General features: G+C 40.9%; 1 protein-coding gene, 1 long non-coding RNA gene and 1 gene segment (V, D, J or C); all 3 read left to right on the forward strand.

Annotated features, from left to right (window-relative positions):
- Window positions 1–30,846: 30,846 nt before the first annotated feature.
- On the forward strand, window positions 30,847–33,670 carry LOC143138948 (limbic system-associated membrane protein-like). The gene is made up of 5 exons (XM_076299445.1): window positions 30,847–31,377; window positions 31,860–32,261; window positions 32,375–32,517; window positions 32,639–33,213; window positions 33,312–33,670. Exons 1-3 carry the CDS (start codon window positions 30,897–30,899, stop codon window positions 32,389–32,391), a joined length of 900 nt encoding a protein of 299 aa, XP_076155560.1. The 5' UTR covers window positions 30,847–30,896; the 3' UTR covers window positions 32,392–32,517; window positions 32,639–33,213; window positions 33,312–33,670.
- A 352-nt stretch (window positions 33,671–34,022) lies between these two features.
- Window positions 34,023–37,869, forward strand: LOC143138952 (uncharacterized). Its single transcript, XR_012990308.1, has 3 exons — window positions 34,023–34,931; window positions 35,058–36,285; window positions 36,445–37,869. It is a non-coding gene; the product is annotated as an uncharacterized LOC143138952 (long non-coding RNA).
- A 4,236-nt stretch (window positions 37,870–42,105) lies between these two features.
- Window positions 42,106–60,044, forward strand: LOC143138950 (T cell receptor beta variable 2-like). The segment is given in 3 exon segments: window positions 42,106–43,351; window positions 57,511–57,678; window positions 59,460–60,044. Coding segments are annotated over 3 exon segments (543 nt in total).
- Window positions 60,045–62,428: the final 2,384 nt, after the last annotated feature.

Raw genomic sequence — 62,428 nt, forward strand, 5'->3', positions numbered from 1 at the left:
GGCAAGTTAAATATGATGGTCGAAAGTGGGCCAGAGGTGGCGATCCGATATCTGGAAATCTGATCTCACTATGGGTTTGTGTTCACAATTTGGTCCCCCTCACTTTCAAAATATCTCCTGCGCCCCTGGAAATGACTATTTTAGAGACAAGGCCACTTGGCTGACTTCAGGCACACTTACATAGAGAGAATAATAAGGATCCTTACAGCCAAACAGCTTTGTTTCTCCATTCTCCTTATAGCTCTTACCACTGTTCGCTCTGTGCCTTCAAAAACAGAGTAGCCTACTATAAAGCTCGGCATCTGCACATTGATTAGACACAGACATAGCAAAACTTTGCCTCAGGAAGGAAGCAGTTAACTCGATTAGCTATGGAATTAACATATCAACAACCTTTCACAAGAAGACTGCAAACTGTACTTTAAGTCTGATGGCACAGTTTACAGATAAGGGTGTTTTTTTCTATATGACCACAAGGGGCAGAATTGAACTGGGGAAAAGGGACTGAAGTTTGTCTTGTTGCCTCTGAGGAACAGTTGTCTTTGACAACTATCAACAGAGCGGAGGCAGGATGTGTTGCACTGAGGTCTCTTGTCTGCTTACTTTGCTGCTCTGGATTCCAGGTAGCCTAAAACTCAGAGGAAAAATAAAACATCTACAGAGCTTTTGGTTTTAAAATAGTCTCAAAGACCACAATGGTTACCTCAGTAGTCTTTTATAATACTGCATTTACTTCTCTTTTCTACAAAATCCAGATGGTGTGAAAGTGTTCTTTTCTTTGCTTATTAGGCATTTCTAGCAGTATCCTAATTTCACAGACGCCTGATGCCATAGGACAACCAAATGGGCATGTTAAAGTCAGCTGTAATCATAATGACAGCAACATGTATTACCTTCTATGGTACCAACAACCATCAGAAGAAAGGGGGCTTCGCCTTGTTGGCCATCTTTACTCAAATACATACAACCCAGAGGAAGAGTGGAAGAATCGTGTTCATCAGTGGGGGGATGCAAAGATTGAGGGGTTCATGAATATCTCTCAGCTTACCCACAAGGATAGTGGCATGTATTTCTGTGCTCTAAGAGAAGCACAGCGCCCCACTTCTACTTGGGTCTCACACAAAAACCACACAGTGGTATTTCACACGGGGGGCCCGTTTAAGGTCTACAACACGTTTACTTGCGTAGAATGGTGCCTCAACATCAAAATGATTTGTGTTTCACTAATTCACCGATTGGGTTAAATTCAGAGACCAAAATGCATGAGTCAGTGATCATTTGTGCCCGTCAAAACTTGATATTCCTTGTCAAGATGTTTCATGCACAGTATGATGTCACTTCCTCAATTACAATCCATCAGTAGCGTGCAAATTAATTTAGTGCGACACAAAGTCAGACTGAGATGCAGCATGATCACAGCACTCCTCATCCTCTCTCCCTCCTTCCTCATAGGTACCAGTCACTCCAGGATGGATATCACATGTCTCCATAACCTTGACTAGTCCTTGTATACAGTATTTCACATTATCGTGTCCAATTATGGTCTTTCAATGTATTTTTTTTATCTTCTTTAGGTATCTTAGATGGAGTCCTGATCACTCAGTGGCCAAAGGACATTTCCACTGTCACTGGTTCCCGCGTTGACATGAACTGCTACCAGAATGAGACTGACTATGATTATCTGTACTGGTATCAACACAAAGAGGGAGCAGGCCCAGTGTTAATGGTCATTTATGTGGTTGGCTCACCAACCTTTGAACCTGGTTTTAATTCAAGCTTTCTAGCAGGGGCTTCAGGGAAGCAGTGGTCACTCACCATCAGGAGTGTGGAGGCAGGTCAGGGAGCTGTGTATCTTTGTGCTGCAAGTCAGCACAGTGACTGAGTCCTGGGGAGCTCAATAGCAAAAACAATGTGGCAAGCCATCACACACCTGACTAAGCCTCAATGTGGCAAGCCATCACACCTGATTCAGCCACAAGAATTTAAGGGGTTCATTGAAGCATGTTTGCCATCTATGTATGTTATTCTAATGCTGTTCACTGCTGTTTCAAATTCAGAACACACAATATTCCACAAAAAAATATTCACTTTGCTTGAATAAGCAATGTAGCTGTTTATAAGTTAATTTAAATAAATATAAAATATAAAAAAAATAAAATACTTGGTAACTAAAAGGCTGTTGGTAATATACAGGGCAAATCTGATGTCACCTCTCTAAAAACGTCATGCCTCGTTGGCAGTAATATCCAACAGAGGGAGATGTAACCAAAGAGTCTGTGACCTCCCTGGATGATGACGCTCACTGGAGACGTCTGAGTGCATCAGACTTTAGTGCCCAGAGCAGGAAGAGTCAGAGGACCATCAGGAGCTGCTCACCTGAACAATGTCTCACATCACTGCTCAGCTGGTCATTCTCATCTTAATGTCATGTTAAGTACTGATCCCCTCCTGCAAATAATTAACTCCATTTACAATATCTTTTACAGTTTTGAACTTATGTTGTATATATTTGTATTTTACCACTGGTAGAAACTACTAACATCATTTACAATTGTTTTTACTGTTTCTAACATTTTTCAAATATTCTTTTTTACAGGGACCACTAATTGTGTGAAATTTCAGCAATCACCAAATATCTTAGCTAAAATTAAGGGCAATGAAGAAATCTTATGCAGCCACGATGACAACAACCTTGAACTCATGTACTGGTACCGCCAAACCAGTGACAGCACAGCCATGGCTCTCATTGGATTTGGCTACAGTAATGTTAAACCCAGCTATGAGCCAGAGTATTCGAGTGGACGGTTTGAGTTGAAGAGGAATGGGGTTACTGAAGGATCGCTGGCACTCTCAAATCTGAACTCATCCGACTCTGCTGTGTACTTTTGTGCTGCTAGTATCACAGTGCTGCAGATGGGTACAGCTCCCTCACCCAAAACCCTCATCAAAGCAGTTCACATGGAGGGAAGATGTGGCTGCCTGCCTCTATTCATTCATCTGAATATAAAACCCCACCATGAGAGATATCTGTTGGTGCAGTTAAAGTAAACATACAAATACACTCTTCACAGAACATCACTTCACAGACTCTACTAGATATCCAAACAGTTACAACCAATACTGTAAAATATCACTGGAGTGACATTTTGCCCCATGTTTAGACTGCTTGGTCAGTATAATCTATAAATGTTAGAGTAAATATCACTCTTGAATAATAATTGCAATTATTCATAAGATATTTACAACACAACACAACTTGATTTCTATTTAATATATGGGAACTACAGGTTTTTTGGTAATGTGACAGGGCAAATCTGTTGTCACCTCTCTAAAAACATCATGTCTCATTGGCAGTAATGTCCAACAGAGGGAGATGTAACCAAAGAGTCTGTGACTTCCCTGGATGATGACGCTCACTGGAGACGTCTGAGTGCATCAGACTTTACTGCCCAGAGCAGGAAGAGTCCGAGGATCATCAGGAGCTGCTCACCTGAACAATGTCTCACATCACTGCTCAGCTGGTCATTCTCATCTTAATGTCATGTTAAGTACTGATCCACTCCTGCAAATAATTCCATTTACAATATCTTTTACAGTTTTCAAATTATGTTGTGTATATTTATATTCTACTACAGGTAGAAACTACTAACATCATTTACAATTGTTTTTACTGTTTCTAACGTTTTTCAAATGTTTTTTTTTTACAGGGACCACTAACTGTGTGGAATTTCAGCAATCACTAAACATCTTAGCTAAACAAGACGGCAAAGGAAAAATCACCTGCAGCCATGATGACAGCAGCCTTCCATACATGTACTGGTACCGCCAAACCAGTGACAGCACAGCCATGGCTCTCATTGGGTACGGCTTGAGCACTGGTGACCCCAACAATGAGCCAGAGTTTCCGAAAAGTCAGTTTGAGTTGAAGAGGAATGGGGTTACTGAAGGATCGCTGGCTCTCTCAAGTCTGAACTCATCCGACTCTGCTGTGTACTTTTGTGCTGCTAGTAACACAGTGCTGCAGATGGGTACAGCTCCCTCACCCAAAACCCTCATCAAAGCAGTTCACATGGAGGGAAGATGTGGCTGCCTGCCTCTATTCATTCATCTGAATATAAAACCCCACCATGAGAGATATCTGTTGGTGTAGTTACAGTAAACATACAAATACACTCTTGACAAAACAACCCTTCACAGACTCTACTAGATATCCAAACAGTTACGACCAATACTGTAAAATATCACTGGAGTGACATTTTGCCCCATGTTTAGCCTGCTTGGTCAATATAATCTATAAATGTTAGAGTAAATATCACACTTGAATAATCATTGCAATTATTCATAAGATATTGAATTGAATTGAACTCAAATGGTTCACTTCTTACCTAACAGATAGGACACAGGTTTGCGATGTAGAGGGGACCCTCTCTGATCCACAGAGTATAGCATGTGGGGTGCCGCAAGGCTCGATCCTGGGGCCCCTGTTATTTTTATTGTACATAAATGACATGGCAGCTGTGGTACAGTGCAAATTGTTATTATATGCCGATGATTCTGCTTTACTTGTCCCAGGGGGTAACGTTAAAGACATTGGAAATACTCTTAGTGATGAGCTTGAGTCTGTCAACCAGTGGCTGGTAGACAATAAGCTCTCTATGCATCTGGGCAAGACTGAATCAATCTTGTTTGGTACGAAAAGGAAGTTGGCAAAATCAAATACTTTAAAAGTGATGTGTAATGGGTCTGAAATTGTGTCTAAAGCAAATGACACATATTTGGGTCTAACATTGGATCAATCACTTATTGGTGAATCTATTGCAGCAAAAGTTTTAGACAAATGTGCCTGTAAATTTAAGTTCTTATATCGCAAGACAAAGCTTTTAGATTTTTCTGTAAAGAAATTATTGGTACAAACTCTGATTCAATGTCATGTGGATTTTGCTTGCTCTGCGTGGTTTTCTGGGTTGACTGTGAAACTTATAAACAAATTCAGAGTGCTGCAAAACAATGTTATTTCGGTACCTGTTAAAAGCAATGTCTAGCTAAGCTAATGTCACCATGGTCCACACACACAGCATAGGCATAACACCAGGGCTAGCATCCGCTCCTACTTAGTACCTAGAACTAATAATGCAGGTAAAAATTATTTATTTTATACTGGTATCATGGCTTGGAATAGTTTACCTACTGCTACACAACTCCTAGCATCAAGGGGGATTTTTAAAAGACAGGTAAAGCAGATTTTATGGAATAAGGTGGATATGTATTGATCATTTGGATATTTTTTTCTGCAGTTGTGTTTTCTTATTTATCTGTTGTATGTTATGTCCCCCACCCCCAGTCTGAGTATTGTCTGTTCCTTGTCTATTTGTTTCATGTGTTCAACACCAAGGACCATGCTGGAAATAAGTTTTGTACTTTTGCATGTCATCCTTTGGATTGCTGTATTTTATTGACTTGATCCTAAAATAAATCAAATCAAATCAAATAAAATCAAATTTACAATACAACCCAACTTAATTTCTATTTAATATATAGGAACTAAAGGTTTTTTGGTAATGTGACAAGGCAAATCTGTTGTCACCTCTCTAGAAACATCATGTCTCGTTGGCAGTAATGTTCAGCAGAGGGAGATGTAACCAAAGAGTCTGTGACCTCCCTGGATGATGACGCTCACTGGAGACGTCTGAGAGCATCAGACTTTAGTGCCCAGAGCAGGAAGAGTCAGAGGTCCATCAGGAGCTGCTCACCTGAACAATGTCTCACATCACTGCTCAGCTGGTCATTCTCATCTTAATGTCATGTTAAGTACTGATCCACTCCTACAAATAATTAACTCCATTTACAATATCTTTCACAGTTTTCAGATTATGTTGTGTATACTTATATTTTACTAGTAGAAACTACTAACATCATTTACAATTGTTTTTACTGTTTCTAACATTTTTCAATTTTCTTTTTACAGCGACCACTAATTGTGTGAAATTTCAGCAGTCACCAAACATCTTAGCTAAACAAGACGGCAAAGAAGAAATCTCCTGCAGCCATGATGACAGCAGCCTTACATACATGTTATGGTATCGCCAAACCAGTGACAGCACAGCCATGGCTCTCATTGGGTATGGCCACAGTAATGGCGAGCCCACCAATGAGCCAGAGTTTTTAGGTGGACGGTTTGAGTTGAAGAGGAATGGGGTTACTGATGGATGGCTGGTTCTCTCAAATCTGAACTCATCCGACTCTGCTGTGTACTTTTGTGCTGCTAGTATCACAGTGCTGCAGATGGGTACAGCTCCCTCACCCAAAACCCTCATCAAAGCAGTTCACATGGAGGGAAGATGTGGCTGCCTGCCTCTATTCATTCATCTGAATATAAAATGGCACCATGAGAGATATCTGTTGGTGTAGTTACAGTAAACATACAAATACACTCTTCACAGAACATCACTTCACACACTCTACTAACATCCAAAGCAGTTATGTATGACTCTAAGTTAACATTACTGTAGAAGATCATTAGAATGACATGTTGCCCTATGTTCAGACTGTTATGCCAACATAATGATTGTTAGGGTTGTAATTATTCATAAGATGTTTACAACACAACCAAATTCTGGTGTCACCTCTCTTAAAAACATAGAGTCTGTGACCTCACTGGATGATGCGCTCACTGGAGACCATGTGTGCGCTAAACCTTCCAAGCCATGCTGGAGTTGTAAGCCAATAGGAAGAGACATATCAAATATTTGCTGTTTTTCCTCGTCAAGATGTTTCATGCACAGTATGATGTCACTTCCTCACTTACAATCTGTCAGTAGCGTGCAAATTAATTTAGTGCGACACAAAGTCAGACTGAGAGGCAGCATGATCACAGCACTCCTCCTCCTCTCTCCCTCGTTCCTCATAGGTACCAGTCACTCCAGGATGGATACCACACGTCTCCATAACCTTTCCCAGTCCTTGTATACAGTATTTCACATTATCGTGTCCAATTATGGTCTTATTTTTTATCTTCTTTAGGTATCTTACATGGAGTCCTGATCACTCAGTGGCCAAAGGACATTTCCACTGTCACTGGTTCCCGCGTTGACATGCACTGCTACCAGAATGAGACTGACTATGATTATCTGTACTGGTATCAACACAAAGAGGGAGCAGGCCCAGTGATGATGACCAGTTATGTGGCTGCTAGCAAACCAACCTTTGAAGCTGGTTTTAATTCAGGCTTTCTAGCAGGGGCTTCAGGGAAGAAGCAGTGGTCACTCACCATGGAGAGTGTGGAGGCAGGTCAGGGAGCTGTGTATCTTTGTGCTGCAAGTCAGCACAGTGACTGAGTCCTGGGGAGCTCAATAGCAAAAACAATGTGGCAAGCCATCACACACCTGACTCAGCCTCAATGTGGCAAGCCATCACACACCTGACTCAGTCAAGAGAAATTAAGGGGTTCTGTGAAGCATGTTTGCCATCTGTGTATGTTATTCTAATGCTGTTCGCTGCTGTTTCAAATTCAGAACACACAATATTCCACAAAAATATTCACTTTGTTTATTTTCATGTAAATAAATATAAAATATATAAAAAATAAAATACTTGGTAACTAAAAGGCTGTTGGTAATATGAGAGGGCAAATATGATATCACACGTCTGAAAAACATCATGTCTCGTTGACAGTAATATCCAACAGAGGGAGATGTAACCAAAGAGTCTGTGACCTCCCTGGATGATGACGCTCACTGGAGACGTCTGAGTGCATCAGACTTTAGTGCCCAGAACAGTAAGAGTCAGTGGCCCATCAGGAGCTGCTCACCTAAACAATGTCTCGCATCACTGCTCAGCTGGTCATTCTCATCTTAATGTCATGTTACGTACTGATCCACTCCTGCAAATAATTAACTCCATTTACAATATCTTTTACAGTTTTGAACTTATGTTGTATATATTTGTAATTTACCACTAGAAACTACTAACATCATTTACAACTGTTTTTACTGTTTCTAACGTTTTTCAAATGTTTTTTTACAGGGACCACTAATTGTGTGAAATTTCAGCAGTCACCAAACATCTTAGCTAAACAAGACGGCAAAGAAGAAATCTCCTGCAGCCATGATGACAGCAGCCTTACATACATGTTATGGTATCGCCAAACCAGTGACAGCACAGCCATGGCTCTCATTGGGTATGGCCACAGTTATGGCAAGCCCACCACTGAGCCAGAGTTTTTAGGTGGACGGTTTGAGTTGAAGAGGAATGGGGTTACTGATGGATCGCTGGCTTTCTCAAATCTGAACTCATCCGACTCTGCTGTGTACTTTTGTGCTGCTAGTATCACAGTGCTGCAGATGGGTACAGCTCCCTCACCCAAAACCCTCATCAAAGCAGTTCACATGGAGGGAAGATGTTGCTGCCTGCCTCTATTCATTCATCTGAATATAAAACCCCACCATGAGAGATATATGTTTGTGTAGTTACAATAAACATACAAATACACTCTTCACAGAACATCACTTCACACACTCTACTAGATATCCAAAGCAGTTATGTATGACTCTAAGTTAACATTACTGTAGAAGATCATTAGAATGACATGTTGCCCTATGTTCAGACTGTTATGCCAACATAATGAATGTTAGGGTTGTAATTATTCATAAGATGTTTACAACACAACCAAATTCTGGTGTCACCTCTCTTAAAAACATAGAGTCTGTGACCTCACTGGATGATGCCACTCACTGGAGACCATGTGTGCGCTAAACCTTCCAAGCCATGCTGGAGTTGTAAGCCAATAGGAAGAGACATATCAAATATTTGCTGTTTTTCCTCGTCAAGATGTTTCATGCACAGTATGATGTCACTTCCTCACTTACAATCTGTCAGTAGCGTGCAAATTAATTTAGTGCGACACAAAGTCAGACTGAGAGGCAGCATGATCACAGCACTCCTCCTCCTCTCTCCCTCGTTCCTCATAGGTACCAGTCACTCCAGGATGGATACCACACGTCTCCATAACCTTTCCCAGTCCTTGTATACAGTATTTCACATTATCGTGTCCAATTATGGTCTTATTTTTTATCTTCTTTAGGTATCTTACATGGAGTCCTGATCACTCAGTGGCCAAAGGAAATTTCCACTGTCACTGGTTCCCGCGTTGACATGCACTGCTACCAGAATGAGACTGACTATGATTATCTGTACTGGTATCAACACAAAGAGGGAGCAGGCCCAGTGATGATGACCAGTTATGTGGCTGCTAGCAAACCAACCTTTGAAGCTGGTTTTAATTCAGGCTTTCTAGCAGGGGCTTCAGGGAAGAAGCAGTGGTCACTCACCATTGAGAGTGTGGAGGCAGGTCAGGGAGCTGTGTATCTTTGTGCTGCGAGTCAGCACAGTGACTGAGTCCTGGGGAGCTCAATAGCAAAAACAATGTGGCAAGCCATCACACACCTGACTCAGCCTCAATGTGGCAAGCCATCACACACTTGACTCAGCCTCAATGTGGCAAGCCATCACACACTTGACTCAGCCTCAATGTGGCAAGCCATCACACACCTGACTCAGTCAAGAGAAATTAAGGGGTTCTGTGAAGCATGTTTGCCATCTGTGTATGTTATTCTAATGCTGTTCACTGCTGTTTCGAATTCAGAACACACAATATTCCACAAAAATATTCACTTTGTTTATTTTCATTTAAATAAATATAAAATATATAAAAAATAAAATACTTGGTAACTAAAAGGCTGTTGGTAATATGAGAGGGCAAATCTGATATCACACGTCTGAAAAACATCATGTCTCGTTGACAGTAATATCCAACAGAGGGAGATGTAACCAAAGAGTCTGTGACTTCCCTGGATGATGACGCTCACTGGAGACGTCTGAGTGCATCAGACTTTAGTGCCCAGAGCAGGAAGAGTCAGAGGACCATCAGGAGCTGCTCACCTGAACAATGTCTCGCATCACTGCTCAGCTGGTCATTCTCATCTTAATGTCATGTTAAGTACTGATCCCCTCCTGCAAATAAATAATTCCATTTACAATATCTTTTACAGTTTTCAAATTATGTTGTGTATATTTGTAATTTACCACTAGAAACTACTAACATCATTTACAACTGTTTTTACTGTTTCTAACGTTTTTCAAATGTTTTTTTACAGGGACCTCTAATTGTGTGAAATTTCAGCAGTCACCAAACATCTTAGCTAAACAAGACGGCAAAGAAGAAATCTCCTGCAGCCATGATGACAACAGCCTTACAGTCATGTTATGGTATCGCCAAACCAGTGACAGCACAGCCATGGCTCTCATTGGGTATGGCTACAGTTATGGCGAGCCCACCACTGAGCCAGAGTTTTTAGGTGGACGGTTTGAGTTGAAGAGGAATGGGGTTACTGATGGATGGCTGGCACTCTCAAATCTGAACTCATCCGACTCTGCTGTGTACTTTTGTGCTGCTAGTATCACAGTGCTGCAGATGGGTACAGCTCCCTCACCCAAAACCCTCATCAAAGCAGTTCACATGGAGGGAAGATGTGGCTGCCTGCCTCTATTCATTCATCTGAATATAAAATGGCACCATGAGAGATATCTGTTGGTGTAGTTACAGTAAACATACAAATACACTCTTCACAGAACATCACTTCACATATCCAAAGCAGTTATGTATGACTCTAAGTTAACATTACTGTAGAAGATCATTAGAATGACATGTTGCCCTATGTTCAGACTGTTATGCCAACATAATGAATGTTAGGGTTGTAATTATTCATAAGATGTTTACAACACAACCAAATTCTGGTGTCACCTCTCTTAAAAACATAGAGTCTGTGACCTCACTGGATGATGCCGCTCACTGGAGACCATGTGTGCGCTAAACCTTCCAAGCCATGCTGGAGTTGTAAGCCAATAGGAAGAGACATATCAAATATTTGCTGTTTTTCCTCATCAAGATGTTTCATGCACAGTATGATGTCACTTCCTCACTTACAATCTGTCAGTAGCGTGCAAATTAATTTAGTGCGACACAAAGTCAGACTGAGAGGCAGCATGATCACAGCACTCCTCCTCCTCTCTCCCTCGTTCCTCATAGGTACCAGTCACTCCAGGATGGATACCACACGTCTCCATAACCTTTCCCAGTCCTTGTATACAGTATTTCACATTATCGTGTCCAATTATGGTCTTATTTTTTATCTTCTTTAGGTATCTTAGATGGAGTCCTAATCACTCAGTGGCCAAAGGACATTTCCACTGTCACTGGTTCCCGCATTGACATGCACTGCTTCCAGAATGAGACTGACTATGATTATCTGTACTGGTATCAACACAAAGAGGGAGCAGGCCCAGTGTTAATGGTCACTGTGTTTGGATCACCAACCTTTGAACCTGGTTTTAATTCAGGCTTTGAAACTGGGGGTCCAGGGAAGAAGCAGTTCTCGCTCACCATCAAGAGTGTGGAGGCAGGTCAGGGAGCTGTGTATCTTTGTGCTGCAAGTCAGCACAGTGACTGAGTCCTGGGGAGCTTAATAGCAAAAACAATGTGGCAAGCCATCACACACCTGACTCAGCCTCAATGTGGCAAGCCATCACACACCTGACTCAGTCACAAGAAATTAAAGGGTTCTGTGAAGCATGTTTGCCATCTATGTATGTTATTCTAATGCTGTTCACTGCTGTTTCAAATTCAAAACACACAATATTCCACAAAAATATTCACTTTGTTTATTTTCATTTAAATAAATATAAAATATAAAAAAATAAAATACTTGGTAACTAAAAGGCTGTTGGTAATATGAGAGGGCAAATCTGATATCACCTCTCTAAAAACATCATGTTTCGTTGGCAGTAATGTCCAACAGAGGGAGATGTAACCAAAGAGTCTGTGACCTCCCTGGATGATGATGCTCACTGGAGACGTCTGAGTGCATCAGACTTTTTAGTGCCCAGAGCAGGAAGAGTCAGAGGACCATCAGGAGCTGCTCACCTGAACAATGTCTCACATCACTGCTCAGCTGGTCATTCTCATCTTAATGTCATGTTAAGTACTGATCCCCTCCTGCAAATAATTAACTCCATTTACAATATATTTTACAGTTTTGCACTTATGTTGTATATATTTGTATTTTATCACTGGTAGAAACTACTAACATCATTTACAATTGTTTTTACTGTTTCTAACGTTTTTTAAAAAAATTTTTTACAGGGACCACTAATTGTGTGAAATTTCAGCAATCACCAAACATCTTAGCTAAACAAGATGGCAAACAAGAAATCTCCTGCAGCCATGATGACAACAGCCTTGCAGTCCTGTTATGGTATCGCCAAACCAGTGACAGCACAGCCATGGCTCTCATTGGGTATGGTTACAGCACTGGGGATCCCAACAATGAGCCAAAATTTCCAAAAAGTCAGTTTGAGTTGAAGAGGAATGGGGTTACTAATGGATGGCTGGCACTCTCAAATCTGAACTCATCCGACTCTGCTGTGTACTTTTGTGCTGCTAGTATCACAGTGCTGCAGATGGGTACAGCTCCCTCACCCAAAACCCTCATCAAAGCAGTTCACATGGAGGGAAGATACAGTTACAGTAAACATACAAATACACTCTTCACAAAACAACACTTCACACACTAGACAGTGGGGCAGCCGTGGCCTACTGGTTAGCACTTCGGACTTGTAACTGCAGAGTTGCCAGTTCGAACCCTGACCAGTAGACACGGCTGAAGTGCCCTTGAGCAAGGCACCTAACCCCTCACTGCTCCCTGTGCGCCGCTGTTGATGCAGGCAGCTCACTGTGCTGGGATTAGTGTGTGCTTCACCTCACTGTGTGCTGTGTGTGTTTCACTAATTCACGGAGTGGGATAAATGCAGAGAACAAATTTCCCTCATGGGATCAAAAGAGTATATATACTTATACTTAGACATCCAAAGCACTTACGACCACCCTGAGTGGACATTTTTATGACCGCCGCGCAGCGAAGCGTGGCCAAATTTCCGTCAAGGATTCCCGGGACACTGAAAGACTGGGGTACACGAAACTTGGTGGGCATGTAACCCCACATGGGTAGCATTTGAACCATCGTTTTTCGTTTTGATCTGTAGCCCCCCCGCTGGACTGGCCCCCCCGAAAAGAGGGTAGGGCAGACACAGTTTTCTGTGAATATCTCGAGAACCGTAGGGTTTAGGAGGACCACCTTTTTTTGCATTTCATGTATAGCGCCACCTAGTTAAAAATTAAAAAGCAAAAAATTAGGTGTTTTTATCACAATATCTCTGGCTGACAAGGTCAAAACTGCACGAAATTGAAAGTGTAGGATCATTATGACACCCTCCGAATGCATGCCAAGTTTCATGAACTTTCGTTCATGGGGGGCCATACAATACAATAATTTATGTGTACATTTAGTGACCGTACACCAACAGAGTTTTCTGTGAATATCTTGAGAACCGTAGGGCCTAGGATGACCAATTTTTTGCGTATGTTTGCCTCCAGGGGTCATGTTAACCCATTCCATATGCACACATGTGCATAAACAGATACACACGCACACACATACATTCACACTAATCATACGTATGACACATACTCACACAGTAGACATATGTATGCATGCATGCACATGCACAGACACAGGCACATACGCAGGCACACACACAAGCATATGCACGCACACACACACACACACACACACACACACACACACACACACACACACACACACACACATAAACATAAACATGTACACGCACACATGCACACAATTCAAGAATTTCACAGAATTAAGAACAGGCAAAATGGGGGTGGGGTTGTATAAAATGTATTTTACATGTGAAATCTATGAACTAATCATGTTTTGATACTTGTTGTCTAGCAGACACCAGTGAGAATTGAGTGTGCATAATGCAATTCAGTGAGACAGTTAGAATCATATACAGTATGCCTTTCAGCATGACTTATTTTTGTGGAAAAAATGTGCTGGACTGGGCGGCGGTCATATTTTGTACCACTCTGCGGTACATCTAGTTTTCAAACGCCATTAGAATTACAAATAATGTCTATGGGTGGTTTTGGATGAAATGTTCAGTCCTTCCCTATTGCTTTTGCAACATACAGTAAGACAGCAGAAGATACATACTGTAACTTATTTCATGAATGTCCTCATATCATATTGCAAATGCATTTAACTGTTATGTATTTGAAGTAACATCAGAACAAGAAATATGAACACAAATGCAAGTCAACAAACTCTTATGTAAAAAATGTTCTCCATCAGACCTTCATCATCAGATCTTTCAACCATGTGTGAACTAAACCTTCTAATCCATGCTGGAGTTGTAAGCCAATAGGGGGAGACATTGCAAAGATCATAACAAATGCAGTCACGATCACTATGCTTTGACATCCCATTGTACAGACGGTGATGTGCTCTGCGTCAGAGTTATTTGTATAATTGTGTCAAAGCAGGATCATGTGTTGGGTGATGTATCAACTTCTACTGTTAAGCCAAGTGTTAGGTAAGTTGTTGCTGACTTAAAATGGTAATTTAACCATGCACACTTATACTTATTTGAGTTTTAATACTTACTAATTTAAGTAGGCTACTTTTATGTTCATGTTGTTTTATGTATAATGTAATTTATGCTGTAATCAGACCAATTGTTTCTTAAAGCTTTGTGTGTTAAATCTTTGTGTTCTCTCCCATTAGGGTACAGCATTGGCGTAACGTTTGATCAGCCTCCATCATTTACTGCACAACTTAATAAAACAGTGAATATCAATTGTAGCCATGATGACAAAAATCTTAATGTAATGTTATGGTATATTCAAAACACAGTCAATAATAACGCTATGGTATTAATTGGATATATTTATGGGACTGCTGACCCCACCTATGAGGACATGTTCAAGTCTAAGAAAAAGTTTCTGATGGAAAGAATAACCGATGTCAGTGCATCACTGACGATCTTAAATCCAAATCTGCAAGACTCTGCTGTGTACTTCTGTGCAGCCAAAGAACCCACAACGCTTAATCTGCAGGTTCCTCCATTACTCAAACCCTGGCACTCGTAAGAAGCTACTACATGCTCTGTACTCTAAAGGTTTGCTGTCATTTCATCTGTGTTGTTTAGATATCTGTGTAAGTTTCTTTGTCACTACAAATGTAAATGCATCTTTTTCAGTGTGAACCTTTGATCATGGTAGATTTATGGAACAAGGCTCTGTACTATAAGTACTATAATATAATGCAATGTGTTGTTGGACAGCATATCAGTCCATTTTTCATGATGTTAGAGTGCAAAGCTCTGCTGAGAAAGACATTTCCTAGAATAAAATACTGGTTCTGGTTTCATCCCTATCTATGAAGCTCAGGCTGTTTGACAACTGTCATTTACAGTATAAAACGCAGGAAGCGAATAACAAATCTGAGTGACTGCTGGTATACTGATAAACATGGTCAAATCATGGTGCTTCAAAATACGCTTTTTAATAAATGTTTGGCTCCCCCTTTGAATTGTAATAATTAAGAATCATAAGGTCTGTGATGGCTTACACCACAGACAGACAGACAGACAGACAGACTTCTTGCACACCTGAGCAACAGTTCTGCTGTACGGTGTACATTTTAGGACTTTGACATGACTCTGATAACTTTACTTTAGCCTACACACGAGTGAACTAGCTTTCAGAAAACAACTATTTCACAAATAAGTTTGCTTGTTGTACCAGTTAACAGAAATAGCTGTTTTCCTGAAACCTGACTTTGATAACTTTTCATCTGAGAACTTTTCATCTGACTCCGCTTCTTCTGACAGCGGTTTTCCTGAAACCTGACTCTGATAACTTTTCATCAGTGTTGTATAAAGTACTAGAAAGCAATACTTGAGTAAAAGTACAAGTATCGCACTAGAAAAAGACTTTGGTAGAAGTGAAAGTTACCTTTTAGAATATAACTTAAGTAAAAATCTTAAAGTATTTGATATATACTGTACTTAAGTATCAAAAGTAATTTTCTGATATTTAATGTACTTAAGTATTTGAAGTAAAAGTAAAAAGTAAAAAGCATGCGGTTTTATTTTGAACTTTTATTGTGAACTTGATTTTGGCTTTCTTATAGTAAAGCATAAGGCATATTCAGGGTTCCCATATCTTCTTAATCTCACTCATCAAATCAAAATCACATTCTTTTCTAGGACTTTTCAGGCACAATTCTCTTATAAGTTCAAAGAACAAACAGCATATTTTTAGAGCTGACATCAAAGAAAAAAACAGAAACAGAAATGTCACTTATATGAACTTCAGGTAAAAATGAAAAATAAATAACTTAATGACCTGCTTGTACACACACACACACACAGGCCACCTATGTCCAACTACTAATATGCCAGTCATTAGTTGAAACTGAAAAGGTGTCTGTTCATCTTCAAAAGAAGCTGGTTTTCAAAGTTGCCAGAATTCAGTGCCTTGAACTGAGAAGTTAACAAAAAATATTCTACTATTCCACAAGTTAACAAAAACAGAAAGAAAGAAAGAAAGAAAGAAAGCCTTTGAAATGTGCATATCCCACGCTTCCACAAAGAGGCATATTGAACTAATGTTTAGGCTACATGTTTTTTGCATGGGTAGGCTATATTGTTGTTTGGTGATTTAGCCTACTCCTTTACTACACCCTCTTCTGAGCAAACAAGGCATATAGGTTTATCATGTAGGGTAATTGCTCTTTCTTATATTAAATAACTTTATCCTCTCTACTTGTCCCTGTTGTCATGGCCTCCTCATCACTAATTTCGGGCTCATCATTTTCAGTGGTCGACTGGTTGATCTGCTGCTCAGTCTCTCCTGGCCTCTTTCTACCATCCATCCTTCCTGTTGCTTGTGTCTACTGTAGGGCCGGCTCGGCTATCCGTATCTGAGAAAACTTGTTGGAAAAGACGGGCTATATGGGACCCAACCAACTCTTTTTGGGAGGGGAGAACTCCCTCACGTAAAGTAGGCTACAACCCATGAAGAGGCATTGCATTGGTGTCATGCACAGAATGCGGAACGTGTCCTACTTTAAGAAAAGATAGACTAACGTGACAAATGTCAATATTTTTTTCCCTCGACCGGCCCAAAAGTGAAGCGGCCCACCGGGAATTCTCCCGATTCCCCACCCCGGGCCTGATTCAGTCTTACTCTTCTTGGACTGAAGACAAGTCCTGCGATGCTAAATAGCCTTTCACAGGCCGCTGAGGCAGGTAGCGGAGTGTTCAGCTTCACAGAAAGCTGCCAATGTACAGAAACATTCCTTGCAAATACGGCCACGGGTGTATTACGTTATCTTCACCACTACCCTGTTCACCGAGTTCACCACTATCGCCGGGGTGGTCGTCTGATAACGGGAGGTCCTCCAGTGTGCTCGTTCTTCCATGGCGGTTTCAGTTGTGCGTCCTCCTCCTTTAGCAACAAACAAGGGCTGAAATAGAGCGCGCAGCGTGCGTAATGCAATCTAGGAGCAGTGATTCGCCAAACCTCCCTTATTGCAGTCGCACACATTTCTTCTAATTTGATGTTTTAGTAACGAGTAACGAAGATGCTTAGTGGAAATATAACGGAGTAAAAGTATACATTTTATCTAGGAAATGTAGTGGAGTAAAAGTGAAAGTTGACATAAATTTAAATAGCGAAGTAAAGTACAGATACGTGAAATTTCTACTTAAGTACAGTAACGAAGTATTTGTACTCCGTTACATTACAACACTGCTTTTCATCTGAGAACTTTTTGTCTGACTCCCCTTTTTCTGACAGCGGTTTTCCTGAGACCTGACTCCTTTTTATCTGATGTCGGAAACCTGACTGATAACTTTTTATCTAAGACCTTTTAGTCTGATTTCACTTTTCCTGAGACCTGACTCCTTTTCATCTGATGTTTGAGACATGTAATTCCGTAAACTTGACAGCGGTTTTCCTGATGCCTTTTCACCTGATGCCTGACAACTGAGTCTGACAGCTGAGGATGTCCTAAAATCTACACCGTAGGGTAGACTGAGTACAGTTGAGACATGTGTACAGTTGAGACACCTTAAATATCTTGCTTGCACAGCAAGCCCAAGTTGTGATTTTTGCTATGCACATGCGTATTAGTGCCCTCTTTGATCATGGAAAATGTGAATGACACAGTATCTCCCATCCAAGGATATCGGCAAATGTTTGTTTTCCAAAGTAAGAATTTCACTTCACCATGCACCTTCGACAATGAATATGCATACCCCCCCCCCCTCCATGCCACAGCCGAACTGTGGCCACACTTATACATTTTCTTAAATAGTTAAATATATAGATATATAGACTTTACTTTACTTTACTTCTGCATTGTTGCACTGTTGGACTTACTCATTTGCACTATCACCATGACCACCTTACCATATCTTACTATGCACAGAGAATCACAGGCTCAGTCCCTGCCTCAGTCATTGCAAGCGCCTCTGATTGATTAATCACCACTATGTGGATACTGTTTTTAGAATGACTTAGATTAAGTGTTAGTTAGTATAATTTGTATTTTTGTATATTTAGCATATTCTTTATCTTCTACTGTCCTTATTGCTTAGTTGTGTTTTTATATTATATACTTTAATTACTCTTTCTGATGTTAAATAATGTGTTTGTGTTGTATGTATGCTGCTGAGACCTTGAATTTCCCCTAGGGATCAATAAAGTATCTATCTATCTATCTATCTATCTAGCTAGCTCATTACACTTATGTTACTGTTAAACGTAACTGGTATCATTACAAACATTATTCTGTGTCCTAAAAACTATTTACATATTTTTGGCATTGTGTCATGTAAGGTTGTGGCAAAATCTAGAGAAATGTGTGAGGTGGTCAGCGGGGGACAGTTGAGACACACATTGGATTGTGTTATTACTTGAACATTCCATTTGTAGGCTAGGCCTACTGATCGCCATATCTGTTCCTGTGTCACATTTTGTTCATGATGTTTCCTTTTAACCAACGCTAATTTAAATGAAATGAATGAATTTGGACTACAGACACTTTGCAATTGCTATGTTTTTATTTATTCAACTTTCCAACGAACATTCAGTTAACTATACGTCATTAAAAATGGGTGTCTCAACTGTACCAGGTCGGTGTCTCAACTGTATGAGTTTTAAAAAAAATGCACGCAAACTAAATAAACTCAATTTAATTCACAATAATGTCACATTCGCAATAATACCCACTGACGATGGTGAGCCAGATACCTCAAAGAAAAAGAAGGGGTCATTCAATACGAAATATGACCAGTCCAGCACATTTTTTCCACAAAAATAAATCACGCTGAAAGGCCTATATGATTCTAACTGTCTCACTAAATTGCATTATCCACACTCAATTCTCACTGGTATCTGCTAGACAACAAGTACCAAAACATGATTAGTTCATAGATTTCACATGTAAAATTAATTTTATACAACCCCACCTCCATCTTGCCTGTTCATAATTCTGAGAAATTCTTGAATTGTGTGCATGTGTGCATGTACATGTTTGTTATGTGTGTGGGTGTGTGTGTGTGTGCATGCTTGTGTGTGTGCCTGCGTATGTGCCTGTGCATGCATGCGTACATATGTCTACTGTGTGAGTATGTGTCATACGTATGATTACTGTGAATGTATGTGTGTGCGTGTCGTGTGTATCTGTTTGTGCACATGTGTGCACATGAAATGGGTTAACATGACCCCTGGAGGCAAACATACGGGAAAAAATGGTCATCCAAGGCCCTACAGTTCTCAAGATATTCACAGAGAACTGTGTCTGCCCTACCCTCCTTTCGGGGGGTCCAGTCCAGCGGGGGGGCTACAGATCAAAACGAAAAACGACGGTTCCATGCTATCCATGTGGGGTTACATGCCCACCAAGTTTTGTGTACCACAGTCTTTCAGTGTCCCGGGAATCCTTGTTGGTGTACGTCACTAAATGTACACATAAATTATTTTATTGTAAGGCCCCCCATGAACGAAAGTGCACAAAACTTGGCATGCATTCGGAGGGTGTCATAATGATCCTACACTTTTAATTTTGTGCAGTTTTGACCTTGTCAGCCAGCAGTGTTGTGCGTGAACGAGTTCAAAAGAACGCGTTCATTGAACATGCTCATTTTTTGTGAACATTGAACTGAACGCAACACATTTTTAAATAAAGAACTTGAACGTGAATTAGTTCACATTATGTGTCATGAACGGCAGACATCACTGTAAATGAATGTTGGAATTTGTTTTCCATTGAAAACTGAGTGACATCTGTTTTCTCTTTTGAAACGCAACGAGAGCAAGTTCCTCCCTCCTGTATTCTCGCTGGTGCCGCTTAAATCATGTATCACCAGACAGAAATGGTTTTGACATTGTGTGCGCAATGCATTGCGGGCAACGTAGTGTCCGGCTAAGAATAGTTGAATAGCATACTGGCTTCCGCACAACGTTACCCGTGATGAATTGCAGCAGAGCGGGGTAGGCATAGCAACGCCGCGTAGCAGGCAACGACGAGAGCGCGGAGGGCTGGATTTCATTGCACTAACTATAGAACTGGTTTCATCACCTGGTAAGAAACCCACAATTGCAGTGTCATGAGCAAATGTCTACAATACTTACAACCGGACCCGCGTCACACAGAGCAGGTTGTTTGCGCCATGCCCCTTTTGAGGGGAAAACATTCCCTCAGAACAAGCCAAAGTGAACCGGTAGACATGCCGAAAAGTTGCAGGTGGGTTAGGCTACAGCTTTGCTGGCAAAAAAATATTAGCCTAGTTATTAAATATTTATGAAATTATAATATCGTTCATTAGTCTTCAAAAGACAAACCACTAACGTTACACCAAAAATGAATCAGAGCAAAGAAAACAGAAATCTAGGCTAACACTTAACGGCTATGACAGAAATGATCATATCTCGGAATTATCTAACTAACATACTTTACATCTGAGCCTGTGAGTCAACTACACTACATTAAAATTCAAATATGAAGGCAAAAATACAGGAAAACAATTTAGTTACTTACCTGGAGACTCGATGAGATAGGCTACGAGTAAATGTCCGGGTATGACTGAGTGGGGTTGTAGCACCACTTCGTACTCGGGAGACTGAAGGGACATGTTTTTATATTAATTGAATTAAGCTTTTGTAGGTATCTTTCACGGTCAACGACCGGCAAAGTGGTTATGTATTGAGTGGTCATATTGATTTGTGGTATTTTTTGTTATTATTTACTCCTGCGATTTCTGTACGAATTACGTTTATTGACCCTAATTTGCGTTGGAGTTAATGAGAGGGGTTGTTTGTTTCCCCCCCGAAAGGGGCGGGAACGTTTGTCACGAGTCAAGTTCCCGGATGTGCCGGTCTAACGTATCAGCAGCTTCAAAGAACGTATAGTGATTTCTAGCTCGTAGTGTGAAAAAAAGTATTTATTTGAATATCTCACGAAAAAAGTAAAATGAACTGAACTTTGAACTAGTTCAGAATTAAAATTGTGAACTTTGAACGTGAACTGTTCACTTTGAGCATGTATGAACTGAACTTGAACTAGTTCAGAAAAGCTGTGAACTGGCACTACACTGTCAGCCAGAGATATTGTGATGAAAACACCTAATTTTTTGCTTTTTAATTTTTAACTAGGTGGCGCTATACATGAAATAAGTGGTAATGGGATGGGTTGACATGCCCCCTTAAGACCAACATACAGAAAAAAGGTGGACCTCCTAGGCCCTACGGTTCTCGAGATATTCACAGAAAACTGTCTCCGGCCACCTACAGGCCAGTTGGTGTATAGTAACATAAATTAATTTATTGTGTGGCCCCCCATGAACGGAATTCCACAAAACTTGGCGTGCATACAGAGAGTGTCATAATGATCCTACAGTTCCAATTTCGTGCAGTTTTGACTATGTTAGGTCACAGATACCTGCGATTACAATACCTCATTTTTACTTTTTTGTGTTTAACTAGGTGGCGCTATACTTGAAATGAGTGGTTATGGAATGGGTTGACATGGCCCCTTGAGATCAACATACAAACAAAAAATAGTCCTCCTAAACCCTACGGTTCTCGAGATATTCACAGAAAACTGTGTCTGCCCTACCCTCCTTTCGGGTGTCCAGTCCAGCGGGGGGGCTACAGATCAAAACAAAAAACGATGGTTCCATACTATCCATGTGGGGTTACATGCCCACCAAGTTTCGTGTACCCCGGTTTTTCAGTGTCCCGGGAATAAAAAAAAATCTGACTAAACCTATATGACCGCCGCTTCGCTGCGCGGCGGTCATAACTGGTGCGTAAAGCAACCACATCGGTGAACGTGCATGGCTGCGCTAAAAGCCTCAGTGGCTAGTCGGATTGCTAAATCTAAGAAGCCCTTTACTATTGGGGAAGAGTTAATTCTGCCTGCTGCTAAAGACATGTGCAATGAACTCCTTGGGGAGGCTGCAGCTAAAAAGCTCAGGTAGGCCTACCGCTTTCTGCAAGCACTGTCCATAGACGAATTGATGATATGTCAGAGGATATTGAGGCACAGTTGTTAGAGAGGGTGAATGGGTCACCGTGGTACGCTATCCAAGTTGGTTGGTTGCAGGTCACTGGCCAGAGTGTTTGAGTTGCGAGAGCCACTGCAGAGATTTCTTACAGAAAAAAAGTCACCGTTAGCTGCATATTTTAGTGATGAGGACTGGGTGTCAAAACTCGCTTACCTGTGTGACATATTCGGGTTGCTTAATGACCTCAACCTGTCACTCCAGGGGAGAATGACGACTGTCTTTAAACTGGCAGATAAAGTCGCTGCATTTAAAGCCAAGCTTGATTTGTGGGGACGACGAGTGGATCGGGGTGTATTTGATATGTTCCAAACAGTAGTGGGGGTTTTGGGAGAGACTGAGGCAGGGCCCTTTCTCTCGCAGCTGGTGCGCAATCACCAAGCGTTACTTCCCATCCTCCAAAGATCCACGGCAAACCAATGAGTGGGTCCGCAACCCATTTGTCAATATCCCGAATAGTCCTAACTTGTCAGCGCAGGAGGAAGATCGAAATTGCAAATGACGGTGGTCTTAAGAGTGTGTAGGCTATGAGGAAACCTCTCTGGCGGGTTTTTGGATGAAACCCAAAGCAGAATATCCCGAGATAGCCGTAAAAGCGCTGAAAACGTTGCTACCATTTCCCACCACGTATCTATGCGAGGCCAGGTTTTCGGCAATGACTGCAACTAAGACCAAATTGCGCAATCGACTGGACATACGTTTCAAACACACTGAGGGTGTCACTGTCTTCCATCACCCCCAGATGGAAACTTCTTGTTGCAGGGAAACAAGCACAGGGCTCCCACTGTATTCGTAATGCAGGTTTAGTTCCCATTTTTTGTTACCATATTTTGTTAAGCATGTTCACACATGATAGATGTAGCTTCAAGTTGTTCCATTTTCATAGTTCATATTGTTAAATTTTCACTTCTTCAAGTTGACGTTTTTCACATTTTTAAGAGTTCGTTACCTTCACTGTTCATACATAACTGGAGCTAGTTCTTTTCAAGTAATGCATGCACAACACATATGGAACATGGAACCCCCGACCCCCTGCCCCCCCCGCCACCCCCACCCCCCACCGGTCCGTGAAAAAAAAATGGGAATCAAACCGGTCCATGGTACATAAAAGGTTGGGGATTAGGCTAGCCTGGTGTTACCATCCTACAGTACGTACTTCCGGCCAAAATTTGATTTCAGCCTCGCACGTAGTCTGGCCCAACCGACAGTATGCGGTTCGCGTACGACCGCGCCAATCAGCGAACAGTTGAGGGATGACGCGGAACTTGCCTGCCGAGTTGCTTGTAGTCCAGCGAAGCTTGTAGTTCAACAGCATAGCAACAATGGCGACGGAGGAAGAGACGCTAGAAGCTATCCACGAAGTTGTCTCAACTCTCGAGGGCATTACGCAATTAAAGCAGGAACAAGAGGCTTGTCTTGTCAATTTTATAAATGGCAAGGACGTCTTATAACTCTCCTTCCAACTGGCTTTGGGAAAAGTTTGATTTATCAGATGGTGATAGCTAAACCTAAACGCACAAGTGTAGGCTACTACATGCATCACTACTTATCATGTTTTCAAATAAACGTTATTCTCCCTCCTACTCTCAAATTACCTTAACAAAATCAATGCGGCATAGGCCTAGGCCTACTTAAGGAATGGAATGTTAGCTACTAGCTACCCTACCCTACCGAGCGGGCTCAAGGCGAGGCGGTGTGTCTTGACGTGAGCTAGCCAGTTACCGAGCGGAGCTCAAGATAAGGCTGCTGTGATTGTGCTTGACTGGGACTAGCGGTTACTGTACTGGGCTCAAGGTAAACCGCTCCGTGTTTGTGTTTGACAGAGGCTAGCCTGTGGCCGAGCTGGGCTCCAGGCGAGGCTACCGTGCTTGTGGACAGTAACGTTAGCCAGTCACCGAGCGTGGCTCAAGGTAGGCTGCGTTGTTTTATGCCGAGGCAAGCTCCAGGTTAAATAACACGTAGGTCGTCAGTACAATCCAACTTATCCGAGAGTGTAGTCTGAACAGCCCGTGGAGAACAAAGTAAGCTCCGACTTAGTCACCGGGCTGCGTAGAACAACAATCGTCTGATAAGCGGCGAGAAGAGATAAGAGGGAAAACTGGCGTGGGACAAGAGCTCATATAATCTCGGCGACGTGACGCTTTTTGTATACAACTCTCGGTCTGTGGCTGGCGCAAGTTAGAGATATATCCACTACGAAGAGACTGCCCTAGCGGTCAGGTAGCCTGCATACTAGCCAGCGGTCTGTTTACTACTGAGAGCAGAAGAGCCTGAAGCGGAAGTGGTAAGCGTAAAAGCCTGAACTCCAGCGCACAGCACACGTCATTACCAAACGTTGCTGATTGGTTAATGGAACTCCAATGATTTTAAACCTCAAAATAAGCATCCGCCCATTACGGAGACAGATTATTATTACTTTGTTCCAGACTGTATGACGAAGAGAAACGTAGTCACAGGCGGTAAGGACCAGGCTAGGATTAGGCTACACTTGTCTTTAATATCATCACATTTGTGGTGTGTAAGTCTAATTGAGTGCCTGTCACTTTAAGAAGAACGTGAATGCAATAGACCTCTGAAGTTCGCCTACAAAAAAGCTGCCATCTTTGACATCCGGTATCTGGCGATTTTTCCTATGGGAAAATAACATGGGGATTTTGAATAATCGCACCTGTTAAAGTCTCGTGGGGATGAAAAAGTCTGAAATGCAGACGTTTTCCTGAACACACTTTTGTCCTCTGCCTTCGAGTGGATACTGTGATCTCCGGTAAGTGAAGGCGGCACACTTAGATGTTTGCTACTCCAGAGCTAACTTGCAATGCAATTTGCCATAGGTAGTTAGCTTCAATTAACAACCGGATCTCCTTATATGGGCAAAGATGGCCGTTTTGGATCTTTTTTGTAGGCAAACTTCAGAGGTCTATTAGCTTTAGGCTAGGGGAAAATAGTTTTGCATAGTGCAAGGATATGTGGATTCAATTCATCATGTTTGCTATGTCATCAGATAAAATAAATGTTCAAAAAACAAACAAGTCAAAGAAAATCTTTCTGGGATAAGATCATAGAGAAGATAAGTGTCTCTCAATGTTCATTTCTGAGTGATGCACCATAGTTTAGGCTATCTTTTATTTATTTGCATTGTGCAGGCTACATTCAGAAATACCCTACATTATCCTAAAACAGAATATAGGAAGGAAAATGTTTCGGATCTATTGTTTATTGTGACTGCAAGATTGGTATCCCTATTAACAGTCAGTGACATGGTGACTTCTATTCTGTGCTATGTGCGACTGTCTATGTGGCACACCCCTATTCAACATGACTTAATCTTGGTTGAAAGATTACAGAAGCTAGCTTAGCTGTGACAATATCCTGGTTAATATCCTAACAGTTAATGCTATTTTCCACAGCAGACATCCCAAGTCTCCCGGAAGTTCCGGGAGTCTCCCGTATATTGATAGCGGCTCCCTGACGCCCGCAAATTAGATAAAATCTCCCGGAATCTAGAGTGAGCGATCAAGAGCGAGCATTCGAGACCGCGTGTGCATCTGAGTGTAGCGCGCACACGACGGGAGAGAGAGAGAGAGAGAGAGAGAGAGAGAGAGGTGGTGCGTGTGTGCCTGAGCGCATCCAAGAGAGAGAGAGCATCCTGATTGGCCTGTTTCGCTAAATGGCGGGCTTTAATTGATCTCTTTTCTCCCGAACTTAATTAATCAGTTCAGTGTATGAATAAGAGCGTCATAGCAGAGTCAGTGCCTCAAAAAAAACGAAAATGTAGGCTACCCTTGTCTCATAAGAGTAAAAAATAATGATAGGCCTAGTCTTGCACGCTGCCTTGTAACAGTGACTTTAGCATTGCCCATGCCAGGTGAAATGATTGCAAAAGACATGTTGAGGTGAGTTTAAGTGCCAATTAATGTGCATATTATTCAGGCCTATAGCCTAGATGGCTAGTTGCCAAGGCTACATGAAAACACCAAACTACCAAAATCTGCCTTCCTTATTTGGTGTAGGCCGACTGACTAGGCTAAAGTTTTTTTTTTTTTTTTTGGGGGGGGGGGGGGGGGGGGGGGGTCGTGATACCTCCCTGAAATGACTTTTTGCAGGTTGGGATGTCTGCCACAGTACAAGTTTGAAATCCTGGTCACCAGTAGTTATGTAGCCTAGTTGCCGGTTTGTATGGCTTTACTTTGCCTACTTAGACTCTGCATAATGGAAAAGCTTTGAATGTTCCTTTTCTTCTTTGATGGCATAGCTGATCTACAACGCACAAAAAGGGGCAAAATGTGCAAAGGGAATATTAAAATGTTTTACACTGGCCTTTTTTGGGTAATGTATTGGTAGACATCCCTGATAACTTAGCCTATACCGACACTCTCGCTCGCTTTTCTGCCAGTGTCACCACAAAATGAAGTAGGCCTAGCTTTGTTGTGCTTGTCAGAAAAAAAACCTTCAGTTTCAGCCAATCAAATTACAGTATTTCTTTCACTGTCGTCCCCGCCGTCCGAATAGTCCAAATAGCACAAAGGAGTTTCTAATATATTGGTAGGGACAATTTTGTCATCTCAAAATATTGCTTGGAACTAGTCCCTAGCGTCCCACCCTAAACCTACGCCCATGCCTCAGGCATATTTCAGATAGAATCTTAGGTGGTCTTACATATTTTGTTACATATTTTGTAATACTTACATACTTGGTAACTAAAAGGCTGTTAACTAAAAGGTAATATGAGAGGGCAAATCAATATCACATGTCTGAAAAACATCATGTCTCGTTGGCAGTAATGTCCAACAGAGGGAGATGTAACCAAAGAGTCTGTGACCTCCCTGGATGATGACGCTCACTGGAGACGTCTGAGTGCATCAGAGTTTAGTACCCAGAGCAGGAAGAGTCGGAGGTCCATCAGGAGCTGCTCACCTGAACAATGTCTCGCATCACTGCTCAGCTGGTCATTCTCATCTTAATGTCATGTTAAGTACTGATCCACTCCTACAAATAATTAACTCCATTTACAATATCTTTTACAGTTTTCAGATTATGTTGTGTATACTTATATTTTACTACTGGTAGAAACTACTAACATCATTTAATTGTTTTTACTGTTTCTAACGTTTTTCTTTTTTTTGTTTACAGGGACCACTAATTGTGTGAAATTTCAGCAATCACCAAACATCTTAGCTAAATTTGAGGTCAAACAAGAAATCTCCTGCAGCCATAATGACAGCAGCCTTTTACTCATGTACTGGTACCGCCAAACCAGTGACAGCACAGCCATGGCTCTCATTGGATTTGGCTACAGCACTGGTGTCCCCACCATTGAGCAAGAGTTTTTGGGTGGTGGGTTTGAGTTGAAGAGGAATGGGGTTACTGATGGATGGCTGGTTCTCTCAAATCTGAACTCATCCGACTCTGCTGTGTACTTTTGTGCTGCTAGTATCACAGTGCTGCAGATGGGTACAGCTCCCTCACCCAAAACCCTCATCAAAGCAGCTGCCTTTTCCAACATAATCTATGAATATAAGAGTAAATATCACTCTTCAATAAACATCAAAAGTCATCAAAAGCAGTTATGACCACCCTGAGTGGACATTATTTTAAAACGCCATTAGAATTACAAATAATGTCTATGGGTGGTTTTGGATGAAATGTTCGGTCCTTCCCTATTGCTTTTGCAATATACAGTAAGACAGCAGAAGATACATACTGTAACTTATTTCATGAATGTCCTCATATCATATTGCAAATGCATTTAACTGTTATGTATTTGAAGTGACATCAGAACAAGAAATATGAACACAAATGCAAGTCTACAAACTCTTATGTAAACTCCTTTCTCCATCAGACCTTCATCATCAGATCTTTCAACCATGTGTGAACTAAACCTTCTAATCCATGCTGGAGTTGTAAGCCAATAGGGGGAGACATTGCAAAGATCATAACAAATGCAGTCACGATCACTATGCTTTGACATCCCATTGTACAGACGGTGATGTGCTCTGCGTCAGAGTTATTTGTATAATTGTGTCAAAGCAGGATCATGTGTTGGGTGATGTATCAACTTCTACTGTTAAGCCAAGTGTTAGGTAAGTTGTTGCTGACTTAAAATGGTAATTTTACCATGCACACTTATACTTATTTAAGTTTTAATACTTACTAATTTAAGTAGGCTACTTTTATGTCCATGTTGTTTTATGTATAATGTCATTTATGCTGTAATCAGACCAATTGTTTCTTAAAGCTTTGTGTGTTGAATCTTTGTGTTCTCTCCCATTAGGGTACAGCATTGGCGTAACGTTTGATCAGCCTCCATCATTTACTGCACAACTTAATAAAACAGTGAATATCAATTGTAGCCATGATGACAAAAATCTTGATGTAATGTTATGGTATATTCAAAACACAGTCAATAATAACGCTATGGTATTAATTGGATATATTTATGCCAAGCTTGACCCCACCTATGAGGACATGTTCAAGTCTAAGAAAAAGTTTCTGATGGAAAGAATCACCGATGTCAGTGCATCACTGACGATCTTAAATCCAAATCTGCAAGACTCTGCTGTGTACTTCTGTGCAGCCAAAGAACCCACAGCGCTTAATCTGCAGGTTCCTCCATTACTCAAACCCTGGCACTCGTAAGAAGCTACTACATGCTCTGTACTCAAAAGGTTTGCTGTCATTTCATTTGTGTTGTTTAGATCAGTCCATTCTTCATGATGTTAGAGTGCAAAGCTATGCTGAGAATGACATTGTACTGTAGGCCTACTCACTTTGCTTTATTTCAAGAATACAAATACAGTTATAAAAAAATGAACATGAATTGGTTGTGGTATTTTCTGGTTTCATCCCTTTCTATGAAGCTCAAGCTGTTTGACAACTGTCATTTACAGTATAAAACACAGGAAGCCAATAACAAATCTGAGAGTGACTGCTTGTACTGATAAACATGGTCAGACAGACATACTTCTCTTGCACACCCGACCAACAGTTCTGCTGGCATTGATAAGATTGCAGAGTAGCTAACTTATGCATGTCAGATATATTGTGTGTTTCTCAGTCCTTTGATAAGGATGTTACAAATATAATCTATAAGCAATTAGGAATAATTAGCCTAATATGGATCAAATAATGATAAGAATTCATTCAAAGGAAAATAGCTTCTCAACACTGGAATTCACTGAAAAGCCTCATTCCAAGATCTTTAATTGGATTACTTAACCTCTGAGGCACTTTTCAGATAGAATCTTAGGTGGTCTTACATATCCATGTGTTAGATATCTGCCTAAAGCAGCTTTTCATAGCACAATAAATCTGGGGTGTGATTGGTAGTGACGCTAAAGACAAGGCACATATGTCAGATAATCACATCACATTTTAGTTTTGTAAAAGACAGATACACCCACAAATCTGTACTTAAGTTCAGTAGAGGGTACCACATACCAGACATGTATAATTACATTTTCTTTAAATACTTTTCACGCAACACAGAAATGGTCATTTTTATGGTACCTGCTCCCTGGGAAGAACAGTTTTACCATACATTCAGTTTATTACCGCCGTGGTGTGGACTTTCACCTGTCTTGTTCCCTGTCTGAATAATCACAGAGAGCCACAAAAACAAACTCAGCTGAAATGGATAGGCTCTATAGATAGCTTATGTGCAGGGCCGTTTCAAGGAATTTGGGGGCCCCAAGCAAAATGGACATGGAGGCCCATCCTCCCCCCCCCCCCCCCACCGCACGCAAAGCCTATATATATAGTATAGTATATATATGCAACTGCAGTATTGCACTGTCAAAATGTTGTATTTATATAAACTGTGGGTGAACTTAAACTGTATGGCTATGCGGTGGTTCCTGTAGGCTTTGCGTGCGGTGGGGGGGGGGGATGGGCCTCCATGTCCATTTTGCTTGGGGCCCCCAAATTCCTTGAAACGGCCCTGCTTATGTGCAGCATGATCAACAGTGTAGTGGGGCTACAATTTCAAGTGCAAGTGCCATAAGAAATATTCACAACATAAAACATTCCCTATTCCAGCTATGAGAACAGTGTTTAAAGTTTGTTTTTAATTAGAAATAGTGGAGGTACATTTCTCTATATGTTTAAAGTGTTCTGCTGTGAATAATGTTTTAAGTCATGTCTAGCATATACCTGTGAATCAGTGGAGCTATGACCTTTAAAAAGACCTATCAAGACATGCAGGCATGTTCAATAGAGTCATCAGCACTCTTCTGAAGCTTCCTCTGCAGGGGCATGCTCAACAGAGTCATCAGCACTCTTATGAAGCTTCCTCTGGGGCATGTTCAACAGAGTCATCAGCACTCTTATGAAGCTTCCTCTGCAGGGGCATGTTCAACAGAGTCATCAGAACTTTTGTGAAGCTTCCTCTGCTAGAGGATGTAGTTCAGCTCTGTCCTCATAGCCTACTATTCACGATTTTCATCAGCACCAATAATTCTCTTGCCAAAAACAGTGTGATGTTTTGGCTTTTTCTCTTAGTGTTCCCTTCAGCCAGGGTACATGCTCTGAGCTTCAACCTGACTCCAAGTGATGCCATACGTCAGATCGGATCCTCATTCAAGCTTAATTGCCAAATCGATGACAAAAATTATGATAACATGTTCTTCTTTAAATTTCTTCCTGGACATGGCTTCAATCTCATGGCCTATTCATACCAAGCTGGATACGTGGACCAAGAGCCTGACTTTAAGAAGGGCTTTGAATTTGAGCGCCCGACAGCATCAGAGCTAAAGCTGAACATCCAAAGTGTTAAAGTAGAGGACGCGACGACGTACTTCTGCTCTGCTAGATACGGGCACACTGAAGCAGGTGTGTGACGCAGCCACACAACAACCGGCACCAAAAACCCCCCACAGACTCAACCACATCACACACACACACACACACACACACACAGGGACAGAGAGAGAGAGAGAGAGATACACACACACACACACACACACACACACACACACTGGTCATCTCCACCCTTCCTCAGACACAGTGAGCTCTCATCTGCAGGGGTTTGTCTACGGGGAACCGTTTCAGAAGATCATGCTCCGGCTGCTTCTCTGGGGTGGACTGGTGCTGCTGAGTTGCACTGAGGGTAATGGATAGAGGACAGGCAATAGTGATCTATGCATATACTCAGCTTCATTGCTATATTCATAGGAGCTGTTGATTTTTAGATTTTTCTGCATATGCAAATATAGAATATTTTGAAGACATTCTGATGCAGGATTGTAGGCAAATAAGTGCTTTGTAATCCTAATCCACACTATAACATTTTCCTCTTCTAAACTCCTCTGTAGTTGTCTGTGGACTCACAATAGACCAGTCACCCAGCGATATGACTGTCCATCCTGGACACAGCAATCTGCGACTGAACTGCAGCATGTCTGGCATGGGCAGCTATACCATGCTGTGGTACAGGCAACGTGGCTATGGCGCAGCAGTAGAATTCCTTATGAAAGAACATGAGTCTCCTACTGAGCATTTTGAAGTTAGCTTAGTCAAGGAATCGTTCAGCCTGCAGATCTCCAATGTAACCCGAGAGGACAGCGGCACCTACTACTGTGCTGCAAGTCACAGTGCAGCAGGCTGCGTGTGCTTCCATACAAGAAGCTTCTGCCTGCTGCTGTGTGAAGAGAGATCACACGTAACTCATCAAGCCCAGCTTCCATTTCCGTTGCTCAAACACGGAAAACAAGAGAGTAATCTACAGTTTCCAATTAATTGCATTTGCTTAATCAGATGTCACAGCGTCAAGGTTATTCTTTTATTAATCACCAAACTATCAAATTGCACTGCACTGTGTGTTCTTTAGGGGGTGCTGTTTCCTAAGTTTAAGTGACAACCAGGTCTCCAGAAGGCAAAGCAATATTGTTCAGTGAAATCAGTCGATTGCAAACAGGATGGCAAGGAAGGCATGTCACTGCATTCTTCTTCAGTTTCTCCTCATAAATCTTTGTAAGTACGAAGATGGACGCTTCCCTTTCTCCAGCATTCAGACAACTGATAGTCACCTACGCCCATTTGAAAATATGCTAATTAACAACCAATTTTAAAGCTGAAATGTATGTTTCCACAGGGTCGGAGGTGTCAGGGTCCAGTAAGCCTGACTCCTATAGCCCCACCCAGGTTATGAAGGATTTGTTGGTCAAGCCTGGACAGAGCATGTCCATCAGCTGCTCCATTAAAGACATGGTGAGCTATACCTTGTCATGGTACAGACAGCACGTCTGGGGACGGACCTTGGACTATATTGTGGATGAAGCAGGTAACTTCCAAGGCAGTGAACTGCGCTCTCGATTTATGGTCATCTACACACCCAAGCAGGACCTGATGATCCTAAAGGTGTCCCAGCTAGAGCAAAGCGACTCTGCACAGTACTACTGCGCTACAGGGCACCTTACTGCAGAGCCCTCAAACGCTGCACAAAAACTAGACGTAGGGAGTGGGAGTGGCGTTTTTAGAGATGAGTGTGTATGTATTGTATGTATGTTAGTGTATGAGAGAGGGAAAGAGAGAGCTGAGCAGCAGATCAACACACCAATATCAGACATCGAAGACAACTGCAAGAGATGCATAACACATGTTTTGGTATTTCTATGTATGACAGCATACATTTACACAATGCAGTCATAACTCTTCTACTGTTGACAAGTAAGTCCTTTTTGTAATAGATTGAATAAAAATGATAAAGAGTGTCACACAAATACCATGTTTTAAAATCAACCTTGGATTTTCATTTTCATTTGAAGGTACATCTCAAGGTACATCTCAAAAAATAAGTATCATTCAGGAACCTCTGGCTTTACTGTCACAGAAAGGATCCCCAAATGCAACACTTCGATGTGACCACAATGATTCAGAATACTACAGATTAGCATGGTATAAACAGGAGGGAAGCAGCCCGATATTACACATGCTGGCATTCTCTCCTGGAGCAACCATAGCGGAAATTGAGCCTCCGTTTGACAAAGCTAAATATGAAGTAACCCGTGAATTTGTGAAGACCTCTACTTTGGTGATTAAGAACCTGGAGGCTGCAGACGCAGCTGTGTACTACTGTGCCCCCAGTTCAACACACTGACTCACGTGAGCACCCCAGCTGAACAACAACCTCCAGCTGAAGTGCAGAGCCAGGCGGAGGGCTGATGGTGGAGTGGGGCTGGGGGTGGGGGTGGGTCTGGGATTGGGAGTGGGCCAGCAAGGAGTTGTAGTAAGACATTATGCTTCTAACCTCTGCTCAGTCAGAACAGGTTTTGTACACAGTCACTAGTGCTGTGTGTGTGTGTGTGTGTGTGTGTGTGGGGAGAACCAAAAGAATATGATATACTATTTTATAAAAGTGTCATATGATTTTGTGCAAAAGAATAATCATGTCATAGAATGCTGGTTAATAATAATAATAATAATAATAATAATAATACATTTTATTAACGCACTTCATATCAACTCAATGACCTCAAAGTGCTATAGTGGTTATATAAGTTTAAGCATCAACCCAAATCAAATCAAACACACCACCATGCCAGTGTGAGCACTGGTATCAGCACTCTCAACAGAACCAGAAACCTTCAGGGAAACAGAGGTCACTGGTAGTCCCCTCAGAGGAATGTTTTCTACAAGGTATCTGACTTGTAAAACCAAGAGGTAGAACACAGACATGAGGCCATCTCACGCATGGCAACAAGTAGATAGATAGATAGATAGATAGATAGATAGATACTTTATTGATCCCCAGGGGAAATTCAAGGTCTCAGTAGCATACAGACATCACACACACATTGACTAACAGCAGAAAAAAGTATATAATATAAAAAACACAACTACGCAAAAAGGACAGTAGAAGATAAAGAATATGCTAATATGAAATACAAATTATACTAAATACACTTAATCTAAATCAATTCTAAAAACAGTATCCACATTGTGGGTGATTAATCAAGAGGCGCTTGCAATGACTGAGGCAGGGACTGAGCCTGTGATTCTCTGTGCATATAAGGTAAGGTGCTCTGTGTGAGTGAGTGTCATGGTGATGGTGCAAATGATTAAGTCCAACAGTGCAACAGTGCAAGAATAAAGTCTAGAGACCAGCATAAAATAAATATGGACATATCAGCGAGTAGGCAAGGTAATATATCCAATGATGTCCAATGACATCAGTTCACTCATGACTCATGATGTCCAATGACATCAGTTCACAAATGACACTCAAGTGGAGATCAGTGAGTGACTACATACTGTAGGCTTATGTACAGGATAATGCAGGCTGATAGGGAAAGAGAGCAAAGGCAAGGTTGTGTCCTGTGTTCAAGTGTCAGTGGGTCTCATCATTACAATGTGGAAGATCTTCGTGTTGGTGTCTCTTCTTTTCAGTAAGAAACAACTCAGTATTTAATTTAGCTTGAAAACATAATCTTGCAAAGTAGTAATCCATTATATAAAGATTATTTTAAGACTATATGAAAATACAAATTGTTAAATATTCTATTCCCACACAGGTTCCACAGTTGGTGTAAATGTTTGGCAAGAGCCACAGAACTCAGTCATAACATTAAAAACCAAATCATTGGCTCTGAACTGTAATATTGACGACAACAACTATTTACGTATGATGTGGTACAGACAGCAGAGCAACGGGGAGCTGGAACTCATTGCTTTTTCATTTGGTAAAGATAGTGGCACTATAGAAGAACCATTTAAGGACAAGGACAAATACACACTTACCCGCAGTGAGGTGTTAAAGTCCTCCCTGAATATCACGGCTATGGAGATGGGAGACTCTGCAATATACTTCTGTGCTACCAGTAGTGCACAGTGACACAGTTCAGCATCTCAACAGCACAACAACCTCATCATAGCAGAGATGATATGATCTGCCATTCATTAATCTAGTCTGCCCTCTGATGTCTCAACAAAGTAACACCTGCAATATTGCCATTTTAATATTCAACCCATGCAGGACTGTCTGTGACTCCCTTAACCGACTAGTTACACTTCCTGTATTTAAGGCAACACAATGCAGTTTTTTAGCTTAGAATAACAACTTCAAACAAATGCTGATGCTAAACTGACTTAAAGTACAGAGAATGAAGACTCTGACTGCCAAAACGCAACCCAGTGCTAAATGGTGTTGATAATTGATGACAAGGAGCATAGATATCAATTCTTCCATTGTGGTCCATCAACACAATTAACAATGCAACCATGCAAACAGGGGGTAGGCTTTTGGGGGGCTATAACTTTGATACCGTTCCTTTATATTTGCTAACTGAATGACCCTCTTATTTGTTCATTATATCATTCATTATATTTCCCTCCACAATAACATGAATGAGGATAGGACCATTTTTTCAGTGAATATTGCAAAGAAAGGAAAGCAATGCTCATACAGACTCTTGACTTGCAAATACACTTTAAAACTGTTCCGAAAAAAAGAAAGATGAGTTGGCCTACACAGCAAAATAGAACCCAGGGTGTCAACCACAATATCACTTTCCTCCTTCAAGAGGACGACATTAAGCTACCTATCTATTACCTGATCTGTACTGCCAGCTAGTAGTGATGATCATGTGATCAAGCACTCGATTTGTTGAGTACAGTGCAGGGACAGAAGCCATCGGGGGCAAAGGCAAAAAGAAAAGCTACGAGGCACGCTAGCTCTCATTGGCTTTTACACCGGCAGAATGCAGCAGATCTCTTTGTTGCTCTGCCTTCTCATCAGTGCAGGTAAGGAGGCATTTGTAGGAGCTCTTTCTGAACAGTACTGGACTGTGAGTTAATATTACTACTTTCTTTGTTAGTATCATCCTTTTTGTAATATTTATTCAGGAGTTGTACGATGTATGATGTCATAATTGAAAGTTGTTTCTGTCTGTTGTCACACAGGGTCCACTTTTGGAGTAAATATTCACCAAAATCCCCACATTTCATTACTACCCATAAACAAATCTGTGACCCTGGACTGTCAGCATGATGATACAAGTCATTACAGGCTGTTCTGGTACAGACAGCAGAACTATGGACAATTAAACATGATTGGTTATTCTCTTAATAAAGATGATACACAAATAGAGAAACCTTTTAAAAGTTCAAAATACACATTCACTCGTCCGGACGTGTTGAACTCCTTGCTGGTGATTAATGATCTAGTATCTGCAGACTCTGCCACATACTTCTGTGCTACCAGTAGTGCACAGTGACACTGTTCATCATGTCAACTGCACAACAACCTCATCATAGCAGAGATGATAAGATGTGCCATTCATTAATCTAGTCTGCCCTCTGATGTCTCAACAAAGTAACACCTGCAATATTGCCATTTTAATATTTAACCCATGCAGGACTGTCTGTGACTGTCTTAACTGCCTAGTTACACTTCATGTATTTAAAGCAACACAATGCAGTTTTTAGCTTAGAATAACAACTTCAAACAAATGCTGATGCTAAACTAACTTAAAGTACAGATTTCATCATTTTTTGACTAACCTTTGACCGTCTACCCAGTGCTAAATGGTGTTGAATATTGACGCCAAGGAGCATAGATATCAATTCTTCCATTGTGTCCATTAACACAATTAACAATGCAACCATGCAAACAGGGGGTAGGCCTTTGGGGGACTATAACTTTGATACTGCACCTTGATATTTGCTAACTGAATGACCCTCTTATTTGTTCATTATATCATTCATTATGACAGAATGGTGTCAGCATATACATGATAACCATGGACCAGAGCATTATGCCAGCTCTGTGGCATTATGCAGTGAATCACCATCAACTTTTTAAACCTAAATGAAAACAAGATAGAAGTTATTTGGAAAGTACAGAGTGTGATACAATATGATTTAATATTTGAAATATCATCACACATAAAATGTGACAAAGTGACAAATCCAGAGGTTATCATACATCATTTGTGTCTCATTTCACACATACAGTACATACAAATATATTTTCCCTCAATAACATGAATGAGGATAGGACCATTTTTTCACTGAATATTGCAAAGAAAGGAAACCAATGCTCATACAGACATACACTTTAAAACTGTTCCGAAAAAAAGAAAGATGAGTTGGCCTACACAGCAAAATAGAACCCAGGGTGTCAACCACAATATCACTTTCCTCCTTCAAGAGGACAACATGAAGCTACCTGTCTATTACCTGATCTGTACTGCCTGCTAGTCGTGATGATCATGTGATCAAGCACTCGATTTGTTGAGTACAGTGCAGGGACAGAAGCCATCGGGGGCAAAGGCAAAAGAAAAGCTACTTGGCACGCTAGCTCTCATTGGCTTTTACACCGGCAGAATGCAGCAGATCTCTTTTTTGCTCTGCCTTCTCATCAGTGCAGGTAAGGAGGCATTTGCAGGTAGAGCTCTTTCTGAACAGTACTGGACTGTGAGTTAATATTACTAGACTTTCCTTGCTAGTATCATCCTTTTTGTAATATTTATTCAGGAGTTGTATGATGTATGATGTATGATGTCATAATTGAAAGTTGTTTCTGTCTGTTGTTACACAGGGTCCACCTTTGGAGTAAATATTCAACAATATCCCCCAATTTCATTATTACCCATAAACAAATCTGTGAGCCTGGACTGTCATCATTATGAAAAAACTCATTTAAATCTCTTCTGGTACAGACAGAAGACAAATGCAGAACTGAACTTGATTGGTTATTCTGTTGGGAAAGATAATGCACAAATAGAGCAACCTTTTCATGATTCTAAATACAAACTCACTCGTCCAGATGTGTTGAACTCTTCACTGGTGATTAAGGAGCTAGTATCTGCAGACTCTGCAATATACTTCTGTGCTACCAGTATTGCACAGTGACACAGTTCAGCATCTCAACAGCACAACAACCTCATCATAGCAGAGATGATATGATCTGCCATTCATTAATCTAGTCTGCCCTCTGATGTCTCAACAAAGTAACACCTGCAATATTGCCATTTTAATATTCAACCCATGCAGGACTGTCTGTGACTCCCTTAACCGACTAGTTACACTTCCTGTATTTAAAGCAACACAATGCAGTTTTTAGCTTAGAATAACAACTTCAAACAAATGCTGATGCTAAACTAACTTAAAGTACAGAGAATGAAGTCTCTGACTTTGCCAAAACGTAATGGGAACACTTGATATTGCACTATGCAACTTTGTTGACCACGAAGGATCATCATTCTTTTCATCATTTTTTGACCAACTGTTGACCGTCTACCCAGTGCTAAATGGTGTTGAATATTGACGCCAAGGAGCATAGGTATCAAGTCTTCCCTTGTGTCCATTAACAAAATTAACAATGCAACCATGCAAACAGGGGGTAGGCCTTTGGGGGACTATAACTTTGATACTGCACCTTGATATTTGCTAACTGAATGACCCTCTTATTTGTTCATTATATCATTCATTATGACAGAATGGTGTCAGCATATACATGATAACCATGGACCAGAGCATTATGCCAGCTCTGTGACATCATGCAGTGAATCACCATCAACTTTTTAAACCTAAATGAAAACAAGATAGATGAGGATAGGACCATTTTTTCAGTGAATATTGCAAAGAAAGGAAAGCAATGCTCATACAGACTCTTGACTTCCGAATACACTTTAAAACTGTTCCGAAAAAAAGAAAGATGAGTTGGCCTACACAACAAAATAGAACCCAGGGTGTCAACCACAATATTACTTCAAGAGGACAACATGAAGCTACCTGTCTATTACCTGATCTGTACTGCCTGCTAGTAGTGATGATCATGTGATCAAGCACTCGATTTGTTGAGTACAGTGCAGGGACAGAAGCCATCGGGGGCAAAGGCAAAAAGAAAAGCTACGTGGCACGCTAGCTCTCATTGGCTTTTACACCGGCAGAATGCAGCAGATCTCTTTGTTGCTCTGCCTTCTCATCAGTGCAGGTAAGGAGGCAATTGCAGGTAGAGCTCTTTCTGAACAGTACTGGGCTGTGAGTTAATATTACTAGACTTTCTTTGTTAGTATCATCCTTTTTGTAATATTTATTCAGGAGTTGTACGATGTATGATGTATGATGTCATAATTGAAAGTTGTTTCTGTCTGTTGTCACACAGGCTCCACTTTTGGAGTAAATATTCAACAGCGTCCCCCAATTTCATTAATACCCATAAACAAATCTGTGACCCTGGACTGTCAGCATGACGATACAACTCATTACAACCTGTTCTGGTACAGACAGAAGACAAATGGAGAACTAAGCATGATTGGTTATTCTCTTAATAAAAATAATGCACTCATAGAGAAACCTTTTAATAGTTCAAAATACAAACTCACTCGTCCGGACGTGTTGAACTCCTCACTGGTGATTAATGATCTAGTATCTGCAGACTCTGCCACATACTTCTGTGCTACCAGTATTGCACAATGACACAGTTCAGCATGCCAACCGCACAACAACCTCATCACAGCTGAGAGAGATGATATCTCTCATATTATCCTGACACGATGTGCACTAGTATGTCTGTAAACTAGTTAGCCTTACCCAAATCATTGATTTTAATATAAGTTGCATCTTGTAGCATATCTTGTAGGATGAACTCACTGTAGGTATGCATGTTAATTTAACTTTGGGCTTCACTCTGATCAGGGCAGAGGAAACCATGTGATTTTCACCAGCAGCCTTCACTGAATCTGATCATGAGAAGGAGACCATAAAAAGTCTTTACGGATATTTTCAAGTGTCACAAATGTGGGATGTCTCCAGCTTTTATTGTCGTCATATCTTCCAGTGGACATCAATAATAATCCAGTATGCATAAACACAGGACAGATGCAACTGATATGTTTTGTTACTTTCTTCTGTAATGTCATGTATTGTTACCTTTTTTCATCTGTTATCCGAGTAACTTTTGCTTTCAAATGCTTCTCTTAATTGTACCCTGTTATTGCATCCTAATCTTCTTTTGCTATCCTACTCTTCTTTAAGGACATGCCACTGTGAATGATAGCAGCTCATAACGGATCATTTCCACTCATGGTGACTGTGTCAGATCTCATGTGGCATGCTGGTGTCATGTGATCAAGCAGGCTATACTGTATGTGGACTGCAATGCAGAGGAAACAGGTGAGCAGAGCAGAGGCAAAAGGAGAGACACATACAGTATTAGGACAAGTCTTATTGGCTCTTTCACCAGAAAAATGCAGCACATCCTTGCACTGGTGCCTCTTCTTATCACCACAAGTAAGAAATGGGTCAATCGACAGAAGTTTTTGCAGATATTTTCTTTTTCAATAGCACTAGACATTCAGCTAGCATTCGTAAACTACAGATTATAGCCATCTAGACATCTATATCAAGTTTGAAAATTGTCTTGAACATTTTCTTTCTATTACCACAACTTTGGAGTAAAGATGTTCCAGTGGATACCGATGTCATTAGTGCCCATTATATACTGTAGAAACCAAATCAGTGATCCTGTTCTGTGAGCATTATGAATAGCAGGCATTTGCAGATAGAACTCTCTCAGAACATATCCAGACTGTTCAATATATCTTAGACTTTCCGTGTTACCATCTTCCTTTTTGTAACATTTATTGTTGTATGATGTCATGATTGAAAATTGTTTGTGTCTATTGTTACAGGATCCACCTTTGGAGTAAATATTCATCAAAATCCCCCAATTTCATTAATACCAATACCAATTAAATCTGTCACCCTGGACTGTCAGCATGATGATACAAGTCATTACAGGCTGTTCTGGTACAGACAGCAGAACTATGGACAATTGAACATGATTGGTTATTCTAGTGCTAAAGATAATGGACAAATAGAGGTACCATTTAATAGTTCAAAATACAAACTCACTCGTCCGGACATGTTGAAGTCCTTGCTGGAGATTATGGATCTACAATCTGCAGACTCTTCTGTGCTACCAGTGCACAGTGACACAGTTCAGCATCTCAACAGCACAACAACCTCATCACAGCTGAAAGAGATGATGGGCCCTATCATGACATTCTAAAGTGCATCGTCACTCGTCAAAAGTCTATTCAAATTTAGTAGGATGTCCAGTTCACATTGGGAGGGGTTTCGTTCTCAAAAGTGGAGCGCATGGCGTAACAAGGTGTTCCTAGGTCTTTTAATCAGTCATATGGGTGTGTTTGGGGCGTAACATCATTTTAAACCAATGAGAATGGCATCTGTCATTCCCTTTAACGGCGTAATGCGCGATATGTCAAATAAATGCATCGGTATTTTGGCATTCAACGGCGCATTTGAAGGAGGCTGCTTGCGAGACCGTATGGAATAGTCATTCTTAAACCATGCTTTACTAAAACCTAGCATAGCCTTCACGCATTTGCACTCGTCATTATTTGAACTCATTGGCAAAGTGAAACTAACTTCACCAAGGAGTCAGTCAACGACAAGACAGTTATATGCAGTTACTTTCACTATTGACTGACAATGGGTTACCATCGAAAACATAGGCTGGAAAAAGCAACACTTACCCTAATGTTGCTCAAATGACTGAATAAAACAACATTTATCCTGCAGAGGAGTTGCTTATATCTCGTGACAGTGCGTCTTCAGCTGTGCTCCATACGTGTCTCTCGCCTCTCCCCTAATCACTTTTAACCGTCATTACCAATTTGCAAATCATGGTGAATAACTACTCATCATGAGATGTACAGTATTTCGTAATATCTTTATTCTAATTATGTTTCCCATTGTAATCGTGCAATTTGTAATGCTTTGCATGGACGTGCGCTGGTGTGCGTTCATGAATGATAGAAGGATGGTGCACCTGCCAATATGACTGTTGACATGCGCTCTTAAAATAGCATATGAACAACTCGCCATTGACGTCTGACCAGGTTTAGGTGGTGTATGATAGCGATTTTTAGACAATGCGCTAGGTCCCTCCCTAGGTTGTTAATTGCCACACCCCTGGGCGCAATGCTTAAAAAATAAACGTGCAAAATAACGAATTCAACTTCGCGCCGGTGAATAACGAACTTTACGCCATGCGCTGGTGACCCAAAATATAGCCCATGATCTCTTATATCAATTTATCCTGACACAATGTGCACTAGTGTTATGTCTGTAATCTAGTTAGCCTTACCCAAATCATTGATTTTAATATGATAAGTTGCATCTTGTAGCACATCTTGTAGGAAGAAGTCACTATACGTATGATAATTTAACTTTGGGCTTCACTCTGATCAGGGCAAAGAAAACCATGTGGCTTTAACCAGCAGCCCTCACTGAATCCGAACATCAGAAGGAGACCATTAAAAAGGCTTTACGGATATTTTCAATTTACAACAACATATTAGTTTACCTGAATAGGTCAAATGCTATAAAACAAAGCAACATTCCTACCAGTTCATGTAGTACACTTGGTAATTTAGTCTCAGAACATACCAAGTGTCACCAATGTGGGATGTCCCCAGCTTTTGTTGCAGTCATCTTTCTCTTCCAGTGGACATCAATAATAATCCAGTATGCACAAACACAGGACAGATGCAACTGATATGTTTTGTTACTTTCTTCTGTAATGTCATGTATTGTTACCTTTTTTCATCAGTTATCCGAGTAACTTTTGCTTTCAAATGCTTCTCTTAATTGTACCCTGTTATTGCATCCTAATCTTCTTTTGCTATCCTACTCTTCTTTAAGGACATGCCACTGTGAATGATAGCAGCTCATAACGGATCATTTCCACTCATGGTGACTGTGTCAGATCTCATGTGGCATGCTGGTGTCATGTGATCAAGCATTCTATACTGTATGTGGACTGCAGAGGAAACAGGTGAGCAGAGCAGAGGCAAAAGGAGAAACACATATTAGGGCAAGTCTTATTGGCTCTTTCACCAGAAAAATGCAGCACATCTTTGCACTGGTGTCTCTTCTTATCACCACAAGTAAGAAATGGGTCAACCGACAGAGGTTTTTGCAGATATACCTCTTTTTGATATAACTCTTTCTGAACAGAACTAGACGATTAGTTATAAGTAGACTTTCCTTGTTTGATTCTTCATTCATTTTGTAACACTTTGATTTATTATGGAGTTGTATGATGATGTTACCATTGAAAGTTGTTTCTGTCTTTTGTTACACAGGGTCCACGTTTGGAGTAAATATTCACCAAAGTCCCCCAATTTCATTAATGCTACAAACCAAATCAATGCGTCTGGACTGTCAGCATGATGACACAACTCATCGTTATCTGTTCTGGTACAGACAGCAGACAAAAGGAGAACTGAACATGATTGGTTATTCTCTTAATAAAAATGATGCACAAATAGAGAAACCTTTTAATATTTCAAAATACACACTCACTCGTCCGGATGTGTTGAACTCCTCACTGGTGATTAATGATCTAGTATCTGCAGACTCTGCCACATACTTCTGTGCTACCAGTAGTGCACAGTGACACTGTTCAGCATGCCAACTGCACAACAACCTCATCACAACTGAGAGAGATGATGGGCCCTATCATGACATTCTAAAGTGCATCGTCACTCGTCAAAAGTCCATTCAAATTTAGTAGGATGTCCAGTTCACATTGGGAGGGGTTTCGCTATCAAAAGTGGAGCGCATGGCGTAACAAGGTGTTCCTAGGTCTTTTAATCAGTCATATGGGTGTGTTTGGGGCGTAACATCATTTTAAACCAATGAGAATGACATCTGTCATTCCCTTTAACGGCGCAACGCGCGATATGTCAAATAAATGCATCGGTATTTTGGCATTCAAAGGCGCATTTGAAGGAGGCTGCTTGCGAGACCTTATAGAATAGTCATTCTTAAACCATGCTTTACTAAAACCTAGCATAGCCTTCACGCATTTGCACTCGTCTATTTGAACTCATTGGCAAAGTGAAACTAACTTCACCAAGGAGTCAGTCAACGACAAGACATTATATGCAGTTACTTTCACTATTGACTGACAATGGGTTACCACCGAAAACATAGGCTGGAAAAAGCAACACTTACCCTAATATTGCTCAAATGACTGAATAAAACAACATTTATCTTGCAGAGGAGTTGCTTATATCTCGTGACAGTGCGTCTTCAGCTGTGCTCCATACGTGTTTCTCGCCTCTCCCCTAATCACTTTTAACCGTCATTACCAATTTGCAAATGATGGTGAATAACAGTGCCGGTTCAGACCTCCATGGGGCCCTAAGCAAAATCCTGCTAAGGGGCTCTCCTACCTGAACTCTGAGCGCGAAAATTTAACCATTTTTTTACACTATCATCTAACACCTCAGTGCTCCCAATACAATTATCCCACCCCATTTTGGATGTCTATGGAAGTTACCAAATATAGTGTTTTCCCTATAGAGGACTAGGAGAAAGAAACATAATTGTGTGTGAATCACCTTCACACAGCAATAAATGCCCAGTTTCAGTGGCTGGGCTGTTTGCAAAAAATAACTGCACTTTTTTACTGCAGTACAGTTCAGTTACTGTATACCACAGTAGGCTACAGTGCAGTATAGTATTTTCATGTCCAAAATACTGCATTTCTGTAGTAAAGTACAGTACAATGCCGTTTTTCATGTCTAAAATACTGCATTCCCTGCATAAGAACTGCAAATATTTTCTCCAAAACTGCAGTTTTCATACTCAGAAATCTGTAGTTTGACACTTGAAGTAATGCAGGTATTTTTGTAAGGGTGTAGTTGTGCTAGTAGCCTACTGGCTGACTGTTCTTCACCTGTGTGTCTGTAGTAGGCTACTTGCCAAAGATATAGGCTATGAACTGGCTCCCCTGATTCTCTTATTATTTCAATATTTTTTTCAAACGTAGACTATTTTAAACAATCATTTTAATACTTCATATAGGCCTAATTTACGATGTGCATCTATTGTCCATCCAGCACAGCGAATCAAAGTTAATTAGGCTAGGCCTACTTTCCATTTTACATATGTTCAGTTGTAGGCTATAAAGCTTGACTGAAACATTGTAAAACAATTAGTTATTTTAAAAATGTATGGGAAGAGTGAAATCAACTATTAGTTTCGACGGGTCCTCGCATGTTTCTGCTGAAAAACTGCTAGTTTCATCCCGAGCTGCACGTTATGGACGTATTTAAAAATGTAGTCGCCCGCATTGAAACAAATGGAATATGCCATTACTGTATATTTCACAACTTTGCGAAGTAGGCCTACTGTGACTGGGAAAGGCTGGCAAGCAAGCCGCAGACAGATCAGGGGATATTCACTTCCCTGTTAGGTAGGCCTATGCTAGATCAGCAACACGCGCTGGAGAGACGCATGTTGACATCAAACCATGGAACGAACGCAAGTTTACCCGACTGCTGTTCCCGCTGTCATTCTCGTGGCGTTCCTTCCGTTTTTCATGCCCTGAATGGTAATTCGGTTTACACTAAACTAATACTAAACACTAAACTAACACTAGCTTGACAAGAGGAGACGGGGGAGGGGGCCTTTATTAACTTGCGGGGCCCTACGCAACTTGCGTAGTGTGCGTATAGGGAGAACCGGCCCTGGTGAATAACTACTCATCATGAGATGTACAGTATTTAGTAATATCTTTATTCTAATTATGTTTCCCATTGTAATCGTGCAATTTAATGCTTTGCATGGACATGCGCTGGTGTGCGTTCAAGAATGATAGAAGGATGGTGCGTGCACCTGCCAATATGACTGTTGACATGCGCTCTTAAAATAGCATATGAACAACTCGCCATTGACTTCTGACCAGGTTTAGGTGGTGTATGATAGCGATTTTTAGACAATGCGCGAGTCCCCTCCCTAGGTTGTTAATTGCCACACCCCTGGGCGCAATGCTTAAAAAATAAAGGTGCAAAATACCGAATTCAACTTTCTGCGGGTGAATAACGAGTATTACGCCATGCGCTGGTGACTCAAAGGGCCCTATCATGACATTATAGGGCCCTATCATGACATTCTAAAGTGCATCGTCACTCGTCAAAAGTCTATTCAAATTTAGTAGGATGTCCAGTTCACATTGGGAGGGGTTTCGTTCTCAAAAGTGGAGCGCATGGCGTAACAAGGTGTTCCTAGGTCTTTTAATCAGTCATATGGGTGTGTTTGGGGCGTAACATCATTTTAAACCAATGAGAATGACATCTGTCATTCCCTTTAATGGCGCAACGCGCGATATGTCAAATAAATGCATCGGTATTTTGGCATTCAACGGCGCATTTGAAGGAGGCTGCTTGCGAGACTGTATGGAATAGTCATTCTTAAACCATGCTTTACTAAAACCTAGCATAGCCTTCACGCATTTGCACTCGTCTATTATTTGAACTCATTGGCAAAGTGAAACTAACTTCACCAAGGAGTCAGTCTACGACAAGACAGTTATATGCAGTTACTTTCACTATTGACTGACAATGGGTTACCATCGAAAACATAGGCTGGAAAAAGCAACACTTACCCTAATGTTGCTCAAATGACTGAATAAAACAACATTTATCCTGCAGAGGAGTTGCTTATATCTCGTGACAGTGCGTCTTCAGCTGTGCTCCATACGTGTCTCTCGCCTCTCCCCTAATCACTTTTAACCATCATTACCAATTTGCAAATGATGGTGAATAGTATAGATGTACAGTATTTCGTAATATCTTTATTCTAATTATGTTTCCCATTGTAATTGTGCAATTTGTAATGCTTTGCATGGACGTGCGCTGCTGTGCGTTCATGAATGATAGAAGGATGGTGCGTGCACCTGCCAATATGACTGTTGACATGCGCTCTTAAAATAGCATATGAACAACTCGCCATTGACTTCTGACCAGGTTTAGGTGGTGTATGATAGCGATTTTTAGACAATGCGCTAGGTCCCTCCCTAGGTTGTTAATTGCCACACCCCTGGGCGCAATGCTTAAAAAATAAACGTGCAAAATAACTAATTCAACTTTCCGCGAATGAATAACGAGTATTACGCCATGCGCTGGTGGCCCAAAATACAGCCCATAAAGTGCATCGTCACTCGTCAAAAGTCTATTCAAATTTAGTAGGATGTCCAGTTCACATTGGGAGGGTTTTCGTCCTCAAAAGTGGAGCGCATGGCGTAACAAGGTGTTCCTAGGTCTTTTAATCAGTCATATGGGTGTGTTTGGGGCGTAACATCATTTTAAACCAATGAGAATGACATCTGTCATTCCCTTTAACGGCGCAACGCGCGATATGTCAGATAAATGCATCGGTATTTTGGCATTCAACGGCGCATTTGAAGGAGGCTGCTTGCGAGACCGTATGGAATAGTCATTCTTAAACCATGCTTTACTAAAACTTAGCATAGCCTTCACGCATTTGCACTCGTCTATTATTTGAACTCATTGGCAAAGTGAAACTAACTTCACCAAGGAAGTCAGTCAACGACAAGACAGTTATATGCAGTTACTTTCACTATTGACTGACAATGGGTTACCATCGAAAACATAGGCTGGACACTTACCCTAATGTTGCTCAAATGACTGAATAAAACAACATTTATCCTGCAGAGGAGTTGCTTATATCTCGTGACAGTGCGTCTTCAGCTGTGCTCCATACGTGTCTCTCGCCTCTCCCCTAATCACTTTTAACCGTCATTACCAATTTGCAAATGATGGTGAATAACTACTCATCATGAGATGTACAGTATTTCGTAATATCTTTATTCTAATTATGTTTAACATTGTAATCGTGCAATTTGTAATGCTTTGCATGGACGTGCGCTGGTGTGCGTTCATGAATGATAGAAGGATGGTGCGTGCACCTGCCAATATGACTGTTGACATGCGCTCTTAAAATAGCATATGAACAACTCGCCATTGACTTCTGACCAGGTTTAGGTGGTGTATGATAGCGATTTTTAGAGAACGCGCCAGGGCCCGCCCTAGGTTGTTAATTGCCACACCCCTGGGCGCAATGCTTAAAAAATAAAGGTGCAAAATACCGAATTCAACTTCGCGCGACTGAAAAACGAACTGTACGCCATGCGCTGGTGCCCCAAAATATAGCCCTAAGGGCCCTATCATGACATTCTAAAGTGCATCGTCACTCTCAAAAGTCTATTCAAATTTAGTAGGATGTCCAGTTCACATTGGGAGGGGTTTCGTTCTCAAAAGTGGAGCGCATGGTGTAACAAGGTGTTCCTAGGTCTTTTAATCAGTCATATGGGTGTGTTTGGGGCGTATCATCATTTTAAACCAATGAGAATGACATCTGTCATTCCCTTTAACGGCGCAACGCGCGATATGTCAGATAAATGCATCGGTATTTTGGCATTCAACGGCGCATTTGAAGGAGGCTGCTTGCGAGACCGTATGGAATAGTCATTCTTAAACCATGTGTAGCAGGTAGACCTTCTCTGCTTGCTATTGCTAATAGCACCTGCCAGTGTTAATGAGGGGGGGGGGCATAGGCAATTAAGCAATCTGGCACCAGTGGAGCGCTACTTAAGAGGGGCAGCAGCCAGTAGCAAGGTAGGCTCCACTGGTGTAGCCCCTGCCTGTGCTATCGTCAGGTATGTTGTCTCCCTGTATATTTCTGGTTTTCTGTCATGTATATTGTGGTTTCATTGTTTAATCTTCTGTGTTTTGTTCTTTTAGGCAGCACAGTCATGCTGGTGGGGTAACATGGGTCGTGCTGCTGTCTTGTCTTGTCTTGTCTTGGTTTTGCTTTGGTTATTTGTTATGTTTGGTTTTTGTTTTGCTTGTCTTGTCCTTTTGTTTGTGTAACTTATGTTTATTTAGTAGGGAGGTGGCTCTGAGGGAGGTCTAGTCTAAGCACACGTGTGGTGTTTCTGGTGTGTTGCTTATAGCTTTGCTGTGTAACAGGTGAACCTTTTATGATGTTTGCATGATATTTGTGTGGACTCCATAACTGCCACCCTCAGATCTCCACTTCCCAAACTCTGTGTATTAAATCTTTTGCTTTGCTGGAATTCATGTCTCCTTTGTGTAATATTCGAACCTGAACGAGCTGTCTCTGTTTAGAGGTACGATCTCCTAAAGATTCCCTGATGCATTAGGCCTCAGGGTGGCGTAGTCAGGCTACTGTGATTGGCCCTTTGGCCTTTCCTATGTATCATCTTGTTACACATGCTTTACTAAAACTTAGCATAGCCTTCACGCATTTGCACTCGTCTATTATTTGAACTCATTGGCAAAGTGAAACTAACTTCACCAAGGAAGTCAGTCAACGACAAGACAGTTATATGCAGTTACTTTCACTATTGACTGACAATGGGTTACCATCGAAAACATAGGCTGGACACTTACCCTAATGTTGCTCAAATGACTGAATAAAACAACATTTATCCTGCAGAGGAGTTGCTTATATCTCGTGACAGTGCGTCTTCAGCTGTGCTCCATACGTGTCTCTCGCCTCTCCCCTAATCACTTTTAACCGTCATTACCAATTTGCAAATGATGGTGAATAACTACTCATCATGAGATGTACAGTATTTCGTAATATCTTTATTCTAATTATGTTTAACATTGTAATCGTGCAATTTGTAATGCTTTGCATGGACGTGCGCTGGTGTGCGTTCATGAATGATAGAAGGATGGTGCGTGCACCTGCCAATATGACTGTTGACATGCGCTCTTAAAATAGCATATGAACAACTCGCCATTGACTTCTGACCAGGTTTAGGTGGTGTATGATAGCGATTTTTAGAGAACGCGCCAGGGCCCGCCCTAGGTTGTTAATTGCCACACCCCTGGGCGCAATGCTTAAAAAATAAAGGTGCAAAATACCGAATTCAACTTCGCGCGACTGAAAAACGAACTGTACGCCATGCGCTGGTGCCCCAAAATATAGCCCTAAGGGCCCTATCATGACATTCTAAAGTGCATCGTCACTCTCAAAAGTCTATTCAAATTTAGTAGGATGTCCAGTTCACATTGGGAGGGGTTTCGTTCTCAAAAGTGGAGCGCATGGTGTAACAAGGTGTTCCTAGGTCTTTTAATCAGTCATATGGGTGTGTTTGGGGCGTATCATCATTTTAAACCAATGAGAATGACATCTGTCATTCCCTTTAACGGCGCAACGCGCGATATGTCAGATAAATGCATCGGTATTTTGGCATTCAACGGCGCATTTGAAGGAGGCTGCTTGCGAGACCGTATGGAATAGTCATTCTTAAACCATGTGTAGCAGGTAGACCTTCTCTGCTTGCTATTGCTAATAGCACCTGCCAGTGTTAATGAGGGGGGGGGGCATAGGCAATTAAGCAATCTGGCACCAGTGGAGCGCTACTTAAGAGGGGCAGCAGCCAGTAGCAAGGTAGGCTCCACTGGTGTAGCCCCTGCCTGTGCTATCGTCAGGTATGTTGTCTCCCTGTATATTTCTGGTTTTCTGTCATGTATATTGTGGTTTCATTGTTTAATCTTCTGTGTTTTGTTCTTTTAGGCAGCACAGTCATGCTGGTGGGGTAACATGGGTCGTGCTGCTGTCTTGTCTTGTCTTGTCTTGGTTTTGCTTTGGTTATTTGTTATGTTTGGTTTTTGTTTTGCTTGTCTTGTCCTTTTGTTTGTGTAACTTATGTTTATTTAGTAGGGAGGTGGCTCTGAGGGAGGTCTAGTCTAAGCACACGTGTGGTGTTTCTGGTGTGTTGCTTATAGCTTTGCTGTGTAACAGGTGAACCTTTTATGATGTTTGCATGATATTTGTGTGGACTCCATAACTGCCACCCTCAGATCTCCACTTCCCAAACTCTGTGTATTAAATCTTTTGCTTTGCTGGAATTCATGTCTCCTTTGTGTAATATTCGAACCTGAACGAGCTGTCTCTGTTTAGAGGTACGATCTCCTAAAGATTCCCTGATGCATTAGGCCTCAGGGTGGCGTAGTCAGGCTACTGTGATTGGCCCTTTGGCCTTTCCTATGTATCATCTTGTTACACATGCTTTACTAAAACTTAGCATAGCCTTCACGCATTTGCACTCGTCTATTATTTGAACTCATTGGCAAAGTGAAACTAACTTCACCAAGGAAGTCAGTCAACGACAAGACAGTTATATGCAGTTACTTTCACTATTGACTGACAATGGGTTACCATCGAAAACATAGGCTGGACACTTACCCTAATGTTGCTCAAATGACTGAATAAAACAACATTTATCCTGCAGAGGAGTTGCTTATATCTCGTGACAGTGCGTCTTCAGCTGTGCTCCATACGTGTCTCTCGCCTCTCCCCTAATCACTTTTAACCGTCATTACCAATTTGCAAATGATGGTGAATAACTACTCATCATGAGATGTACAGTATTTCGTAATATCTTTATTCTAATTATGTTTAACATTGTAATCGTGCAATTTGTAATGCTTTGCATGGACGTGCGCTGGTGTGCGTTCATGAATGATAGAAGGATGGTGCGTGCACCTGCCAATATGACTGTTGACATGCGCTCTTAAAATAGCATATGAACAACTCGCCATTGACTTCTGACCAGGTTTAGGTGGTGTATGATAGCGATTTTTAGAGAACGCGCCAGGGCCCGCCCTAGGTTGTTAATTGCCACACCCCTGGGCGCAATGCTTAAAAAATAAAGGTGCAAAATACCGAATTCAACTTCGCGCGACTGAAAAACGAACTGTACGCCATGCGCTGGTGCCCCAAAATATAGCCCTAAGGGCCCTATCATGACATTCTAAAGTGCATCGTCACTCTCAAAAGTCTATTCAAATTTAGTAGGATGTCCAGTTCACATTGGGAGGGGTTTCGTTCTCAAAAGTGGAGCGCATGGTGTAACAAGGTGTTCCTAGGTCTTTTAATCAGTCATATGGGTGTGTTTGGGGCGTATCATCATTTTAAACCAATGAGAATGACATCTGTCATTCCCTTTAACGGCGCAACGCGCGATATGTCAAATAAATGCATCGGTATTTTGGCATTCAACGGCGCATTTGAAGGAGGCTGCTTGCGAGACCGTATGGAATAGTCATTCTTAAACCATGCTTTACTAAAACCTAGCATAGCCTTCACACATTTGCACTCGTCTATTATTTGAACTCATTGGCAAAGTGAAACTAACTTCACCAAGGAGTCAGTCAACGACAAGACAGTTATATGCAGTTACTTTCACTATTGACTGACAATGGGTTACCATCGAAAACATAGGCTGGAAAAAGCAACACTTACCCTAATGTTGCTCAAATGACTGAATAAAACAACGTTTATCCTGCAGAGGAGTTGCTTATATCTCGTGACAGTGCGTCTTCAGCTGTGCTCCATACGTGTCTCTCGCCTCTCCCCTAATCACTTTTAACCGTCATTACCAATTTGCAAATGATGGTGAATAGTATAGATGTACAGTATTTCGTAATATCTTTATTCTAATTATGTTTCCCATTGTAATCGTGCAATTTGTAATGCTTTGCATGGACGTGCGCTGGTGTGCGTTCATGAATGATAGAAGGATGGTGCGTGCACCTGCCAATATGACTGTTGACATGCGCTCTTAAAATAGCATATGAACAACTTGCCATTGACTTCTGACCAGGTTTAGGTGGTGTATGATAGCGATTTTTAGACAATGCGCTAGGTCCCTCCCTAGGTTGTTAATTGCCACACCCCTGGGCGCAATGCTTAAAAAATAAACGTGCAAAATAACGAATTCAACTTTCCGCGAATGAATAACGAGTATTACGCCATGCGCTGGCGGCCCAAAATACAGCCCAAAATACAGCCCGATATCTCTTATATTATCCTGACACGATGTGCACTAGTACTGTGTGTGTAAACTAGTGAGCCTTACCCATAAATTGCATCTAGCACATCTTGTAGGAAGAACTCACTGTACGTACAGTATGGCAATTTACAGTAACTTTGGGCTTTAGTCTGATCAGGGCAGAGGAAACCATGTGGGTTTCACCAGCAGCCTTCAGTGAACCTGAACATGAGAAGGAGACCATTAAAAAGGCTTTACAGATATTTTACACTTACAACAACATATTTAGTGTACTTGAATACCGGTAGGTCAAATAAATGTTATATAAATAAATGTAAATAAAACAAAGCAACATTCCTACCAGTTCATGTAGTACACTTGGTGATTAAATCTCAGAACGTATCAAATGTCACCAATGTGGGATGTCCCCAGCTTTTATTGCCATCATATGTACCGCCTCCAGTGGATATCAATAATAATCCAGTATGCATAAACACAGGACAGATGCAATTGATATGTTTTGTTGCTTTCTTCTGTAATGTCAAGTATTGTTCCCTTTTTTCATCAGTTATCCCAGTAGCTTAGTTTCTCTTAATTTTACCCTGTAATTATATCCTACTCTTCTTTAAGGACATGCCACTGCAAATGATAGCAGCTCATAACGGATCATTTCCACTCATGGTGACTGTGTCAGATCACATGTGGCATGCTGGTGTCATGTGATCAAGCAGGCTATACTGTATGTGGACTGCAATGCAGAGGAAACAGGTGAGCAGAGCAGAGGCAAAAGGAGAGACACATACAGTATTAGGACAAGTCTTATTGGCTCTTTCACCAGAACAATGCAGCACATCTTTGCACTGGTGTCTCTTCTTATCACCACAAGTAAGAAATGGGTCAACCGACAGAAGTTTTTGCAGATACTATACTTCTTCTTGAATAGAGTTAGACATTCCAATAGCCTTCGTAAAAGGACAGATTATATCCATTTCTGTAGACATCTATATCAAATTTGAACTTTGTCTTGAACACAAATTTGAACTTTGTCTTGAACATTTATTCCTCTGGAGTAAAAATGTTCCAGTGGCCACCAATTTCATTAGTGCCGATTATATAGAAACCAAATCAGTGATCCTGTTCTATCAGCAGTTTGAAAAGCAGGCGTTTGCAGATAACTCTTTCTGTACAGAACTAGACTGTTAGTTATTAGTAGACTTTCCATGTTACCATCTAACATTTATTGTTGTATAATGTCATGATTGAAATTTAGAATTAGTAAATGTTCCTTAGTAGTTTCATCTTTTTTGGAATATGTATTATTTATTCAGAAGTTGTATGATGCTTGGTGTCATGATTGAACGTTGTTTCTATCTCTTGTTACACAGGGTCCACTTTTGGAGTAAATATTCACCAAAGTCCCCCAATTGCATTAATACCAGCACAAACCACATCCGTGATCCTGGGCTGTCAGCATGATGATACAAATCATGACAACCTGTTCTGGTACAGACAGCAGAACTATGGAGAGCTGAACATGATTGGTTACTCTTTTGGTGAAGAAAATAGAGAAACCTTTTAATAGCTCAAAATACAAATTCACTCGTCCAAAGCTGTTGAACTCCTCACTGGAGATTAAGGATCTAGTATCTGCAGACTCTGCCACATATTTCTGTGCTACCAGTATTGCACAATGACACAGTTCAGCATGTCAACTGCACAACAACCTCATCACAGCTGAGAGAGATGATATCTCATATTATCCTGACACGATGTGCACTAGTACTGTGTGTGTAGTTAGCCTTACCCAAATCATTGATTTAAATGTCATTAAGTTACATCTTGTAGCACATCTTGTAGGAAGAACTCTGTATGTATACTGTACATGTTAACTTAACTTTCAGCTTCACTCTGGGCAGAGGGAACGGAGTGGTTTTCACCAGCAGCATACACTGAATCTGAACACCAAAAGGAGGCCGTTATGTTTTTTTAAACTAATAAACTAACAGTTTATTAGTTTCAGTTGAATAGCTAAAATTGTATAAAACAAAGCTACATTCTTACTAGTACATGTAGCAGATACACTTTGTAAGAAAAACATGAGGTGTTCATCATAGGAAAAAAGGATGTTTCTTCGGTTAATGCAGCTTCAATCTTCATTCCAATGAAAAACAATCACAGAAGCACGTGGGACGTACTTCCAGGCACCGATCTTGTAGAGTGAACTTTGATGAGAGAACCTTGATGAGTGAACCTAGCTTCTCAAACTCTTGGCATGTATTCTGTTTCAATCGCAAGTCCCTCCTATCCTCTAAATGTTAATACCATGGTCTGGTCACCTTTTGTTCTTTATGATAATTAAATCTCCACCTTGACTGGGATGGTTCTCAGAGGCCCTCTCCATACTGATTCTATAATGCTAGTATTCTTCCTGGCCCCAGGAGAGGCCATAGCATGAACCTTTGAGTGTTGTATTGATTAGCTCACCATGTGGGACATAAAGTAGCATATGATGTTCTTAGACAGGGTAAACATCTTACAACTTCATATGGTTATTAAATCTTAAAGCTTTTTAAAAATAAGTTGAAAGCTTGTGATGTCACTTCCAGTTCTTACTAATGATGTCATCTGATGAATCACTCAAAAGATTGCAGGAGGAGCCAGATAGTCTGACTCCTGTCTCACTGTATTCTTGTTCAAACATCAGGAATGTGGCTACTATTGCTTTTTCAGGGTTTGCTTCTCAGAAAGGGTGGGATATAAATTTAATGTAAAAACAACGTTGGCAATTATTCTGATGTCACATAATTGAAATGTTACTTTTATCTCTTGCAGGTTGCTCTGGATTAGACATTGTTCAGAATCCTGAGAACGTATTAACAAAGAACAATGAAGAAACGTTACATTGTAAACATGATGGTAGCACCTACTATTACATGTATTGGTATAGGCAGAGCAGAAATGGGGAGCTGAGCCTTGTTGCTTTCTCCATCAATATAGGATATGCCGAAATAGTGGCTCCGCATAAAGACTCCAAATACAAACTAAGCCGAGGGGAAGTTGAGAAATCCTCTCTGGAGATCTACAGTCTCGATGCTGGAGACTCAGCATTGTACTATTGTGCGTCTAGCAAAGCACAGTCTCACAGATCAGCTGCACTGCTGAACAGGAACTCAGTCTCACAGTTCAGCTGCACTGCTGAACAGGAACTCAGTCTGGTGTGGAGAAGATGGACAGGAACTCAGTCTGGGGGAGATGGACAGGAACATATTTAGGTGTGGAGATGCTGGACAGGAATTCAGTCTGGGGGAAGAAGATGGACAGGAACTCAGTCTGGTGTGGATAGGCTGGACAGGAACTCAGTCTGGTGTGGAGAGGCTGGACAGGAACTCAGTCCGGGGGGAGAAGTTGGAAGCAGCACTAGCAGCATCATCTCTCCAGCTCTTTCACAAATCCTCAGCTGAGACCCAGCAAAGGCCCATCTGACTTGTCCATTAATTTGATTTATCAAAAACAGCTAAAAATATTAAAGAAACTTTAATGAACATACATGTCATGATGATAAAACACTGAGTTACTTTAGTTAGGCATATTACCATTTTGTCATTCAAGGATTCAAGGATTTTTATTGTTACGAAATTCCGTTTTGCCACTAGTGGCAATTAAACAGAATTTTAAAAGTAATTCTGAAGTTTATTCTTCAGCTCATAACGGATAATTTCCACTCATGGTAACTGTGTCAGATCACATGTGACATGCTGGTGTCATGTGATCAAGCAGGCTATACTGTATGTGGACTGCAATGCAGAGGAAACAGGTGAGCAGAGCAGAGGCAAAAGCAGAGACACATATTAGGACAAGTCTTATTGGCTCTTTCACCAGAACAATGCAGCACATCTTTGCACTGGTGTCTCTTCTTATCACCACAAGTAAGAAATGGGTCAACCGACAGAAGTTTTTGCAGATACAGTATGCTTCTTTTTGAATAGAACTATGGACTTCCAACTATCATAGACATATTAGTCAGTGAGGCACAATTCTATGTAAAATTTGAACATTATCTTGAAAATGTCTATATATGGTCTTCCTCTGGACTAAAGATGTTCCAGTGGATACCGATTTTATTAGTGCCGATTATATAGAAACCAAATCAGTGATCCTGTTTTGTCAGCATTATGTTTGCGGACAGAGTTCTTTCTAGACTGTTAGTTATTAGTAGACTTTCCTTGTTGGTATCTTTTTTGGAGCATTTATTAATTTATTCAGGAGTTGTATGATTTCATGATTGAAAGTTGTTTCTATCTGTTGTTACACAGGGTCCACCTTTGGAGTAAATATTCACCAAAGTCCACCAATTTCATTAATACCCATAACCAAATCTGTGATCCTGAACTGTCAACATGATGATAAGGAGCATTACTACCTGTTCTGGTACAAACAGAACAATAGAGAGCTGAACATGATTGGTTATTCTTCAGGTGAAGGTAATGCACAAATAGAGACACCTTTTAATATTACAAAATACACGCTCACTCGTCCAAAGCTGTTGAACTCCTCGCTGGAGATTAAGGATCTAGTATCTGCAGACTTACCACATACTTCTGCACTACCAGTAGTGCACAGTGACACAGTTCAGCATGTCAACTGCACAACAACCTCATCATAGCAGAGATGATTTGATCTCATTTTTTAATCTAGTCTGCCCTCTGATGTTGCACCAGAGTAACACCTGATTTCACAGTGTGGTGAAAGTGCCATGCTTGATTCCAAAACATTTTACCTTTTCATCCTATTCGGTGAATTATATCACTGTACATTATTGTATATTACAGTAATATAGTACCAGTAAGCATAAACAAAATTACAATATATGTTAAAATTCCTGTACATTTCAATTCCAATGATCAAATTCCAATGTCCCCTTTTAGGCTATTCAATACTTGCTACACTAATAGTCTTTACATTATTTGGGTGTTAGAGGTCTCAGCAACAGTTAGAACTGAAATAATGATCATTCTGTAGGAAGTGAGTACATTTTAACTTTTAGAGGGAGTGATCCCAATTATATTAGTTTGTTTTACCAGTTTTAATTAAGTGCAAAATTAATTTATAACAGGAGACTCATGTTCAGTTTTTACATTAATTGCATTGCATGCATTCCATTACGTATTTATTGCATATTATACATATGCATATGACATATGGTTGCAATCACAAATGATTTAAATTACACAATACATTTCAAGATTTCATAGTAGATGAAGATGTCATAATATCATGCAATTAATTCTGTTCCTCTTGGTGTGCATAAATAGATGACACTGGTTTAAAGATTTAGGAAAAGAGAACCAAAACATAATTAAAAATGACATTAGTCTGAGGATATAAACAAACACAATACACACACCAGGCACGATGCCAGGATTTCAGTTTTGGATGGGCCAAATCAAATTTGGCTGGGCCTTTTAATTAGCCTTCATAGGTTAGTAGCCTGCTGCTTGCCTTACTTGAACAACGCTGACCAATATATGGATGGTTTATAGCGAAATTGGTTGCTTATAATGTGTTCAATGCTTATCCGCGACCGCTCTCTCTCCATGCCACTGTGGTTCTGAAAGACGCATAAGCAGTATGGTTTTCAATGTTGTTATGAGCTATATGTCTAAGTTCAAGCTCAATATCGTATGAGCCTGATAAGAAACTTAAGTCCTGTCCCCTTATCCCTGATGGCAGGAGGGAAAACTGATTGGGAGGAGTCTCTGATGATAGTGGAGCTACAGATATAACATTTGTTAAGGGACCTCAGACAGTGACGGGAGATGACATCCCCAGCTGTTCTCACAGTCCAGTAAATTATGCAGGTTCTGAACCAGGAAGTGATACAAGAGGTGAGTAGAGTACAGTACGCTTTCAGTCAGTGGTGCCCTTGGAGAAGGTGATTGGGCCAGAGTGTGTCGGCTGGTCAGCCTCTGAAGTTGATATACCGCATCAACACAAATGAGCCTGAATTCAAATATCAAGGTCATGTCATAATGACATGTGATGTCTGACAAAAGAAAGGGGGAGGAGCTAGGAATGCAGGCTAAAATATCACTCTTCATTCCTCTAGACTTGTTTCAAGATGTGGTTACTCCATATACTTTGGGCTTTGCTTCTCTCTTCCAGTGAGGCTTTCTTTAATGTTCAAAATTGTAAAAATAGATTTTCAGATACTCTATTTAATATGTAATATGTATTAATTAAAAGCTCATATCTTTCCCTACAGATTCATTTGGACTGAACATTGTTCAGATTACGTCAGATGTATTAACAAGGAACAATTCTGAAACACTACACTGTGGGACTGATGATGATAGATATTTGTACATGTTTTGGTACAGACAGGGTAGTAACAAAGACCTGAGTCTTGTTGCATTCTCCAGGAATAAGGGAACTACGGAAATAGTAGCTCCGTTTGATAAGCAAAAATATGCCTTTAACCGTCCAGTGGTGAAGACAGGCTCTCTACAGATCCACAGTCTGGAGGCTGAGGACTCAGCAGTATATTACTGTGCTTCCAGTATGGCACAGTCACGCAGATCAGTTCCTCTGAGGAGCAATAACTTCAGTCTGAAGTAGGAGATGGAAAATCATGCTTGGAAAATATATGTTTATTTGTATACTCTTTCCTAAGACATTAAGACATTAAAATAGTAATGAGAGTATGAAAATACAGGTAATATCTGACTATTTTCTTTGTACTTTTGATCATAATTCTACAAGGGCAGGGTTCACAAAATGAAATGATTGTCTTCCCATATTTGTCTTTGGCCTTCACAATAAGAAAGATCAGATACATCTTTACTGTATGATTCATGATGATAGCTATTTGTGCAGCTGAACTGGACAGTGAGAACAGCAGGGGAAGTCATTGGTGACCCTCTCCCGTCACTGTCTGAGGTCTTATAATGCTATATCTGTAGCGCCGGTATCATCAAAGACTTCTGGGCACTTCAGTGTCTATACAAAATTACTGAATGGAGAGTCACATTTCTGTGTTTCTCCCTTGATGATACCAGTAAAGAATAGGTGAAATCTTTGTGTTCACAACACATACTGGATTTGAACAATGCGTTTACTGCAGGCTGTGTATGGAAAAACAAATTGAATTTAACATAGGCATACCTCATACGTGAAATCATGCTTCATACTTTTCACGTATGAGGTATGCCTATGTTAAATTCAATTTGTTTTTCCATACACAGCCTGCAGTAAACGCATTGTTCAAATCCAGTATGTGTTGTGAACACAAAGATTTCACCTATTCTTTACTGGTATCATCAAGGGAGAAACACAGAAATGTGACTCTCCATTCAGTAATTTTGTATAGACACTGAAGTGCCCAGAAGTCTTTGATGATACCGGCGCTACAGATATAGCATTATAAGACCTCAGACAGTGACGGGAGAGGGTCACCAATGACTTCCCCTGCTGTTCTCACTGTCCAGTTCAGCTGCTATTGTGATGGTAAATTATGCAGGTTCCAGGGCTGTAGTGGAGGATAAACGCAAGTAAACACAGTTTATCCACCACTGAAATTTCAAAAATAGAGCTTATCCACCTCTCAAAAGAGTTTATTGACCAAATGCAACATTTAACATTCAAAAATCACACTGTATTATCCATATTCACAATATATACACTCATCAACACTCTCGGAACCATTTAATAAAAACTGGTAATGTTTTTAAACATTGGATAATAACCTCCACCACCATCAAACATGTTCTAAACGCCTTTTTTAAAAATCCAATAATGCATGGCGCAGTCTACCTTACCGTGATCATATTCATAGTTTACCCACCTCTTATTTAATCACTACACAGGTTAGGAACCAGACAGGCAGTGATACAAGAGGTCAGCATGCTTTCCGTCAGTGATGCCCCTGTGGTGTCCATTGTCTTTGTTCCAGAAGGATCTTTGGTGGTGGTGGGACAAGGTGAGGTAGAGAGTAGGGGATGTATATTACAGCAGACTTCAGAAGTTGAAAGTTGAAGTGTGTTGAAATGATGCAGATAAGGTGCCTTTAACTGCCTTTTTAGGCCAGTGGATATCTGTGGTAATAGCAAACTTTGGGCATCAACACACATTAAACCTAAATTCAAATATCAAGGTCATGTCATGATGGCATTTAATGTCTGACAAAAGAAAGGGGGAGGAGCTAGGAATGCAGGCTAAGTTGTGAAGAAATTAAAATATCACTCTTCATTCCTCTAGACTTGTTTCAAGATGTGGTTACACCTCATACTTTGGGCTTTGCTTATCTTTTCCAGTGAGGCTTTCTTTGCATAAATATTCAAAATTGTAAAAATAGATTTTTAAAATACTCTATATAATATGTAATATATAATAATAAAAAGCTCATATCTTTCCCTACAGATTCATTTGGACTGAACATTGTTCAGATTCCACCAGATGTATTAACAAGGAACAATTCTGAAACACTACACTGTGAGACTGATGATGATAGCTATTTGTACATGTTTTGGTACAGACAGGGTAGTAACAAAGACCTGAGCCTTGTTGCCTTCTCCATAAACAAGGAATTTACGGAAATAGTAGCTCCGTTTGATAAGCGAAAATATGCCTTTAACCGTCCAGTGGTGAAGACAGGCTCTCTACAGATCCACAGTCTGGAGGCTGAGGACTCAGCAGTATATTACTGTGCTTCCAGTATGGCACAGTCACGCAGATCAGTTCCTCTGAGGAGCAATAACCTAAACAGTCTCAAGGAGATGAAAAACAATGCATAGAAAATATATGCTTATTTGTATAGTCTTTATAGACAATATTAAAATGGCAATGAGTGTATGAAAACCAAGTCATTTCTGATGACTTTCTTTGTCCTGATCATAATTCTGGATGAAAGAGGGCAGGGGACACATAATGAAAAGAAACTGGAGCCCTTGGTAGTTTGTATCTGTATTGAGATTATTTTTCTTCCCATATTTGTCTTTGGCAGGGATGGATTACTGCACGGGCCTACCGGGCCCAGGCCCAGGGGCCCAAAGGGTTAGTGGGCCCTGAAGCCCAAGCCTTGGCATCATTTGAATCATTGCCTAAATATCAACACATAAGGATGTAGGCTATGAATCTAATTGAATTTAGTATTGGCCATCCCCAAAATACACCAGAATACAGGAAATCACATCAAATAAATTTGGGAAGACCCCCAAACCCCCCCTCCCACATATG

Source organism: Alosa pseudoharengus, unplaced genomic scaffold (genome assembly GCF_046254945.1).
Source record: "Alosa pseudoharengus isolate Yale_2024_CS ecotype anadromous, Long Island Sound unplaced genomic scaffold, YU_APseudo_1.1 YU_APseudo_1.1_scf_22, whole genome shotgun sequence".
NCBI lineage: Eukaryota > Metazoa > Chordata > Actinopteri > Clupeiformes > Clupeidae > Alosa > Alosa pseudoharengus.

Bases quoted from the DNA above. Each gene is read 5' to 3' on its own strand.
- LOC143138948 (XM_076299445.1), top strand. From the start codon at position 30,897: ATGTTCAACAGAGTCATCAGAACTTTTGTGAAGCTTCCTCTGCTAGAG. The intron at 31,378-31,859 runs GTGTGTGACGCA...ACTCCTCTGTAG, and splicing joins ATACGGGCACACTGAAGCAG to TTGTCTGTGGACTCACAATA.